The sequence below is a fragment of the Centrocercus urophasianus genome, unplaced genomic scaffold (genome assembly GCF_019232065.1).
Source record: "Centrocercus urophasianus isolate 14NV4802_14NV808 unplaced genomic scaffold, USGS_Curo_1.0 seq_724, whole genome shotgun sequence".
Classification (NCBI taxonomy): domain Eukaryota; kingdom Metazoa; phylum Chordata; class Aves; order Galliformes; family Phasianidae; genus Centrocercus; species Centrocercus urophasianus.
Window position 1 is genome coordinate 83,582 of NW_024885338.1, and position 72,089 is coordinate 155,670.

General features: G+C 39.5%; 1 long non-coding RNA gene across 1 annotated transcript; it reads right to left on the reverse strand.

Annotated features, from left to right (window-relative positions):
• Positions 1 to 3,465: 3,465 nt before the first annotated feature.
• On the reverse strand, positions 3,466 to 56,505 carry LOC122170586. Its single transcript, XR_006171801.1, has 3 exons — positions 56,407 to 56,505; positions 47,409 to 47,526; positions 3,466 to 3,586 (listed from the first exon to the last, which is right to left on the reverse strand). It is a non-coding gene; the product is annotated as an uncharacterized LOC122170586 (long non-coding RNA).
• Between the last annotated feature and the right edge of the window lie 15,584 nt (positions 56,506 to 72,089).

Consider the following 72,089-nt stretch of genomic DNA (forward strand, 5'->3'; position numbering starts at 1 on the left):
ACACATTGGTTACCTCCCCATTTGCAGACAGATATGTAGTAATTCAGACTCACCCAATTTGCAAGACAACAGAAAAAAATAAGCATTAACTGAATGTGTGTTTATGACCACCTTACTATGTCTTGCCTATTGGCTGCTTTCACTTGTAGAACCAGTTCAGTGTCAACTTGAGCATCCTGCCTACATACAAACTTAAATCTGGAGCTAACAAGTTCATTAATCATAGTCTGTAAACAAAATAGAGCGCACAGCACAGTTGTGAAAGGGTGTTAGGCAATTAGCAAATAAAAGTAGTCACATACCTACTGCTTTAGTTTCTAGTCATGAAATTAAATTATGCAATGCATTTTTAGAGCTGATGCAATATCGTCTTACAACTTTTAAAATTGGTTGTATCATGGAGACCAAGAGATAAGCATTATGTTACTTAAAATTATAGCAGTTCATGACATAGTGAATTGTTCTCTGGCCCTTGGGATCTGATGCAGCTGATTGCATCAATAGCATTAGCAATGGATCATATACATGCAAAGGTTCAAACTGCTGTAGCATAGCTAAAAAATTAAGTTTTCACCATCACAAGTCTTCTTACTCGGTATTACACGTTTTCTTCCCATTCTGCCTATAGAAATTTCCACAAATGTTATTGTGTTTAAAATACTACTGATGGCTACTGAAATTCAGAGACAAGGTTGCTGATAGGAGAAAAAAAAAAAAAAAAAGCACTTTATGCAGCATGCAAATTCACTCACTGCAGCTATACTTAGTTACATCCATCAGAACACATTTAGCATGCATAAAGAAAGGAGTAGAAGTGTAAGGAAAGAAGGAATATCTGATCTCTGTCAGACAGGTGCATAACAGAGACAGATGTGGGGTCTTCATCTAGCATTAATTTTGAAAGCTTTTCAGTTTGTTTATGGGTTCTTGGAGGCTGATCACTTCAACAAGAGATTCAGGGAACCTGAAGTTTTGCTGAGTAAGGAGAAAGCCCATGAAAACTGAGTTGAGAGACTGATCACAGTAGTTACCCCTCTGCAGACTATTCCTTCTTCCACTATGCTATTACACACTGAAACTCACTAGAAAGACAAGGAAATCCATATACAACATCCAATGCAGGTTATTATCTAATAAGAACACATCAAGGTCTGCATTTTATTTCCCTCCCCCCATGCAACTGCAGTCTACATGGCTAGTACTACTCAATACAAGCAAAGCATAATCATATTTAAAATTTTCCCTTTGATCACCCGTGCATGTCTTTTACATGAGGAAAGTTCAGCCTGGGTTTGGTTGGTGGTTTTAAGATAGACAGAAAATTACCCTGCAAAATTCCTGGCAAGTTCACACAGAGCTAAGCCAATACTTGCTAAAATTAGATTTATTATAAGATATGGTTACTTCATTTATTCTCCTCTGGGTTTTGGACAGTAGAACTGATATGCCAAATCTCACCTTTCACAATAAGGAGCATTTTTGTAGATGTATCCAGGAATTTCAGTCCTGAAAATAGACTTTAGCTGCAGCTATATTAGCATGAATCTGAGCCTAAGGACTATCCTAGATATTCCACCCACTCCACATTCACAGCACAGGTCCCTCAGTTATCCCTCCCCTGGCCTAGAAACAGTCAGGGTGAACATTACCCGAGAAAAGCTCAGCTATCACTTTTATTCCATGAGACTTCTCACTTCCCTCATGGTTCTCTATAGCACTTTGATACAAGCATAGCAAAGAAAACTACTGGCTTTCTGCAAAGAGCAATGAATGACTTGTTCATTTGTACAGAAATGTCCATCAATGGAAAAGTAAAAGCCACCTGCTATACTGAGACTACCAAAGAGCCTTCACAGGATGGGACACAAGAAAACTATGTGCCAAAGTCCATGAGATACCTATGAAGAGCACAGAAGGCTTCTTAACAACATGACCTTTGACAGCATTGCCTAAATGCTTTCTCCAAGTAAGAAATCCTGCCAGTAGCACCCAATGCTTGGTAACATGTGAAGGGAGGCTCCCAGAAGCAAAGATGCAATAGTAGAGGCTTCCACAAAAGGTAAGCAGTACAGAACACAAAGCCACATTATTTTCCAACAGCAGTGAGCCAAGACAACATAGGTAGTAGACCTTATCCTTGACATGGTCCCCTGCTCTCCTTATACAAAGGAAGGAGAAAGAAAGCACATATCCTTATAACCAGCTCTCAAGCAAAAGCAGAATTTCAAACAAATTACTGCAAGGTTTTTACTCTTTGTAGCACTGAGAAACACACCTGTCTGTCTCAGAAGCTGAGTACCCTCATCTGCTTTTTTGGCTAATCATTGTTAACTAATTGCAGAATATTATAAGCAGACAAATTCTCCTCTTTTCTGTGACAGGATTAGCACTCTGTCCCCTTCAAAAATAGTCTAGTAACTTTCTTAACTGAAAGTAGTTGTACCCTAAGGGTTTTGATTTTTTCTTTCTTCAAGAGGCAGTGCTAAGTGATCCATAATGCAATCTAAGTGACCACCTACTGCGATTGAAAATCCTGACCTTGGCTATAGATTAGATAAACTTACTCCTTTCTTAGAAATTGACACAGCTACTTCAGTACAGCAGTTCCTCAACTACTAACAAAAAAAACCAACCAGATTATTTGAAAGCACTTAGTCCAACATTAGTAAGAAACTGATGGAATGTGTTTGCCAAAAAAGATTTATCAAACATCAAATTAGCACAGAAAAAAAAAAATGCATAAATACAAGATACAACAGTAAGACACTTTGCCTGAGAAGTAACAGTATTGTAAGACAGCTAATGGAGACAAAGTGGAATGCAACTGTAACATGCAGCTGACAAATTCAGATACCTTTCAAACCAGGTAAATATCTACTCTGCAGCCTAATGATACAGAAAGATATAATAGCATGCGGAAAAGAAACACCAAGAAAACCCCCAAACCAATGCTGTGATCATATCCTGTCTAAGCTTTTGACTAATTTACTTAACCTGGAGCGAGAACCCATTTTGACTTAGTGGTGTAGACATGCTAGAGAAAAACACTTGTTCATTTACTGTAGAATTGATCAGAAAAACAAAAAGCAAAGCTTAATGGAAGGCATCTGCCACAACATTCATCGATTTACACAGAAAAATATAGCAATCAAATATCAGATAGTAGAAGACAGCTCCCAATACAGTGCTGTGAATTATATGCTAATCCATTTTATATACTGCAATGCTTTCAGAAACATGAGCCCTTTCTCTTCTCTACATCACACCTGAAACTAATCAGGTCACTTGAACATCAAGCAGCAACATTCAAAGCAGTCAAGAGCAGAATAGAATTTAGCTTGCCAGTTGTTCTACACACAAAAAAGCAAAATCGCTTCAGACAGGTTCTCAGTGATGCCAGGCAAAGTATCTGCATGTAGGCTAGTAGTCCTGTACAGAAAGAAGAATGGAACTCACCCAACTGGAGAAGGCGCTCTCTGGCTCTGCAGCACTCCTCAGGAAGCAGCCTAGGTGCAAGAGGTACACTCTCTTCGGTGGCTGGCACTCATATGAGCCCAGGGTGACTCCAACCTGGATCTTCTGATCCCTGAGAACACAGGTGCAAACAATTTGCCTGTGCTCCCTCATCCAGCCACACCCCTTCCCCAGGTGCTCAATCACCAGCCCTGAACAAACTGTTCCCCTACACAACTACCCCCAGCTGTTCAATAACAGAGAGCAAGCCATCACTAACACTGCATATTTTGGCAACAATACCAAAATATCAAAGAATAAATGTTTACTGCACAGCATCAGCCTCCCTTTAGACACACAAGAAGTTGTAGACATGAAAATGATATTTGGCTTTTTTGAATCACTGGCATGTTTTGCAGAACCATCTTGTACTAACAGAAAAAATAGCCTGTGCCCCACAAAAAAAGATGGCCTGAAAATGGTAAGGTAAAATAAACAGGGAATTTACCACTCCTTTGCAAGAGGACCTGGATGGCCCTTGCCTCATACTTTACTCATTGCTTGAGTTGGGCAGCACCTATTCCAAAAGGTCTCATCCTAAATGCACTGAACAACTGTGTACAGCTTTCTCAAAATCTGTTTCAAGTTTCCCATCTCAGACTGATAGTTATTTTAAGGAGATGCTGTTGGAGTCTGCTCAGCCCCAGGCCCTTCCCTACACAGAGGGCTTTCCAGCACAAAGGAAACCAGCAGAAACGCTATCCTTGCATATCTGATTCTAAGTGACTTTTTTTTTTTTTTGAGATCTGGTCATAATTGGCACTAAATGCCTTGCGCAGAGCAAACATGAGAGGGACAAACACTGTTTTGTCTTTCTATCACAGGTAATTACTTATCTTAGCAAGAATCTTCTACTAGACATAGTACTTGAATTTATTATAGTAGCCAATGCACTTTCACTATGAAAAACAATACCTTTTACCAGGTAACTGTGTGGAAAGTTACCTATGTTTAAAAAGGGAAACAGGCGATAAGTGTATAATCAATGAATATTAAGATGTTATAATTATGAAATAAACAAGAGAGTTTGGCAAAGCAGATTATGATAGCAAAAAGAGAATGGATGGAAAACTTACCCATATCCTTGACTCATTTACAAAACTCCAGCAGAGCAGATCTCCAGAAGAGATCCTTCCCCACTGGTAGCCAGCTCTTAAATAGGTCTAGGATTGCCTCCACCTGTGCTCCTCTGGCTGACTCATGGCTCGCCTCAGGTGATCAATCAGAGGTTCAGGCCGTGACTCAACAGTTCCCATACAATAAGTGACTTGACTACAGTGGCATAAGAAGTCCTCAGGGTGATCAAGTCCTGGGTCCTAACATAACACTTTAAACCTCAGACAGGCTCTTCCCTTTGTATGCTCTAATAATTCCACATGCCCAAGTATTTCCTGACGATTTTAATCGGCTACTATTGATGTCACAATTCAAGAAAGGGAGCTTTCTACTTTAGTTCCTCTTTTTTATTGTGCTGAGTTCAGTTGATTAGAATTAATTTTTAGTCACCTTAACTTTTATGTCAAATACACATGATGGCCAACTCCTGGAATAAGGGCATTTCTATCTGCCTATCCCTCCCCCTCTCACCTCTTTCCTCTCAAGTATTTATAGGGCATCAATCACAGCAGTATCTAGGCACAAACTGTCACCTGACTAATGGCCCGTGGCTTTCAGATACCACAGCAACATAAAGACATCAGAACACACCTCTGTCACTGCAGCAATGCAGAGTATTTAGCACATGGCACCCGTGCCAGTAAAGGATGCTGCTTTCCACACAAGGTCAAGACAAGCTACATCAGACCTCCTAAGCCTGCATCTTAGAGATTCAACATGGGAGTTAAAACCATTTCTCTACAGAGTAGAAATAAGTAAACTATTCACAGCCTAAGTGGTTTTCCTGCAGCGAAGAAAACACACCCAGGCCAATCAAGAGTGCTAACAGCAGTGAGAACCAGCTCCATAAAAGCACACACAGCAGATACAAGGAGCTTGGATTACAGTCTCAGCATTTAATTGAGCTGCGCATTCTCCTCCCACCAAGCAAGGGTGCAGCCAGGCCATAGGTGTGACTCAGGAGAGCAAGCTATCTTCTGCACAGGCTGATCTGTTCAACAATGCACAAGACAGAGCTACACCAGTAAGCCACCCCACACCTTTCACTGCCTTCCTATTTAAGAATGGAAGGAGTATGAATGGCTCTGAACTGAATCAAGACATTTACATCTCTATTCCCATCTCCCACTCTTATTGTATGTAACAGTCGGATTCTAACCACTCGTCTAAATAAATAAAACATGGGCATTCCTTACAAAATGGATAGAAAACTATTTCAGACTTCAGCTGGAAACAGGCATGTGCACTGAAATACTCAAGCATGGTAATCACAGTATAATCAGTATTCTCATCTGCATTACAAGCTGATCTTGCATTCGTTAGACTAAATCTCATGCTTAGCCTGTGAGTTTATGCAGTTCTCCAATATATTCAATTTCTCTTGATCCATCTGTCAGCATATTTCAGCTATTTAGAAAGTATGGATGGCTATACAAGGATCTGAACAAAGAGGTTGGATTTCTTCATCCTCATGGGGAATCAGATTAAAAATCCCATTCCATGCCTTTTTTTCACTCGTCTTGGTGTGAGTATGCACCGTATGAAGTACAAGTGTTAGCAACTTTGCATGTACCTTCTGCTTTTTACTAAGTTGTTTGTCCTAGTGACTTCAGTATAGCATCCAGTTTGAGTTGCAAGAAGTGTAACATCTTACCCTTTGTGACACATACTCCTTTCCAGCTATGATTATCATGGAAAGATCAATTTATTAATGCCATCAGTCTCCCCATTGTTTCACCATCAGATTTTTTTTTTTATTTGAAGTTATAGGATAGTTGTGCCTTATGAGCCTTGTTATGATTTCATCAGATTTAGGATGCATGTTGGACAACCATTTCTTCCCACACAAAGAAGCTTAGAAGTTGTATGAATTACAGACAGTAACAGCATCTTCCTGTCCCCTCTTTCCCTCCCTTTTGCAACCATTTTAGTGCAAAGCCATGACCTTTCACAGAGCTATGGCTTTTCTTTGAGAGGCTCAGATACCACTGCACAGAAGGCAGGGTATCAACCAGCTTTGCTATCACCTCTACACTTGCATACATCTGCAGGTTTCCTACTTAGAGAACCATTTCCTGAGGAAACAATTGCAGCTTTCTAAAGACAATGTACAGGCACAAAAATTTTTCTATGTTCAAACGCTCACCAGAAACTTGACAATTCACCTCTACTACTATTCACCCTGCAGGTAAATGTCACATTGCTTAGCCTTTTGTGAGGAAACAGAGGTGGGGAGAGAGAAGTAAGGAACACAGCTTGGAAGAAGCTGGTCAGCAACACTACAGCTTGAATTCAGAGGCTGATCTGCTTGGTGAGGCTATCTACTTTGAACTTTTATGAGGTGTAACCTATGCTGCCTGTAATGGAAGAGAAAGTACTAATTTTGCTTTCCCCTCCTCTCAAGGATTCAGCCCACCCTGCAGCAGGATAGTGGACTGCCTACATAGTTTTGCATGAGGAAAGAGACTCACTGCTCTCTAGGAGCTACCCTTGCACTTCAACAGTTCTCCTTGCTCCTCCCACACCCCTGGACCTTGTAGCACCCCCAGAGCACAGGAACAGTTAGTCATTTATGACAGCAAGACCCATACAGGATCACTACGCTGCTATTTGGGCACAGAAAGCTACCTCTCCACATCACCACTGCATAACATCACACCTTACAGGCATATCAGCACTTACAAAAGATAGCCTTGTGTATGTAGTTTTACAACTGAGATGCTTTAGAGCCAAATGATAAAATTCCTTTCCGTAACTGCACTCCAGGAATTCTATATCTATCCATCTTCCTTATCAAACTCATTTCACCCAGACACATTAGTTAGGACCCTGTTTAAAAAACAGAGATGTGAACACCAAAAGCAGCTGAAAACAGCTTTCAATCAAAAAACTGAAGTCACACTTTAACTGCGAAAGGGCTACAGAGCATGCTTCAATAGTTTCTACATCTAGAAAAATAATCTTGTTCTACACAAATAAACGTGGAGCTATTTTCAAAGTATATTGGAAATACAATAAGGGACAAAGTTTTTATCTTACTTTTATAATTTAAGATGCTTCAACTCCCTAAAAGAGACTTCAATTACCATTTGTGAAATACTTCACACAATTAATTCAATTGATCTTAACATTTTCTAAACCACTACACAACAACCAAACAAGAAAATATTAAGCCCTTGTGATTTGCTTAAGGAAATCACCTACTCCCTCTTCCATCCAGCAGCCACCCTTTCTCCAGACACTGAAATGCCTCCCGCACAAAGAAATCCCTACCCAGTTTCACTGCTGTTCCTCATGAACTCCACATCATTGAAATCAGGTGAGATTGCCAGGTGACTCAACAGTGCTCACTAAGGAGGAAACAGACTCACCTCAAAATGTGGGGCTGGAACAGTCCGTTTTTGTCTAATGCTAAGGAAAAGGAGTTTGGAGGGAAATAAAGCACACAATCTTTGTTATACATGTATTGAAAGCTGCTTTCCATGGAACTGGATTCTTTTCCTTCTGCAATTTCAGTGATTAGTTAGCCCGGAATATCAGCTGGGCTAAGATAATTGGTTATGTTATTCCTGGTCTAGAGCAATCATCTCCTGCTGACAGCACTTTTCCTTTTTATTTTCATGTTAACACCATCTAGTGTGTTAATACTGCCAAGCACACAGAATGTGTTTGTTGACAAGTTTCTGAAATCTATCTGAATAAGCCAATAGAAAATCATTTTTAGAGGGCAACTGTTCTCTATGCTCTCTCAATGGCTCCTACTAACGTTACATATTTTTTATTTTATTAAATATCAATATTAAATATAATTAATATAATATAGCAGATAAAATTGGGGGTATTGGTTGATGCTCATCTGAACATGAGCCAGCAGTGTGCCTGGGTAGCCAAGAAGGCCAAAGGCATCCTGACTTGCATCAGGGACGGTGTTGCCAACAGGAACAGGGCAGTGATTGTCCCCCTGTACTCAGCTCTGGTGAGGCTGCACCTTGAGTACTGTGTCCAGTTTTGGGCCCCTCACTGCAAGAAAGACATTGAGTGGTTTCAAAGAAGGGCAACAAAGGTGATGAGGGGACTGGAGCACAGGCCTTATGAGGAGTGGCTGAAGGAGCTGGGATCATTCAGTCTGGAGAAGAGGAGGCTCAGGGGAGACCTTATTGCTCTCTATAAGTACCTGAAGGGAGGATGTAGTGAGCTGGGGGTCAGCCTCTTCTCTCCTGTAACTGGTGATAGGACTAGAGGAATGGCTTCAAGCTGTGCCAGGAAGAATTAGGCTGGACATTAGGAAATGCTACTTTTCTGAAAGAGTGGTCAGGCACTGGAATGGGCTGCCCAGGGAGGTGGTGGAGTCACCAACCCTGGAGGTGTTCAAGGAATGTTTGGATGTTGTGCTGAGGGACATGGTTTAGTGAGTATTATTGGTGATGGGTGGATGGTTGGACTGGATGATCTTGAAGGTCTTTTCCAACCCTGGTGATTCTGTGATTCTATGAAAATAACCACGTACATTTCAATACACAATTCTGTAATTTGAATTTCTATAATGTTGTAGTTTTCTATTTTCTTTGCTTGTGTTATGTAATCTCAAACTTCTACTTGGATTTTTTTTTCCCCCAAAATAAGTCCTGATAGTTTTCCTGTCCTTGAGATAATTAAATTGACTATTTTTTTCCAGTCCAAGTGTTTTCACTGACCTGTACCCTTACTTTCTCAGTTTTTTTCTGTCTGAAATCCCAAACCTGTTATAATTAAATTCTATTTAATTTAGACCAAATCAACACATGATGGCTTGATCCAAAATTACTTCCAACTGTGATAATTCAGTTGTTTTTCACTGACCTCATTCAATTCCTGGCCAGACTAGGTAATCATCTGTGATTAGGTATCACCTACATGATTATAGCTTTCATAAATATTATCTTACAAGAGGCTGTTCTTTGACAGTCCTGCCATCTTAATAAAAATTCTGTTGATGATAAACAATGAAGATAGAAATAAATTCCAACCTTTTTACTAGTTCACTCTTCTACTTTACCAGCAACTCAGTGGTAGTAAACTTTTGGTTTTGTTGCTAACATGTCTGCATATATATTTCACCATAAAAAAAATAAATGTCTGTTAAGAAATCTTTCAGGAAAGATTTCTTTAATATACTTCAGCTCTACATTGGTTCTGAATTTGCTTATCTGTGTATTTAAGGGAATTAATCTGAATACTTGTCCTACAGATTTGAGTCTTGTGGTAAAGTGACTTAAAGGTCTAAGAAAATGCAGTCTGGAACTGTGAATGAATCATCAAGTCTAATACTTGATGTTACATCAAATTAGACTTCTTTCTTAACCTCATCACTTATTTTCACAAAGTATATAAAAATGTTATTGATCTTTGGAAGCTCTATCTCTGACATCTCCCAGCAAGAACACCATCTAATAGCATCTGGGAACAAGACAAAAACTAAATCGTTTCCATCTTTACATGATGCTTATTTCCATAGGAGAAGAAACAAAACAAACCAATCTGTATGGGACAGAATATTGTAATATAAACTGCTTTCATGAGGCCCCTTTGGAATCTAGTCTATATTAGAATCCCAGTGAGATGAACAGCTGTACAGCAATTGATCTCTTATCAAAAGTCAGGGGTGAAAAGAAAGCCAAGCATGGAGAATAGCTAATGGGAAATCTGTGTGGTGCTGAGATAGAATTAGTGTTAGAGTAACTGTGGTTTCTACTTGTAGTTTTATTTCTGCTGTTCACATAGAAAGTATTCCTCAATCACTCCCTTATGGCTCTTCTGTACAGTTTGTTTCCCTGTCTCACTTCCAGCTGCTAGACATATGTAGTAACTAACACAAAGGCTGTTAAAATGCACTTTGCGTGCATGAAGCGGGCAAAATGATACTTAGACTTGTTTTCAGCTGGGCTCTGACACTGTATGTGCACAAGTAACCATGCAAACTGCTGCATGTTCTCAGAGCAGCAGACAGCCCTACTTGCTGGTTTATGTTAATGTCTGAAACATTGCAGAGAATTTTGAGCATACACACTGCTCTCAGTATTCATCACACTAATGAAGGGTAATGGCATGCACTGCCATAAGTTGCTAGGAACACACAGGTATAAACAAGCCCAAATCATTTTCCTTTCCAAGTGAGGTAAAAGCATGTGGACAAAGACGCTTGTATAATTAGCATCAGAATGAGGAAATGGAAAAAAACCACCCTCAAAATAAAGTAATCAAGTGTCTGTCCAATGAAATTCCAAACTCAAAACCATTTGAACTGTCACATCTTTTTGCTCCAGAGTAGCATAACACAACTTTTCTGTAATATAGTGGACCTGGTCAAGGCCTCTTTTATTTCCCATTTGACTAAGATGATTTCATTCAGTGTTCAAGAAATCTAATATCACATTGGGCAGAGACATTATACTAATGAGGAATTTTCAAGCCACGTCTTCCTTATGGGAAAAATTGTGCCCACTGCTGTCTCCGTTACATAACCTAGATGAATTTATATTTTGTCAGTCACAACGAAAGCAAGTTTGTTCAGTGTTCAAGCATATTAACTCTCAAAGATGGTATTCTGTTCTTAGGATAAGCTGAAGAAGCTTGGAGGTAGGCATACAAATGCAAGTTAGGCCTTAGTAAACTGATTTTAAAAGGAGTTTCAAGGTTTCCAGAATTTGCAGACTTGACTTGGAAAACCGCTGAGCATTTCAGCATCACAAGACTCTCAGGAATGATTGCAGATGTTTGAAACATAACTGTGATATTTCTGGCAGTAAAACTGAAAAGAAAAATGGCATGTGAGCACTGTTCTTGTAATACAGTTCCCTTTTGCTAGAGAAGAGCTATAGAGCAGACTTGGCTAAAGCTTGGTGATGCTACTCTGAGTTAGCTGAAGGTCACGGTTGCTATTTCAATAATTTTAGATTCAAAGGAAAGCAATTGGCTAGCATTCAGTACAAGCATTCAAATTCTTAGAAATCTATCAAGAAAAGGAATAAGACTAACAATATATTGGTTTTTTTCTCACTGGATTAGTTGCATTAGTTGGTAAAGTTAACAAAAGGTTTTCATTATTTTCTTTTTTTAAGAATTAAAAAAAAAAAGAGAGAAAAATATTAAAAATTGACCTTTTCCTTTAAAATCAAAGAAAAGTGTCTATCTTGGATATCTGCATGGTGCCCAAAAGCAAAGATGATAAGTCTCATCAGACCTACTGAACTGAGGGACATACATGTCATTAGCAGAACAAGCTATGTAGAGAGCTTCCTCCACACAAATTTGAGTAAATAGCATCAGCATTTGAGCAGCCCTGACAGCTAAACAGCTGGAAGCAGGATATATGGAAAAATCCTCAAAGCCCAGGAAAAAGACAGCTGCTCCAGTACCATGCAGGCCGGATGCAATCACTTTGCTTAACTGTATTTCTCCCTTCCCAGCTCCTGCAAATGGTGGAGTGGGATGGAGAATTAGGGGCAAAAAAGGTACTTTGAGGCAGGAAGGACATTAGCAAGGGAATAAGAACATCTGCTGCTTGGATCCAGGGTCTTTCAAACATGTAGGAAATAGGTGTGCATTTTGGGTGGGCATGGGAGGGCAAAAGAAGCACACCAGAGTTGGCTCGTGGCAGGATCCTTGCAGCACAACGGGCTGTTTGCTGCTTTTGTTGCCAGACGGTGCACAGGGTCAGCTTGGAAATAACCCCTCAGCCCCTCTGGGTGCAACTCTGCTTGAGAAGCAGATGCCTTGTCTCCTGAAGACAGATTAGGCACTGGATTGCTTTCTCTCAATTGACCAATTTGTTGCCTTTCATGTTCAGTCAATGAGTTACAGCGTATTATGTCTTCAGTGGATACAAGCTAATTAAGGGTGAATGAGCTATCTAAAATTCCTTTAAGTTTGGATTCCTTATTTGAGTACTGGGATAGCTTTGGTATTTTGCATGCAGGGCCTCTTCCAAGAGTACTGAACCTTTCTCAGCCAAGAAATGTCATGCAAAGCATCTGCATACTGTATATCATTCTTCCCTAATGAAGAGTCCCAGGTCTGTGTTCTTTGTTCAAAGAAGCAACACATTCATAACTATCAACAGAGACAGAAAGCCTACAAAATGTTCTCAACCGGAAAATAAACAGGCAACACTCTTGCTTTTATCAGTGATTCCAACACCAGGCACTCCGGTCAAATGTTGCTTTTAATACTGCAATTCAAATCTTTGTATCTGATGTACACGTAGTTTTGAACAAGCTGCCAAGTATTCCCACAAGCTCTGGTCTTGCTCACTGCTGACAAAGAGGGACACCTACTGAGGCAAGGAGAAGCATTTCCAGTTCTTAATCATGTATAAGAGGGTGTCTTATCAAATATGAGAGTTCACGAGAGAATGTAAGTCAACATATATGTTGGGAGACATGGCAGGGAACGTCTCATGTCCCTGACTAGCACAACAATCTGGTAAAACTATGCAAAAGTGCATGAGAGAACAATATTTGTATGCCTGATGGAGGTAATACCACTTCCCTTATAAATGTGCTCACCACTGCATAACTCTCAACTCTGAAGTGGCTCCTGCTGGGAAAACTTTCCTCCTCTTCCTTGAACCTATTTGACTGTTGTATTACTTTGCCCCTCAGGAGGATTTTGGTAACGTCCCAGTAAAGCATGTTTTAGCAGCTGGTCCATAGAAGATATAAATCCCATGATACAAAAATCCTATAGAACATAGCTAGCTAACTACCCTGTCTGCTCAATGAGTCCTGCAACACTTTTTTTTACAGTTACTTCTACAGTCTTTTTCATAGAAAGAAGTCACCAAACTATATCTTGTCAAGTGCTAAGTACACTGTAACTATGGTGTGCAAAGTAATTGAGTCTGGTTTTATCAATAAAATTATTATGTACTTGTTTGTTGGACACTGTTACTATGAATGGTTTAATGTCAGTGGGTAGTGTAAGTAGCCCATTTCATGAACACTACATTTATTACGGTGGCTTTGAATAAATACAGTCTAAGCAGGCCAAGAGTGCATCTGGATTGAGAAGCTGTAATAATTTTCATAGAAGAACAGCTCTATGTGATCTCTATTTTCATTTTTTTTGGAGTAGCAACAATTTGGAAGGCATTTAGCAGACGTACAAAGAACATTCTGCAGTTTCATCTCAGCTCCAGAAGTTGCCTTAGTATTCCTTACTTCAGAAATGAAGTGTAGTGACTGTTTCAAGAAACAGTTTCTCAAAATTTGGTACATGGTTACACCCTGAGGACTGTGGCCGTTTCACATAGAGACACTTCGTTTCTAGGACTGCGAATTGGTGAGTGGGCATGACACGTCCCCATGTCTACGTATTTGGCTGCATCTTTCTAACATACAGCACAAAACAACAATGAACAGCTTGTACTTAGGCAACAAAATTGCTTTTGCAGCAAAAAGATTTTCTAAGAAAAAGTCCCACGCTCCATGCTGTGGCCAGCTTGTCTTCTCACGATTGTCAATGCCCCTTCAACCCAAAAGCAGATTGCACATGTCTGGTGCATGTCTGTCAAGAGATAGCTATGTTCTGGTGGAAACACACATGGACCAGTGCTAAGAGCATGTGGATCCCATTAAGATTTCTCTTCCCAAATTACCTCAAAATTTGCCAATCCTAAAACTGAATCCTAAGATTCAGTCCTAATATACCAAAGTAAGCTCTTTAACTCCAGGATTAGAAGCCACTATTTTTAAAATAATTTGCATGTATGTTCTGCTTTCCAAAGTTTTCCAGGAATAATTATCCTGAAGTCCATGTTAATACTGGCCAAGGTTATGAGATTCTGGGAGGCTTTGGAATAATGCCTTATTTCTAAATTCTGGAATTATAGTTTATTTCTTTCAAGAACACAGTCATATTATCACAAAATGGGAATGCAGATGTTAAACACTTCCCTAGTTTTTGTAGTTTGTGAAGTTTACAGCCATCTTTTATGCTGTCTTTGCCACACAACACAGATGTTACCACTTTCAACATTGTCTTCCTTACTAGAGCACAGCTGAAGGATAAATCTAGTCCCCTGGTTTACATAGTCTCTTTCACATGCTAGTGCTGCAGCCATTAGCCAGACAAGACACTTAATAAAACAAATCATTTGTTTATTTCACATATCCAAGGCAGATAAGTAAGAGCCAATTCAAAGTTCATGTATGAGATGGCTCCAGTTTGTTCAGTTCTATACAAGATTTTTTTTGTTATCTTTGGGAGATTTTTGACAAAAAAAAAACAAAAAAAAAACCAAAAAACAAAAAAAAAAAAAACAAACAAAAAAAAACCAGAAAAACAAAACAAAAAAAAAACCCGTTTAATCTGAATGTTCTGAAATCTTTCTTCAAAATAGAAATATTTATCGTAAACATTTCAAGTTTTATGACAACCACAAATTTCTCTAAGTTATTGACTTGTAACACCAGAATTTAGTGTGTCTCAGCAGCTTGCTTTTATTACCTGTAACATGAAGGTGTGCATGTATATTGCATGTTTTCAGTTTGCTCGTATACACATACATGCACATACACAAATATGGGGCATTTCTGGAAAAATACAGGCTGAAGAGGTGACTGTTAAGTCTTGATTTCATATCTGGGGCAGTGCTGGGTTTTCCTAAGGCCCTATCCTAATGGAGAAGGGACAGTGCTACAGAAATATGAAGAAATGCATGTGCAGTGCAACTGGATCAGCAGCTGAATATATCCTCATGGGATATATGTCCCCAGGACACGAGCATCCCAACAGTAAAGAACTCCTCTTCCCTATGACCAAGAACAATTAAGTTAAAAGAGGGGAAGATGAAAACATTCCAGACTTTGTGCCTGTCTACGGCATGAACTCAAATCCCTTGAGGTCTCTTTGCAGACAATAATACATATGAGAAACCAACTCATCAAGAGATTTCCTGCACTGGGCTCCCCAGCAGGCAGTGCCAAGAGAAGGTGCTTACAACATCTCAGCATTTTGCCTCTTGCTTTTAACCAGTAAGCATGGGTACAGGTGAATAGAAGCTAATTTTTAGAAACATGATCTGAGGATCTCTGATGTTTCAGAGTGATGTCTGTTTACACATTTGGAGAGAGGAGAGGAGAATCTACCTCTAATTTAAGACTGTGTGCCAATATGATCTAGATATGAAACTGAAGAAGAACATACAAAGAAAGGGTTTTCCTTCCTATCCCCAGAGGGATGACAGACTGGAAATAGAGCAGTTCACAGCTTATTGTTTTCCTGACACAAAAACTCACAAATGTGACAATAATGTTGTAGAGATAATCAGTTCAATTTATGTTTCAAGTGTGAAGTGTCCAAATCTTGCACAACAGGGAGCCTGTCATCATTTCTTCTGTGTGCAATGAATGCAGAGAATAATTAGCAAAATGAATGGAAAGGCCTTGGACTCAATTTTATTCCACCTCTACCCAAGGGTAATAACACCTCAACTCATTAAGCATCAGATGCACACAGTGGCAGCTTAATTCTTTTGGGAAGGGCATACCCCTAGGGACAGCTGAAACAAGCAAGCCCATCATTTCTCCATAGGCAGTTAACATTAATTAGGCTTCTCAGAACATAAATTTGTACTCACCTTGAAAGAAAACATGAGAGAACAATTTCTTAAAGTGACTTCCAGTTGTAATTTGAGGTGGTTTCCTTGTCTTGATCAAGAGCAATAGAAACATTGATGGAACACAATTCAAGCTCTGGAAGAATGTATTCGGGGAACTTTACAATAGCGAGAAAAAAATCTGTAATATTTTTAGGGAACATTATTATAAAATATCACAGCTTTATTTGTTCCTCTGGATCATTCTGCTCTTTCTCTTGTCACTTCTAATCAAGTGCTCTTTCGTGTGTACATTTTCTCATTTATTAAAGGCCAAGTATACTCTGTTTACCTAATTCCATGGGAAAACACAGAGTGACAGCTTGCTATGGGCCTTGGGATTAAGAAATATAGCTTGAAGTTTCATTTCCTTGCAAATCCTTCTACTAAAGCAAAAAGTGGGAAGAGTAAGCCAATTTTCCTTGCCTCTTTATTTTCCCTGAAGATTTCTTTAATGTCTCTAGCTTGGACAAAATCTAGATGGAAAACACTCATGTGATCTGGTTCTTGTTTTCTTGGTAGAATATCTTGGAACTAGGCATGTGCAGCACTTGGGGGGAGAAATTAATTTAATTGATATCTTGCTCAGTTGAAATATGCCCTTGTCTCCTGAAGTCTCAGTTGGCAGTTTCAGTACTGTAAAAAATTGGCCACTGCAGATATTGCTTATTAATTTTCCCAGGGTTTCATGTTGCACCTCTGACTTCAAAATTCTCTGGGATACTATGTAGGGTTGGGAAAAGGAAACTAGGATGCAATGCTGCCGGGGTCATTCCCTGACTCCATTGCTGACTCACTGCTCAGCTCTCCATGAGACAAATCTCCTTCTCAGCCCTGGCGATAGCAAGCAGAACTAAGAACAAAGAGTAACTGTTATCCCTAAAATAGCCCAGGCACCCTACAGCCAATTCAAGGAGAGAAAGCATCTTTTGAACAGTGCTCTTCACTTGCCAGTTGTTTCTATACAAAAGACGTTTGTGACTCAGTAGCAGACATAATAGATGCATGTTACTGCTGATGCTTATTTTCAGGGAAAGCTGTCCCTGTCTTCTGTGTCAGCTGAGAAAGTAGGAAGCTGGGGAGACTGCTGCCTCTTGCTGCGTCAGAAACTGAAAGAACTGGGCAGACAGCAGATCCCAGCACCAGAATGTGTGATATATATTTCCCTTAAAGGTATAACCAGCTGGCACCCTCAGCTCTGTCTGTTCCTTATATTATCACCCCCTGTATAGCTGTCAGGGCTACATTTGCTATGCCTCTCACTCAAAAAAACCATCTTGGGCTCCATTTTGAGACTCAGATTTCTAACATGGTATTGTTACGCCACAGCTAACCCGAAGGAAGACAGAAAGGCTCAGTTAGGGCAAAGATGCCCTTCCTTCATCACACTTCCTGCATTACTCTGCCATCGGAGAGACCCTCCCACCACCAGGGCACATTGGGCATGCTCAGCAAACTGAGCAGATTTGGTGCTTGTTCAGTGGTTAGAATTAAATCTCAGGGAATGAATACTATCATAGAATCACAGAATCTTTAGATTCTGTGGAAGGGACTTTTAAAGGTCATCTGCTCCAACCCCTTTACAAGGAACAGGGACATCCTGCTGTCCTGTATCTGTAGCAAGTTGTAAGGGGTATTTTTTGGCTGCCATTAATGGGGAGTTTCTGGCATACATTAATAAATCTTCTTATTCTGATTCCCTGCTACATCGCTGTCCTTTGGTGGCCTCCTTAAACTCTCTCCAACCTGCCATGCAGCCCATGGATGTGACAAGTGATGCAAACTCTGGACGTTTCAAGTATGGTTTTCAACAAGTTTGTGCCTCTGCACTTGTTAGACAAAGACTTTACAAGGGGTTAAAGCCTTTGGACACGCCAGCCATGCATAGCGCCTCAGCACGGAAAGCATTCAGGAGCTTTTGAATTCCTTCCTGTTTTAACACTCCACACAGGAAAACCTTGAATTCTGTGTGATAGATGTGTCAGTGACAGCAAGGACTGTTTGTAAACACATGACAGGGAAAGAATATTTAAGGGGCAATAACTCTGTGGACTTCCTTTTTGTAGCTGCAGGTCTGCTTAAGCCACCGCAGGCAGCTAATGGGTAAAATAAATTAAACCCAGGAACTGTTCTGGCCCTTATGGTCCAGGCAGGGGGCTGACAAACCCTTTTCTCTTTCTCAGACAGCACTCTGCAAGGCTGTGAAGCCAGCTTCTCTCTTTTCTTCCTGCAGGCTGAGGTCCCGGCTTGCTTTCTTCACCTCCTCCTGGCTGCCCAGTCCCAGCTGCAGATCCCTGGGCTGGAAATGCCAAAAAGGACAAAGCAGGCTTCCCTTTGCAGCGTGAAGAGGAAAAGGCCTCTCAGACAACAAAAAAAAACAGGCAGCCAAATTGACTGGAGAACGGCAGGACATCAGACAGCAGAAGGAAAATGGCAGTTGTAGAGAGTTTCAGCATCGGCCTCGTGGTGCCCTGCCAACAGCTCAGGGTGAGAGAGAGGGGGCCTTGTCACAAGGAGAGCCATAGAACTTCTTTGAGGTCCTATTATTTGTAAGCACTCTTCAGCCTTCCAAAGCAACCTGCACCCAAAGCATCACAAAACCTCTACCCCAGCTGTTAGATTACATGGATAATTATAGTCTGCAGATGCTAATGTGAAGAACAGTTGTCACTTTCAATGCATCATGCTAAGGGATGAAAGGTTTTTTTGGAGCTTCAGCGTGGCAAATTGTTAGTCTTTCTTTCCTCACTGATTATCCTTTGGGGTAGCAAGCAAACTCCAATCATCACTTTGGACTGAATTAAGTTTTAAAGAAATGGCATTCAGAGGTTATCTGAGGATAAACACATTTTGCATGTGGCTGTCGTGTGAGCAGACAGTTGAGAAAGAAAGCACCTGCATCAACTCTAATGTGGCCTCTCAGGGACACCTCTTAGCTTGGCTATCTTTTGTAGGGTCAGGCATGGCCAGGCTACAGCACTTCAGAAATTCCCCTGGGGAAATCTTGGCACAGCCCCATCTGCCTCTCTCAGGGCTGTAGTTCCTTCTTAGTCCAGTCTCTACCTTGTTGCTTGAGAAAAGCTGAAAATATCCCAAAAGCTCATCTATACATGTAGTTTTAAATGACAGTTTTTCTGCATCCTATGGGCATATGCAATCTCTTTTTGCACTTGTGTTGCAACCACAAGAACAGTTGGTGCCCTGTGATTGTAGGCTTTAACACAGCCTGGACAAAAATAATTTAAAGAGTATGGATTAGAGGGCTAGCAACTCTACAGAATGTTAAACTGCTGAAAGTACTTACAAATGTGTCTCCAAATCAAAGAGCATCAAACCAGATTTACTTTGCAAGACAGAAATAATGGAAGACTCCTTCCTCTCAAACATTAAAGAGAGGCAGTCAGGCACATTTTAAGAACACGATCCTTTGCATAACTTTTAAAATGAATGCTATAAATTTGACACTCACATATTAATTTTTACAAGGTTTCATTTGAACCATGGGTCTATAATTTTGACTCAGGTTTCTGGTAATTTGATGTTCATTCTATTAGTTTATAACATCACCAGAAAACCTTGATGGAACTCCCTCTATATAATTCCTTCTGGCTTGCTATTATTCTCTCTCTTTGGTATATGGGAGAATTTTGTAAGAGTCACAGAGGTAATTGCAGTATTGAATTTGTGTTATGAGATTAAAAGTGCATGCATATCCTGAAATCTGTCAGGAAAAAAAACAATAAAGCTACATTCTAAATAAAAGTTTTACATACATAAGCGAGTGGGTATGTTTCTCCTGATGCTGACATTTCAAACAATCAGAGTTCAAGGCTGAACAAAATCAGCAATAGATGTTCTAGTAATGCATTTATCATTTTTCTTGACTTACTTTTACCCTGCAGTGAGACTGCATAGTTACTGGCACTGTATAGAACAAAAAGCATAATGAAAGCTTAGAGTAGGTGACAAAGACATTAATTATAACATGGCAGAGTGAAAAGATGCATGCAGAGAAGACTTACCACTTTCATTTTTTTTTAAATTTTCCTGTCCTCTGAAAGAGAAGGATTTAAATTGTCTGTATTCTCTGCACACAGTGCATTACACATTTGCTTTAGATCAGTACAATTTTTTTGCACCGTGAGGTGCTTTACTAGCCAAGGATGGTGTAAAAAGCATTTCATGTAGTACACTTTCTAATTTTATTACTCAATTTAATTGTCATGACATCAAAGACGATTTCTCAATCAGCATTTCCCAGACAAGACACGAGATAATGAGAATAGCTTTAATAACTCTGTCCTAACTTCTGCTTCTGCACCATGCTTCTGGCTAATGCTTATGCATGATTGATGACTGGAGCATTCACAAAATCACATCTCTGGTTTCTGACTGCCTATGTCATTCTGAGATGTCTTTCATCATTAAAGATAATGAAGGAAGCAGGATGCAAACAAGAGTGCCACAGAATCTGCATCTCTACAATGAAAGGAGGAAGATAATTTCTACTGGATGAGAGCAGTTTCCCCAGTGCCCATATGCCTGCCTTCTATATCGGTGTAGTTGTTGAAGACATGTTGAAAGTGCATGGCATGCATGTTTTGTCAGAATACACTTGAGTTTGGTTGTCAGCATCCTTATTAGCATTTTCACCTATCAGGAAGCACGATCTGATAAGAAGCCAGTGCATATCCTAGTCTCCCTTAGCACAGAGGCATGGTGGGAGATATCACCTCCCTTGTGTGATGGGAAATGCTCTCCTGTATCACTATTTAGAGATCACTAACGCAACAACAGCAGAGCAACTCTAGGCTGCTGGCTGTCACCTTGATCTTGAGTGTTGAACATGACATCTCCTACAGCTAAGTTGCTACTAATATTTGTTTTCTGGTGGACCCAACAGAGGATCAACACATCTATATAACATCAGACCACACTTTGTTCCTATATTTCTCATAAAGTGAATACTTCCTATTTTTTTTCAGTTAGAATTAAAGAGGTAGTAGGCAAGGTAATAGCAAAAAAAAAAAAAACCAAAACAACAAAAAAAAAAACCACCAAACAAACAAACAAATGAAACAAACAAACAAACAATAGGGGATCTGGTAGGTGGAAAACCCCACAAGTGTATGTAGTGAGAAATAGGGCTTCATTTTTGTACCTCTAAATCAGCGTTTTGGGTAACTGCTATCACTTAAGAGAGCCTTTGCTGTGCAGAGCTTAGCAGAAGTTAACCCAAACAGCACTACTTGCCAGCAGGCATTCAGTAAAACTGAGGCTTTCCATGTACACAAAAAGAGCATGGCATATGCCCTTCTGAACTCATAGGTGAAGATTATGCGCTATACAGTCTGTGTCCACTAAAAAAAAAAAACACAACTATTTCTTCTCTCAGGAATTTACTACCTTGCATAATATTTCTTTTGAAGACCAATATTAAATTTCCCATTATTTTTTATGCAAGAAGCCTCTTTTACAGATCCACAGACTCAATTCCCTTGACAAATCTCTTCTCACTCTCTTATATTTTATATTCAGTTACCCAACATTTAAAAACAGATTCAATGACATTCTGCCCTTCCTGGCTACACTAAAAAAGATGGCATTAGCTGCTGTGAGAAATACACAGGAAAACATTTATGTTGAAATTATATGGTCTTAATATGTGTGTTTTATTCTTTTCTAATGAGGAAAGATGGGAGGACAGAAGAGGATGAGGTGAAGGAAGACACATGAGATAGAAAACTATACAGCTACTTCATTCAGTCTGAAAATCATGGACCCTATCTTAATATTGGTTTTCTTTCTGTTCTTTAAGTAATAGGAACACTGATAATCTTGGGAAAGAACACACATTAGCCACCAACCTTCAGATATAATTAACATATTCATAAACAGCTGTTGTATCTTGACTTTTTTGGTCATAAATATGTACGACACTAATGTCTACACTGGAGATGAACTTACCTTTAACCTTGTGGCAGGCAACTGGTAGGGTCTGTGGCATAACTTAGCTGAATTTCAAGCATTTGCAAATGGCTTTTTTCTGATTACCTTGTACAAGGTAAAGTAGCATACATGCAAATATTTCACACCTCTTTATCACACTGATGGCACTTTTGCAAATGCATTTAGAAGAAAAAAAGACGTTTTTCTCACAAGGTCATTTGCTGAAGAAATCTTTGCTGGATGTTTGAACAAATGCAGGCAAAAAATGTCTCCTGCTTGTTCACCAAGCTGGTGGGAGCTTGCTAGCCATTGCAGGCAGTCTGAGCCCAGGAAATAATCTCACATTTTCTACTCCGAGGTTCAAGTCTCAGCTAAATCAAATTCTGAGGGTCTGTGATACACAGATTTTAAAGTCAAATACATTCATAAAGGCATAGCATTCTGTAAGATAAGCTGCATGCATTCATATATTCGTGTAGTCAGGTGGCTTCCTGTCATTTACTGTTTTCAAAGAAATTTGTCCTGATGCATGTCCTACATACATGGCAGGCTGGCTCCATTTGCAGCTGAACTTTTATTCTGTTTTTCAAAGGTCACAGCAACTCACAAAGTTATCATTCAATCCTTGCAAATGTTTCTTCCCCATTAAACATCCTCCTTCCTTCCTCATTTTCCGCTGCAACATGGCAAATAAAGGGACACGCCGATGAACTAAACCACACAACAGGAAAGACACAATGTTATTTGTTGATCCAAGTAACTCCAATGTTGCAGATGAGTATTACCCAAAAACTGCCCTGTAGGATGCTGGCTGGCAAACTGTGGCAATACAGGGCAGGCTACCCACGTAAGAGTAACCAGCAGAGTGCATTCTGCTCTATCTGAAATTCCCAGGCAGAAAACAACACAATGTTAGGGAAGAACTACAAGAAATTTAGCAAAAGATAATATAAACAGCACGGAAAAAAGGCGTGCTTTACTGGAGGGCACAGGCACATTTGCCTGCAGGCATATTACCAAACATTTGGAAGCAAGATTGTTGTACGTTTAAACTTGATTCAAAGACCTGTGCATGTCCTCAGTTTTATTCTCTACAGGTCATGCCACTGGAGTCAGTGAGACTGCAGAGCATGCAGTCAAATGCTTTACAATTATTTATTTTTGTAAAAACTGGGGATGTGGGGGGTAACATGTCCTTGCCTTCACCTCCCAGATAGATCAGTAACGTAAATAGGCAGTTAGTTATTATTTTCAGTGATTAATCTGGCAGCAGAAAACTCCTACTTTCTCCGCTTAGCTTTACTTTGTCTTTGTAGGTATCTGACTTGTCACTTTGCCTGAAACAAGAAAAAACTCAGTTTGCCAGAAGCCAGTGTACAGTCTCACTCCCTTTAATTTGTGCATTTGTTTTTGGTGTCAACTCACTTAGATGTTTAAAGATTCAGCCTCATAGTATATTTTCCTGCAGCTGCATTCATATCCCTATCCATAAACTTAAGTGAATTTCTCAGAAGGAGGACATTTGAAATGTCACGGAGCGTTATTCAAATTGCTGAACTGCAAGCATTAACAGGAAACAATTACATAAACTCTCAAACTGTAGCCAACCCAGCCTGCAGCAATTTATTTGAACTCCTCTCTTTCTGTCTGTTGCTTTTGTAATTTCTTTAAATGGTAGTTTTAAAAAAATGACCAAACGTCTTCACAACATCCTTATATATTATACTGTAGGCACAATCAAGACTGACAACTCACAGTTCTAGGTTTCCTTTCCCAGTTACGAATATAACTTTCTTATTATTTTTCTATGGTAACTTTCAATGCCATTTGATTTTTATTGATAAAGAGTGATGTCATTTCCTCTTATAAGTAGCCATTGTTTAGAATGGAGATGAGAAATACCCACACAGCCAAACACAGTGAGTCAAGCATGCTGCAAGGGTATATCTTGCTTCACAACATAATCCTTCTAAAGAGCCTGATTCCTTAAAGAAAGAAAGGTGGTTACCATGCACACATGTATTTGAACATACACAGATTCCTCAGTATGTATGTGGATTTGCACACTCCCATGTGCACACACAAACAAATCTAATTTGTACATAAACTGCATTTAGTTTTCATCTAGAGATTTTGTTCTTTGTGACGCTTATTGGATAAAAAACCCTCCCTTAGGATATAATGTCTGCACTAATATTTTTGTTATCTACAAGATAAAGGAAGGACCTTTTTTATAAGAACAAATGTATTTTCAGAGTACCAGAGATTGAGAGGAGCAATGCAAAATAATCTGCAGCTGAATTATTTGTTCTTAGTTTAATCAAAACTAAGGCATTGAAGTTTGAAGACTATCAAAATGGTAGTGGAATGTTTTGGTGTTACACGGGTAGGAGAATGAAGTGAAGAGGAAGGATGATACAGGGAAGTAGAAGGATACACTAACTGAAGACAGCATGGAGCCTAGCTCCTAAACCTTAAAATCCCCAGGAGCTTTATTGACTTTGAGATCTAGGCTGGCACAAAGCACAAGATGAAGAAAAATGTAGCTATATTCTTTCTTGCCCTGATCCCAAGAGAAGCATGTTTCTCAATACTTTAAGAAAACTAAAAGCAGGGAGTGATCCAGCTGGAACCAACGGGAGCATTTGCAAGGATTTCAGCAGATTATGGATCAAGTCACACATATATAAACATCTAGCACATGTAATTTTGAAATTGCTCCTCCAGGGTAAATGACACAAAGCTTCAGTTCCATGTAATGATTGTTGGGGTTTTTTTTTTCGTACAAATTGAGTGACAAGAGAACACTTTTTCACTGCTAGCAGAAAGTTGTCTTGTTTTGATTTTCTTGTTTCACTCATCTATCCCCATGTAAAAGACAGAAAAACATGTGTACTTTCTCATATAATAACAAGCAACAAACCTCTTATTAAACCAATGAATTCCTAATTTCTTTCTTGTGTTAGGTAGTGTCATTACCAATCACATTAATTATTTCAAGCCTGTCTTTCTCTGTTTTGTTGTGATGACATTTAGCAATAATCCTCAGCACTTACTTCAAAGTTCTACATTAGCATCAGAAAGCAAATAGTTGTTTGAATTCAGACAAACCAGTAGGTTCACTGATAGGTTCACAGTTAACCTAGTGTAAAAGTCAAATTGGAGAAAAACTTCCCACTCAGACTGCGATAAATGTGTACCAGATTAGCTTTTGATACTTCAGAAGGATGCACAGTGACAAAAAAAAAAAATTGAGTAATGGAAAATCCAGAGAGGGAGCTTAAGTATCTCTCCTGGTGAAGGAAAGCATAGGAAAAGGAGAGGCTGGATTGCTGAAAGGGCAGAGGGAGGGATAGTATTTTTTCTGTCAACATCACTGAAAGAAAAGAATATGTCATTGAGATTGATAGGAAAAAGATGAGAAAGAGAAAAATGTCTGGTTATGTTAAACACTGAACAGTGAACTGTGCAGTAAAGCTCAGCTACACAGCAGAGAGACTATAATGGGTATGAAAGGCTGGACTGTTCGTTTGGATGAGATGACAAATTGCTAACAACATGAGACTTGCTCTTATTCAACAGTGTTTTAATATGTAAGGTTCAGTGCAAGCAGCAAGAGGCACAGAACAGAAATTACCTTACCAAAAAATAATCTGCCTCAGTATCCTTGGCTGCTGAGCAGGGAGCAGGCAGGAAAAGATCAGGATGCCCTTACTGTTTTTAACACAGTGGCATAAATGCCCAGATACACAATGATGTGGTCTAGGCATAAGATTGACTGATTTCAGTACTTGTTTGTATCACAAAACAAAACTCTGGACATAAGGTACTGAGGTTTCCCAGACTGAGAAAGCTAGTTTGGTGACCAGCACCAAACAAGGCTGTGGAAACCCAACCTGTGCTTGCCTCTGGTCCAGTTTCAACATGAAGTCAAGGAGCTTGCTTTCTTTTCATCAAAGCAGAGATCACTCCTTTATGCTTTCAGAGGCAGGAATTCTTTAGTAAGTGACTACGAAAACAAACATTAAAGTTGAAGGTGCAGAAATTGCTCCCATCCTTTTATTACATCCCCTGTCTTTTCTGCCTTGTTCTGTCTCTGAACACACATCAGAGACTTGTAGCATTCCAGCTTTCATTCAGCAGGAAGAGTTGGTATTTTCTTAGTGTTTTGGATGCACAAGTTGCTGAAGAGGATGGAGAAAAGACGGGGGGGCAGTCTTTCCAACATTTTTTTGGGGGCCATGGCATTCTCACAACTTTCATACCTTCCAAGAGGCCCATAGCAGGGGCTCACAGCTGTTCATGCGCTGTCCTCCTGTCAAATATTTTTGCTGGTGCAATAAATGCAGTCCCAGCAGTGCATTGGCTTTCATCAACAGGGCTAGGACTAATGCAAAGGAGGCAAAACCCCTCCTGACTTACACCTCAGAGAGACGTGCCAAAGCTGGTAAGATCATACAAAGTGTAAGTCAGGGCAGCTCCTGGCTATGAAGTACATTTCATCTTTCTGAATCAAAAATTGGAGGATATAAGGCTTTAAGTAATATTTTCCCCTGTCATACCCTTAGAGTATAGAGCAACCTAACCTAAGATCATAGATGACTACCTGCCTATCATGGTCAAGTGCAGAACCTCAGAACTTTAAGTCTTTGTGACATTCCATGGAGGCCACCTTATTGACGGGAACAAAATTTAAGTATAACAATTTCAATTCAGAGGGAATTTCTCCAATCCTTTTTCACCATGCATTTTTATTTTATTTTATTTTTTAGTGCTGGCATAATTCATTCTGAAAACCATTTCCATTACTGCATGCACACTATGACAAGCTTTTTTTGGAAGACTCTCTCCGTGCTGCAGAATAACATGATACAAATGGGATTACTCACAGGGTAGAGCTAAGCATTTAAATAAATCTTTGCAAGACTGGGGTGTTAATTACAAGCTCACATACCCAAACCCAAATAATGAAACATAATAGCATACACATTTGCCCAAAGTTTGTTGGATTCCTCTTGGTCAGATTGCTGGTGACACGGGAAGGGCTCTGCAGGAGAATGTGTTCAATTCACTTCCACTGCTGTGTATAGCTCAGGGAACATTTTTTAACACAAACACAGTACTGAGAAGTATTAAGTGTACACATCTTAGAGGGAGTGACAATGCATTTAGAACATAGTTGTCTCTAAGTAAAAAGTCCTCATTGAAAAATGGAGCAAGCTGTAACTCTTGTAAGGTCTTAACACTTAAGAATAGTTTCATTCTGTGGTTAGCTCATTACTTCCACATCATCTCTCTTTTCATTATTGGACCAAGTGATATCTTTGAAAATCTAAGGAGATGCGTGAATTTGATCGGAAATGCCAGCACTTACAACTCGCACAGCAGCACTAGACAAAACCAATGAAGCATTTGCATTGCTTAATGCAACATGGTAATCAAATAATTACAACCAGACATGACACATGCCAGCAAGTGCAAAACAGGTTACGAGAGAAGGAAAAACTGTAGGGACAGATTATGTAAATAATCCATACAGGAGATATGTAAATGCCTAAAAACATGTTACTTGTGGACTCTTCACAAATTCCTGAGGGAATTATTAACTATGTGTAAAATACGGAAGATTACTTCCAGGTCCTTCTCTATGTTGAATCACTCTTCCCATTGTCTCATTAATTAACACGCTTCTCATGCTTTATTCTTTGTCTCCTTCAAATTGTTCCCAGCTAAGAATGAATGAACACTACATTGTAAAATAAATTTTATGCCACTTTCAATCAATAAGAAGTGAAGAAGAGGAAGTCACTGTAATATCTTTACAAGGACAAAGAATAAATTTTAATGATTATATATCCTCCATTGAGCATTGTCATCATTTTTATTTAGATGCCTCTTCTGAAGGGAGGATTGAGGAGTTTGAATAGGACTTTACTAGAGCTACAGAAAACCTTCGAAAAGCAAAATGCTTTTCTCTGTCCAGAAGCATAATGAACAATCAATAAATTGAGCACTGGGATCACAGCCCTGGTGGAGGGAGGGAGAGCAAGGTCACCAGGAGACTGGTCCCCGCCTGTCTGAAGGGGCTCAGGACATTCAGCAGAGCATGAGCTGTCTTTCAGAGGTGAAGTTCCTAAATGGCCATGACTGCATGGAGAAAGCAGCTGAGTAGTAAATTCTCCCACTCAAAGCCAACAGTAAGGAAAAAAACCAGCACACTCACAAGACTCCGGCTGTGCGTGATTTTTAAAAGGTGACATGCAAATGTCAAGAGAAATGACATTTCAGAGTGGTAAGATGCAATGCAGTTCACTCTTATTGACTAGCCATTCATGGTCACATAGATCAGTGCTTGCCAGCAGCTAATCAATGAGATCTGAAATACCATGTGTTCATAAAGGATAATCTCAAGGTTAAAGGAAAAGAAAAAGAAAAAGCATAGAAAACATTCAAAATCCATGTGCTATCAACCTCCAAGAGGCATCCCATGCAAAGGGAATGCACAATTGATTCTGAGCCCTTTCTGAAGGACGTAAGAAAGAAGTGTTAGGAACTTTATACTAGGCACTTCATATTAGGCTTTATATTAAAACTCCGAGCTTTTCCTCAACTAAATAACTTTTGAAAGTTGCTCTGTGACACGCTATGGAGGCAGAAGAAAGGGACGCTGAATCTTTCAGTGAAGATTTCACTCTGGTATGGCTTTAGTTGCACTGTAGTTTTTCAGTTTTTATGAAGGATCACGCAAACCACCACTGCCCCACGACTTAACAGATCTATCTGATAGGGGGCCCACTTATTCCTCTTGTTCTTATTGTGTTTTGGTGACTCAGAGTATCTGGGAGCAGACTGAAGTCTTTCTGACTGGGCTGCAAATGGCTCAGAGCAATTTCAAGCTGAAAATATCCAGACATTTATCCAGACGTTCTCAGGACTGTATCAGCCAAATGGCTATTTACCAATGCAGAATTGAATGCCTGATACTGAACAGATTATGTTTGAGAGAATCAAAAGGATATAGAGCATATTCTTCCATAAAATTGGAATGTAATTATGACTTGTGGGGCATAGTAAAAATAAATTACAACATTTGTCAAGTGTTTTGAAAAATACTATTTTGTATCCAATCCAATGGGCGTGCAATAGTTCAGTAGACACAACAGTGCAAATCTGTATTGTTGTAGCAGATACAACAGTATGAATTGCCCTGCTGGAACAAAGAGTTAGTCCATCTTAGTCATCAGACCATTTGCATAGTGAATATGTGCTTCTGTGTAATGAATATTTTACAGCTGTACACCTCGAAAATACTTAGCAAAGGTTGATAAAAGGAATCAAATCAACTAACTAGGTGATTCGAATGCTTTTTCTCTCTCTCAAGATTTTTTTATTTATTTAAGTATTGAGGAGGGTGTGACTTATGCATAGCTTTATGCCACATCTACTTGAGGTATGAATATTTGGTTGATTACTAGGCTTTTTAAAATGCAGCTGTGGTGGTCTTAAGGTGGAGAAGGCACAGGGAATCTCAGCATCCATTGTAAGATACTGTTTTTTTGTGGACTGAACTCATGTGCCTCTTGCAAGACTGCTATGGGTGAGCAGGAGTACAGGTAGCTGGGTTTGGCAAGAACACCTTGCTGTAAGTTTTGGATCTGAAATTCCTGGGAAATGCAGGAACTTTCCTTCTCAGTGTTCTTTTGCTGTGTTGGAGTTTTGCCATTGTTTAAGGCGCTGAGAAGGAAGTGAAGTGATACCATCTACAAGTCCTTATAACCTTCACTTTTTCCTACCTTCTGTTAACATCAAGAGACAGAGATGAGCAGGAACAGCTCTGAAACCACTGAAGACATCTCTCTCATGTGTACTCTGCTGGCCAAGACAACTGAGTCAAAAAAATGTCACATCAAAGTGATTTTACATGGAATAGAGAAATTCATAATTTGTGAAGAAAGAATTAAATTTAATTCAAAATTAACAAAAGCAATATTTTTCACCAAAGAAAGAGAAGAAAACTGTTCAGCTGGCCTCAGTGATGGGCATTCCCTCTCCCTCAGATAGTCCACACCCACTCCTCTCTGCTCCTTGTTTCCCTCCTCTTGGACAATAACAAGCCTCAAGGACACAGGTGTGCAGTGATATTAAAAATAGACACCACATTTCAAAACAGTCTCAAAAAGAGTTTTATCACTGGAACGAGCCTCCGCCTGTATTAGCCCATCCATTAAATACTCTGTTTTTCAGAAATTAAACCAGGTTTTCAGAAATACAGCTGCCCCCAAGCTAGCACAGCCCCTGTTCTAAGAGGAAGGGATGCCTCCTTCTTCCTTCCTTCCGTCCTTCCTTCCTAAAATAAAAGCACCACAGCCAACTTGAAAGATACAAAAGTGTAAACACAGCTTTTGTTAACATATATAAAAGAAAACAAATAAATCAAGGCTAATAAAAGATGAAGAAATTCAGCTACCTGAAATAATGCTTTGATGACACTCCTTTGTGGCTCAGACAAGAGTTGGAGATTGGTGTACTTAACATTTCACGGAAAAACAACACAACCAGCCCAGAGATTTATGTTTAACCATGAGGGAACATTTACAGAGATGCAGTCTGGAAATGAGTCTTGTGTCAAACAGCAGAAGGGACTGAGTGGGAGGATTGCACAAAGCAACAAAAAAGCAATGGTCAAAGGGGAAATAAGCAGATTTAGGTATACAGAGCAGCAAATGGCAGGGAGGAAGAATGGGCTGCTTTTCTCTCTCTCTCCTCTCTCCCAGTAAAATTCCTTAGAAATATTAATATCTAAGAAAAAGAGCAAAGGAAGAAGACAGATAGTCACATAACTAAGGTATGTCAGATAGCTATATTTGCAGCTGGTGGAGATTATGTGTAACATAGAACTTGTTGCCAACCCCTCTGATGAAATCAGTGATCTCTTTAAGTTATTCTTGCAAATAAATGAGGTGGTGACCAGTTACCATTAATCTTCTGAAAATCACAAAAGAAGGGCAAAAGTTTTCTGTCAGCCTCCTTATGCATATACAGTTGAGGTTAAGATCAAAAGCTCAGTAGTCAGAGCAGGAATGCCTTATTTTGACCTAATCTCTCTGGAACAGCAGGCAGATGGTGGGAAAACCCAGAACAGCATTTAAGCACGTAAGTCACTGTGCAAGGCATAGGCAGCACACCCAGGACTTGATGAAGATTTCCCTCTGTTGCTGGGAGGACATGGCCCCTTCTCCAGATTCACCTCCTCTCTTCATCTCCAACACAAGAGCCAGAGTGAGTGAGCCACAGAAGCTTCAAGCACTGCTCTTCCTGAAGGCACAGGGGCCACAAGCAAATCCCCCATATCTCTCTCGGCTTTGGTATTAACTTTGCAATAACCTCCTCAACCCTACATATTAGTGACATGAACTTTCCAGTCCTTTCATCGCTGTGAGCAAAATGCATGAACAGAGGAACACCTGCTACCACCATCATAGCAATTTTTGCAAGTCATTTAGCACAACTGATAAAAAACCCCCTTCTATAACACAAGGATGCTGTGTGTAACCTCTGAAATGGAAGACAGGGTCCAAAGAGCCAAGCAGGGTTCTGGAAACTATTGGAAAACTGAGGTGCCCAACACTCAGAATCTCTTGGCCAACTCCTCTTGCCTTTCCCATTTGCGCTTCTCCACTTCTTTTGGAACTGACCTTCCCCTGTAAGTTAGATGAGGATATTATATTTAATGCAGAAAATACCCATACCAGTACAGAGACATGAGAGCTTGAAGTTGCTCTCATTCACACAGATACAGTCTTTTGATTCATGCAGAGTCTTGTGGGAGACTCATGGGTGCTGTCTGAAAGAGGTGAGGGACAGCAAGCAGGTTTTCTGCTCTTGTTTGGCTTCTGTGGTGCATGGGAAACAGGAATTTGTGCATTCTTTGTAAGCAAACTGTTGTGAAGAAACACCAAATTCATCAGCCAATTCCTCCCACCCCTGCTGGGACAGCTTACCAGACTTTGAAGTTTCACTAAGCAAGGAGTATTAGTATGCTGTGACAGCTGGCAACACATTCCAGTGGGTAAGTGATGGACTGGCTCCATGAAGAGTAAAATAAATTATGAAGTGGGTGAAATTTCAGCCTTCTGAATAACAGTCAAATGATTTCATTGGAATGGCTCTGTCTGGCAATGCATTCGAACATATACAGCTGGGCAGAGCACACAAACACTCCTATATGAAACTGTCTCATGCATGGGAAGAGAGGGAGTTGTTCTTGCATAAATGAGCCCAAATCAGAAGACAGAGAGAGGAGCTTTTCAAAATACACTTGCAGGAGAGTGAGCCAGGTATGATTATATGTAAATGTAAATATCAGAGTCAGCACTCAGCACCTTATGGGTGTTGCTCTAAAATATAATCTTCAGGATTATTCATTTTCTGCTTAGCCTAAGGGATGTCATCTCCTGGCTAAACTTTTATCTCAGTGAGCATGTTTACGTGGATATTTTTGTACCTGAAAAGATAAACAGTTGATGTAAATCAGAGCTTGTACCTGCAAGATTTCTGGCAAGCAAAATGAAGTAAAGTACCTACATCTCACTTAGAACAAAATAGAATTGATAGCACCAGCTTTCAAACTCTCATATTCATGCCTCTCAAAATGTCCAGCATATGGCTCTCAGTATGGAGTGAATGGTATGGTGTTAATTGCTTTGATTTGTACCCAAGACTAGGAGCGCTGGTGGTAGAGATGAAGAGGAAAGAGAGAGGGAGAGGAGATAGTTTTCCTGCTTGTATCCACAAAGTTGCATGTTACAAATGTATCATCAGCAAATGGTGAGCAGCCTGTTCTGCTAATATTTTGTTATTGTATAGGATCTTATTTTCTCCTTTTGTCAAAGGTAGTCAACATAATTGGTTTTGATTGGGGAAGCACTGTGGAGTTCAGTTCTCCAGAATTCCCACTTTTCCACTCTCTGGATGGTGTTCACTGAAATGCAAAACACAATTATGAACAGATTTAATTGGAGGTGTATTCAATTCCTTCTCTTACCTCCTCCCATTTGAATAGCTGAGCAGGAGCAGCTAAAATTACATAAAGGTCCAAATGTTGAATGAATGTGCCCTGACCAATAAAGAAACCACACGTGTGAGGAATTTCTGCAATTTTTACATTTGGTCAGGGACACCAAAGTCTTCAGCTACCTAAATCCATGCAAAAGCACCTCTGCATTTGTGTTTACTGCCCAAACTGCACCTGTGCATGCAATCCTTTGCACAGCTTGTCTGCTGCAGAACAGCCAGCTCCCGGTTCTTGTCCCCCTCTAAGGAAGAAAAATGTGCACTGGGGAAAATTGTTGCTATCAGCTTCATAATTATTCTGTATTGATCTCTGCTCTATTTTTTTTTTTTAACTAGGATCATTTATGCTTCCAGTTTTCTTTGCAATAGTCTGTGTTTTAGTTTCACCTCTGTCCTCTTGATGCTAGACCCCTTGAATACCTCTTCAGCTAGGAAGTTCTAAGATCATGAACTCACATGAATGCTTTTAGAGGTAGTCAGGAGCACTGAGAGCAGCTCTCCTGATTATTTAAACATAACATCCAATTATTATCTTTGGGATTCTTGTGAGAAGAAAAAAACTACTGGACTTCATCCCAGATCTGCTGGAGTTCTCAGTGGTTTTTCAGGGTTTAAAATTACCAATATGTTAATTTTCACTGAGAACAGTCAGCTCTGGAGACCCATCTGTATTCTCTGTTTCAAGTGAGCAAATGGCTAGAAATATTCTGAGGGGCATTTGCTGACATTCAGACTTGTGAAATAACAATGGGACAGTCACATTCATTTGCAGTCTCCATCACCCTGTTTCTGCAGTGTGCCTCTCAGTTAAGCCCTATTCATGACTGTGTTATTTTTAGCCCAGTTTCCAAAGGAAACAAGGCACATGAGACCACATGGTCTGTCTGCTTATCATTGCACCCATAACTGAGCATGACTGTCCAGCCACAACCAAGCTTGCCAATAGGATTCAAGTCTACTGAAAGCTGTTTACCAATAGAAAGATGCAGTGGGACATCGAAAGACGCCCAGTGCCTGAGTCTGGCCAGAACCCCAGTATAGCTGACAGACATGACAGGCTCTGTGCCCAGCTCTGTCATGCCAAAAACTGCTTAGAGCATAGGGAAGAGATGGGACATCCATATATCAGGACTTGTTGCTTCTTCTGCCCAGACGAGACCCATCCAGACAGTGAGATAAAAGCTTCAGGGTCAAGCTCAGGCTGGTCTCAATCTGTTTCCTCCCAGGCCTCCCTCTCTGGAATTTCTTCTCCTCTTTTGTATCTATGCACACAGATTAACCTTCCTGCCATTATACCACTTGGTGTGGCTTTTATGGTTGCCACATACATTGCACTATACAATTTGCCATTGTCACAAATAAGGGCTTCATGGAACTAAGGCACAGGTGAAATGCTCAGAATTACTTCCATTCTTGTGTTTGTCATTTATTCCAGCTTCAGTCATTCCTTTTGTTTCTAGATACATGGTAAAAAAAAAGACATTTGTCAGAAAATAGTTTTCTGAAATGACATCTCTATTAGGAAAAATTCATTCAAGAAAGATGCAAAGCAGCCAGCTTCTTGTCTGGTAGGCAGAAATAAGGCTGACAGGATATCTAACCCTCGATAGGATTCCTGGGGGATGTCAGAGGCAGCCATCCTGCCTGGTGGGTCATGTGGCTCAGAGGATGCTCAGAGATCTGTGGAGAGCTAGATACACAACCTGACTCCAGCTTCATGCTGCTGGGCTGTGCCATGACCATGTTCTTCCAGCAGCTCTCCATGATCACAGAAAGTAACAGCAGTGATGCTGATGCTCAGCCAGCATTAATTCCCACCAGCTTGGGTCAGCAGGTTGTTTCACAGTGCCACCATGATCAGCAAGACCAAAACATTTCAGTAACATTTCCTTTCTCCATCCTGTTCCTCATCTTAGAAGAACAATTTAGTGCTTATTCTTTTCATACCTCACTGTTTCAAAAGCAGGAAGCTTACTTTGGCTGGCCCAAACTGAGTGTAGAAGTGGACAATCTCTCAGGAACTAGAGGCGTTCATGTTTAGATACCTAAAGAAGGAGACAGCTCACAGAGCCTTGCTAAGGGAACCAGGGGGTGTGAAGTTTGAATTGCCACCACCTAAATCCAGCCTCCCAGTTGCACCCAGCATTAGGGCCAGTATCTGCATAAAAAGTTGTTTGTCTGCATGTCGTTTAAATAAGGCTATGAAAAACACCTATTGGGACCAAAATGAGCAGGCCTAGGAGACTACCTCTGTTTAGGTATATAATTTATTTATCTGTTTCTGCTTTGCATTCAGTTCACCCTTCAACAAAACAAGGATCCTGCAGAACAATGCAGTATGAGAGATGCCCACTATAGCATGGCTTATGCCTTTTTTATTTGTATTACAGCATATTTTGAGCCCTCATGACACAGTGTCATCAAGTACTGAGACTGTTAGGTTCAGTGTCCCTTCTGCAAAACATTGCGTTATTTTACAAATATTTATCTTTTGAGATGAAAATGTCCATGCTTGATCTCTGACTGGAGCTAGATTCTTGGAAGGAAAATAAAAGTTCTTTAAGCTGTCTGAAATAACTTTGGAAATCATTTTCTTTTTTTTTTTAGCTCACATATAGTTGCATATATCTTCCAAAGTCAAAAACACAGAAAGGAATTAAGTTTAACCACTGGCTTGGGCAATGATTTCCTGTAGGAATACTGCCTATGGTGGATGTTAAATTAAAGAAGGATCTGCCAGGTGAAACATGTACCTTGTGCATTAGCAAGAGGTGCATCTTTAGAAGGTACATGTGAAAGTTGCACAGACAGAAGCATGCATATAGAAATCAAAAGGAGATTGGCCCCAAAGCCATGAGTTTTTATATCTTATACCTTCTTTTAGTCTTGAGAGTAGATGGGGCAGTGAAGGAAATAAATCTATTAAGTTTGGATGAAATGAGTACCAACTGGGAACATTCAGATTAAGCAGAGGTGAAAAAGGCTGTTGTGCATTCTAGTAATTACCAAATCAAACAAGAATATTAAACAATTCCCTGCATAACGGAAAATAGAGTATGTGCATAAAATAGATACTAGACCTTCCCAGGCTTGAGTCCATATTCCCTTTTAAGTTGTAAGTTGTCTGGAGAGAAGAGATGCCAATTGGTTTAGCTACAGAGCTAAACTTAGAAACACTCTATGCACAGGCTCACTGCCCTGCCTCTGATGACCATTTGCTATCACATAGTGCACAGTGTCATCTGTTCTCTGTATTTCATATTGCATTAAAAGAGGCATGCTAGTTAACAGACGTGCATTATTTTTTGAGGTAGGGGTGGAGTGAGGAAGAGAACAAAAGAAGGAAACCTGAGTCTCAAGAACAAGGAGAGGGCATTAAAAAAGCCATTCTTGAAACGACAGATGCTGTAATATGCTGGAAAGCAGTGATTACCCTTAAAAAACTCTTCTCTGTATCCCATTTCACTGGGAAATGAATACTGAAATTACTAGACTGCTTTGAAAATCTCCATCCAAAATCTGTTCTGAGTGCTGAGTATTGCACTTAGGCTCATTAAAAGCATGAAGATGTGAAAAATGCCTGCTCTTTTATTTTATGCACTTGTGACAGGAAGCATTCGTAAAATATTCCTATGGTGAATTTTCCTGACTTTTTCTCTCACGATTTAAAAAAGATTCATGCTAATTGCATTTATAGCATTGTTCACATCACTGAAAACAGGAGCATCTGTGAAAACATCTCTATTACACACAGGGTTCAACCTGATCTGTGAGAGCCACTGCCACAAGACCCAGTGGAAACCAGCTGGGTCTCACAGTGGACAGGAGCAGGGAAAGATCACTGACCCTAAGGACCCTAAGCATCTTGGAGTCCTGTGGAGAGCATCTATTGCTGCACTGCCTATGTCCTCTCAGGTGAGGCTGCCTGGTTGCAATACTGCACCTCACCTCAGGCTGGCTCAGCACTGTTGCAGCACCGCTGGCAGCTTGACACAAGGAAAAAGGCAAAGTATCCACTCTATTTTCATGTTAAAAAGCAACCACAGCATGACTGAAGGCCCGCTCTAAGTCTTGTTTTTCCTGACAAAAAATGGAAAAGCTTAAGAGAGAATTTTGGGTCAGTGGGGGAGGTGGGTGCAACCGCTGACGTCTATCACAAGTAAATTGTTATTCTCCATCATCTTCTCTGCAACATTACACAGCATTTGTGGATGGCTGCAACTGTTTCTTTGGCAAATGCTCAAATTATTCTGAGCAACCATATTGTCCTAATGTTATTCAGGAAACAAACAGCCTCCCTTTCCTCCCGCCCTTCTATGCTTCCTGCCTTTCCTGTGCTCTTCCGAATGCACATGGCCACCTTCAGTGCGCATTGCTCTGGGGATGTAAGCTGCTCACAGGCTCATGTTGCACGGATTACTCAAGAAATAAAAATTCCTTCTGCAGCTTCCCCCAACTGCTTGGATACAGCATTCTTCCTGAACACAGCCAAACTCCTCCTTCACTCAGGGCCATACACAAATTTCTTGCTCAACCCTGATGGAATAGCTGTGCCCCTAGAAATGCCAGCAAAAAAAATTTGTTCAAGAGGAATCTTTTTTTTATGCTCAAAATTAAATCTCTGTTTCCCTAAGAGCACAGGGGAAATGAGGGATGAAAAGCATTTATCTGAGGGCACCATGCTAACCAAGAATGGTAAAAGTGACAAAAGTCCTTTGTGATCTGCCACCAACCTCACATCAAGAGTCTTCCTCACAGGAAGAGACAAGAAGAAATGACGATTCAGTGATAAATCCCCAGGATATCATAGCTCATGTCTCCAAGAGAAAGCAAGCCCAGCTGAGAGCACTAAATGATAGGACATTAGAGAAAAGCTGAAGAGAGTGAAGTTCTTTACTATGAACATGGTGAGGTGCTGGAACAGGCTGCCCAGAGTGGTTGTGGATGCCCTGTCCCTAGAGGTGTTCAAGGCCAGATTGGATGGGGCCCTGGGCAGCCTGGTCCAGTATTAAATGGGGAGGCTGGTGGCCCTGCATGTGGCAGGGGGGTTGGAGATTCATGATCCTTGAGGTCCCTTCCAACCCTGGCCATTCTGTGATTCCGTGATTCTGTGATTCAGAGAGCAGTTGTCCTCTGGAGGGCTGGTGCCTGTCCTGTGGGTTAGCTGAATCCAGCTGGCTCACTGAGGAGAGGGATGGGGGAAAGCAGGAAATGTTGACCAGTGATTGGCTTTAGAGTGACACCTTACAGACATTTGGAAGGGCATCAGTATTTGTGGTGTATCAGGGGCATGCCTCTGGGAATGAGATGAGGAACCCTGAGACTGGCAGCATGCTCATCTTGTTGCGCCGACTGAGCTGCAAGTAATTGTGTTGCTTAAACAAATTACCCATCAGGGCCAAGAAAAGCAAAGCATCTGTGGGCATGTTGAGATCCTGCACCAATGGGAGCAGCTCCAGACAGCAAGCAGGGAGATGGGAAACAGTGGCACATGAGGGTTTGCAAAGAATGGGCCTACAGACATGGAACCATAAAAAGAGGGAGAGAACAGCCCTGCAAGGAGGGGTGGAATTTCCATGCAGTACTTGAAGGTGTTATAGAATGATCATTAAATTAGGTTTTTAGTGATTGTCAGCATTTGAATTATAAGGACCAAACGCAACTGAAAAACTACCGTTTGCTTTCATGTGCAATGGTAACCACACATCAAACGTTTTAGTCTTCTACAGTGGCTAAATATGTGGAAATCTGTAGGTCTATTTATATAAAAACTTCCAAAGGATGTGTTATCTCTGATTTTTCCTCCTGCACTTTCCCCAAGGGATTTTTCTTTCATGTCTTCTTGCACCATTTACATTTATTTACCAGTGAATATCACTTCAAATGAATTTAATAGCAGGGATGTTTATAGAAATAGCACGTTTTCATTGAATTGTGGAGAATATTTATAAAAAGTGAGTGTTGTAAAACACAAGAGTGTTTACATTATTAAACCAAGAACAGACTGGTTAACAACCAGTCAGACGTGGAGCAAAATGAGATACCTGTTCTCCTACTCCAAACCAGCCTACAGTCTTGAAAATACTTGAAAATACTCTTCAGTGGTTTAATGTCTTTTGTGACAAATATGTTTCCAAGTAAGCTTTAGACCAATAATTTTTCACTGAAACTATCTGAGGATTGCTTGAATAACAATTTGAATAATTGTTTGAAAATTTATTATCCTGGACTGAATGAAATAGAGTAAACCTTTTCTAATAAGCAATTTGCAATAAATTATTCACTCACTTCTAATAAAAAATGCATAGCCTGAAGTAAAGTAAAGAAAAATATCTCAAAGCAGCAATGAATCTGTTACATCAATGAAAGAAATGATGTGTGACAAGTGTAGAAAAAGAACTTTCCCAGAAACCCTGGTACTTTCTTGTTACGCTTTGGAGAACAGTGATTCGGATATTAATTTCTTTGACAGGGAGTATTCACTTCCAGGTAATCCAGCTGCTATGTATTTAGAAAACAAGAATGAAATAACAAAAGAAGACAGCAACTTGTTGCCCCCTTCTGTAAATTAAGTTTTTATTTAGCTGATGAAGCCTGCATCACTTCCTGCCCTATGGAAGCCCTCTACCACCTGATCATTGGGTTAAACTACATAGTTGGCAACCAGAGTTTAGGTAACTATGCTATGTGAATGGAATGGGGAAAAGTCAACAGCCAAAGGGCTTTAAACTCTTGGTGACTGACAGCATTCATGACCCTTCCCTAGCTTGCCCTCATGCCTCAGTGAAGACTTGAAAGCTTTGCCACTGTACAAGGGCATATGCAACTTTACAGCATCCCCTGTCTTTCCTCCCACATGAAGTTGCCCAGCACGCTGGGTCTCAGTTTGCAAGAGGCTGTCAGATGATAGAAGCTCTGCTTTTTCAGTACACATACTAGTCAGTATTTCACTGAGCTTTTAAATGATGAGCTAGTAGATGCCTTTTGTTGCCCTTCTGTGGCTCTGCCCACCCAGAAGCAAAGGAAAGAGAAAATGAAGTCATTGACAACTTTTATGTTCCTCACTTATGCAACAACAATCCATCCAGTTTCACTAAAACCTCAGAGAGTTCTCTTCATGTCTTTCAATAATGCTGTAACATTCATACTATGATCTATTTTGAAAGCACAATCAACAAGGTCCCAGTTCTGCAGTGCATATAAAAGACTGCTGAAACAGGCACCAACCACATGTATCAAAAAAATCTATAGTACTAAGAATCAGTTTTAACTTAAAATGTGTGTATTTCTGTGTTCTTAGAGAAACAATCAGGTAGAGCCAATTTACTTCTAGCTGTAAGAAATCTAACATCTGAATTGATGCAAGTTGAAATGCTCATTGTAAAGGAAAAGTTGCAATGAATAGGAATTCATGTCAGCAGCTCCCGAGTAAATTGAAAGTAAAATCTCTATGGTGAGAGGAAGAAAAATAGACAAAAACATACCGAAATACAGGAAACAATGCTAAAACCACAAGAAGGGGGATATTTCCAGTATGGGATATATGAACTGCATGGATTCATTCTGCAGAGGAATCCTAACAAAATTAATAATGGCACTAGCCAGGCAGAGCATGTAGAAGGTTATAGTTGACATATTTCCAAGATGAATAACATCCTCCTCCCATTCTGTCCACCATATTTGGGAAGATGACTTTTGTTCCTTTGACTTAATTTTCCTCAGGCCAAAATGAAATAAAATTCAATTGATGAAAAGATGGCAAGAGAACAAAGAGGGACATGTTGGAAAATGTGGTCTCCAGTCACCTGAACATCCAAGGCAGAAACAGAACACAAGTCAGAATTAAGACCAGGGTGTGGAAAGCCTGCATTTCATGCAAAAACTGGAAAATAATCAACGCATTCCTCTCTATAATTCATTGAGATGGAGCTGGTACAGAGAAACGAAAAGAAACTTTGGGAGTCTCAGGTATATCAGGGATGTTTTACAGAAATAACTTGTAAGCCACTGGACAGGCTATGTACATAGCAGACACAGTGCTGTTGGTAAGCATCAGTTTTATCGGAAAAAATCAGAAAAGTCTAAACATACATGGCAAAGGAGTAATTTTTAGAAAACATTAAATCCCTGAATAAAAGCTAATATTCAGAAAAAAAGAAAGAATGATTCCACTTTTTAATCACAGGCTACTAAAAGAGTAGTATATAACCTGTTTTAGCAGCAGATAAGGTTTCTGGGAAGGCTCAATAAAACTTTCCAGTCCTTTGAGATCCCTGAAAATTTGATGCCCAGCCATGAAGGGAAAGAGCCATCTAGCCATCATTATTTTAAAATCACTGAGCTTCTTTCAGTTACACACTGACAAAAACAATGCTGCTACCCAGAAGTCAAGTTGCAGAGCAGTTTTGCTAGGAAATAACATTTAACACCCCAAAGAAGCTTTGTCCTGCAACTGTCTGGGGGAGACACCCCTACCACCAGCAACATTTCAACCACTCCAAAAATAGCACCTTTGGGGAAATAAGTCCCAGGCAAACACCAGATTAAAAATCCTTTCCAGAGCCTTGCAAATTCCTGATGGGAAAGGCTTGACAATGTCTGGAAGGATTCACTAACTAGTGGCTTCACTGGCTCACACCTCTGCTTTCACATTGATACACTATCCCAAACTAAAGTAGGCAATCACTGACTTGAAGAAGAAGAAAAAAATCCTTTGGATCCATCATTTTTTTTTTTTTTTTTTTCCCAACCATAGAACAGTTGTGCAATGTTTCAGTGCAGAGCCTTGCCTTATGCTTATGGACACCTTTAGAGAAGTCAGATATCCTTGTAGGTCGGTGATTGTTTGGATTAAACTACTTTAGAATGTTTATACAGAGTACAGGCACCTGCTTATGTTTTTAAGCCCAAATAACAGCAGACACTGTTCGTGTATAAAGAAGAAATAAACCTACTCTTTTTTGAGGAAAATATCTGTGGTGATCTTCAAGAGTCCCAACAATTCAAGAGAATCACAGGTATTTAAAAGTGAAAAGAGCATGCTAGAAAATATCCTTGTTTCCCTGACACAGTACATGCAAATGAGAACACTGCATCCTTGTTTCTTCAAGGCAAAAAAAAAAAAACCCTTCATGCTAGATGAAAGGAGTTGCTAAATTATAGCTATAGGTTTTTAACAAGAGTTCACAAGATTTCCTTCCTTAAGCGCTGTTTAGATAAAGTGCTTTAAAACAGAAATTCACTCTTTCTCAAGTTCAAACAAGATCATAGTTTCCTGTCATTCTAAATTTCTCTGTAGCTCTGTCAAACCACCACTCTTTGCTCTCAGCAATGAGGGTTCACCACACACTAACAACTCAGCCAGGGCCTTGTATGCAAGTGGGGACACTTCACATATTTGAGATGCAGCTTTCCATGAATGGGAACACAAGTATTGCTAAACATGAAGAAAATGTGAGGGAACAATGCCCACACACAACCAGATGCATTACGTGCCAGTTTCCCTCATGTTTGTAGCTGCACCCATGCAGCTGAAACCCAAATCTATATAGCAGAAATTAATATCCACACAAAGAGAGCAGTTTACCTGAATTACCACTACACAATGCTAGGAAAGGAACCTGTGGCAGCATCAACAAGCTCTCTTACCATGCCATTATGAGAAGAACTGTAGATAATCGCCTTTTCACCTTTCCATCCCTCCCTATTTCAGAGCAGCAGTTTCACCTCATCATCAAGTGAGAGGATGGAGAGGATGGTGGAGCATCAAGGTCTGTAGCATTTGGGAGTAAAAGATGAAGGGGGAGGGGGGGAGGAAGAGGAATGAGGTGTACTGGAAAGCTGTTCACATTTAGTTCAAGAAATCCTATCTGCTTCCAATCAGATTTCAGAAAAATATCAGTGTTCTGCTGAATAGCTCTAAGGGGATTACAGGCTTCTCTAATAAACAGTGTTATTAAGTTGTCTGGCTCAGATTCTGAGACTTATATCAACTGGCACTCCCACCTTTTCCTGCTTTTGTTACAAATTTGAATTAGTGTCTATTTGGTGTTGGGTTTCACGTTTTTAAAGAGGATTGTGTTAGGGGAAATTTTTTAGGTAAGAACCTTTGTAAAATTTTGCCTATGTTAAAAAAATCCCTTTCTTTCAGCTTACAAAACATGTATTGAAAGGGATTAGAGATACTGTTCTGTACAAATCTGCCAGAAATTCCAAATCAAGATTTTGCAGTTCAAACACTGGCACTGATGACTGTAAAGAGCTAAGAATTTGCAGGAAAATAAAGTGATCTCAGATTCCTGATGGCAGACTGAAAGTCCAGTAGAAACTACAAAGATTGGGCAGGGTTTGAAATGACGTAATTCTTTCAGTTTCTTAAGGTGAGTCATTAAAAATATTTATATTTGAATCACTTTTTTTTTTCTTTTTTTTTTTTTAAGCGGACAGACTTAGAGGGCATTGACTAGAATGTTTTGAACTTGATGGAAATGCACCATAAAAGTAAATGAAAAAAATCTCTCATTACATTCAAGAAGATCTTGATAAAACCCCTTCAAAATCAAAAACAAATAAATACTTGTGGTATCCTAACATTGAAAAGCATTATAACAACACAACCGAAGAATTGTTAAAACATTGGAAAGATTTGCCTGCATTAAATCAATCCAGAGAAATGACACAAACCCCTGGAGATAATGTATCCAGGGGAAATGTTTTCAAATTATGTATTTCTTGGATATAAGAAAAGTTGTGTTTTTGTTTTTGTTTTGAAACAGTAAGGGTAGTGAAGCACTGACACAAGTTTCCCAGAGAGGAGGTGGATGCCCCAACCCTGAAGACACTCAAGGTCATGCTGGGGGGGAGGTTCTGAGCACCTGATAAAGCTGTAGGTGTCCCTGTTCGTTGCAGGGGAATTGGATTAGGTGGCCTTTAAGGGCCCCTTCCAACTCAAACGATTCTATGATTCTATTATAAGGTTTTATTGAAGGAAATTCCCCATGATGATATCTTTAAAGAGCCTGTGCACTTGTGGGATATTCTGCTGTATAAACTGGGATCATAAAGAAGGCTGTGGCTGTGTCAGCGATGCTGTAATCTTCAACATTAGTCTCATCTACTTGTGGCAGGAGGAAAACAGGCTCTGACTCCAGTATGAAAACTGCCAACAAATTTTAGTGCAAAACAATTTGTTTTTCCTCTTTTATGGCTTGATTCTCTTCCTCTCTTGGCAGCAGAACCTTTTGTTGACTCTAAGAGATGTCTACTTCGAATAGTTTCATGTGGCGCTGCTAAAGGAAGCAGAGCTCTTAACTACTTCAAAAGCTCTTTTTACTTCAATTTGGATTGCTAGGCTTACAGGAGAAGATGATTTTTAAATACTTGCTCTCAGTTAAAATGTTGGTAGATATTTGGATACAGAGCCAGGACCCTAAACTGATGAATTTTTAGGCAAAGTTCTTTCCTATTTCTGTTTTAGAGAAACAAGAAACACATTCATTTTTCATTGGGGTCTCCAGTCTGATATGTGGGACCTCATACAGAGCTGGAGAATGTTAATACTGCACAAGAAACCTGTGTGGGTTTTGTTTTTCACATGGGAAATGGCATAGATGAATTTTAAAACTGCAATAAAAATAATTGAGAAATAGCCAAGATTTGTAGAAATCACCTGAGCAAACTCACTGGGCAAATACCCTTGAAACTCCCATTGTGGTTTGTGAATCAGTCACTGCCTTGCTTTCTTACAGATATCATCACTACAAATAAAAAGGTTGAATCCCTGGGGAGATCAGATGTTTCTGGTCTCTGTTCTCCGAGGTCTTTATTTTCTGGGGAGCGCAGGGGTTTTATGCTCAGTTTTTTTGGAAACAGAAGAAAGGGCCTTGAGGTTTACTGCATCAATCAGCCTCCTGTTTTCTGAATATACATTTGACCTTTCCTACCTACCTTGTAGAAGAAGTTCAAACACAAGAAGACACATTTAGGCCGCCTTATACTTTCTGCTCACCATTTTATATTGCAAGAAGTTTTATTGCTTTTGGTTGGACTACTCTGGAGATAAATTGTTTTTAACTACTTCTTAATGCCATCAAAATCTCACCTTACATATATCTAGTGTTGTATCAAATATCCTCTACATTATCTGTTCATCCTGAAGATGACAATAATCATGGAAAATACAACCTGAAACCCCATGATTCTAAGGCTTAAGGACGCATTTAAACTACTTGTCTTCTGTACACAGCATAAGGTGAAATCATTCTTTTTCCAGTTGCATTGGAAAATCTACTCACACCCAGATTTTCTGTGTTTTTCTAGTGACTCCCAGTGGGTGTTACCACACCAGCATCACTGCTGAATTTCCAGGCAAAGATACAAGGCCTTGAGGTAAAAAAGCTGCTCAAGGGAAGGAGTCCTTTTTGTGGGGGATAACTCCTTTCAAAACAGTGTTACTATCATATTTGAAAGTACAGAGAATTGCTATTCATAATTCATTTTCACTAACTCCTCCACATGAATATGTAAACAAACGAACAGTAGAAGAGAATGTAAAATAAAAACACAAGTAGAATTTCCAGAAGCAGTTCAGGAACATGGGTCCATGTATTGACTTTAAAGAATAACCACTCTAAGAATCATCTTCAATAACCTTGTGTTTGTGATTCTAACTTTCATTGGCTGACCTGTCATTCAAGCTGAATGGAGTACAAGGAGTAAGTCATTTTGGAAAGCAGTTCAGCATTTTTACTCATTTTTCTCTGTGTATGCAGAGACATAAAGTTTTATTTATTATTCTGTCTAATATTTATGCATCTTTCTTGTACATATTGCCATAGACAAAATATTACAGATGTTCATTCAGAGCTGGGCAGGGTGAACATATTAGGAGCATTATGGCAAGAAAATGGAAACGAAGTGATTATAGTTAATTGCAGAAGCAAATGGATAACTTTTTCATATTAAGAAATACTTTCTCCCAAGGGAAAGAAGTTGGCTATGATCAAAAGAAGCCAGGAACAATCACTAGCTGTGATAAATGAATATAAAAAGATGGAAAAAGAAGAGAATGTTGCTAAAAATTCTTTTGCTGTAATTCAAAGTGTCAAGATGCAAAACACAGCAGGACCGTTCTGATATCTGATCAGGCTTAGGAAGCTTTGATGACCTTTCTCATTCTTTTTTTTCTGTGAGAAGGGTGGAAAGTCATAAGTATGAGTAATAGAAATGTCTTTCACCCAAAGGACTCTAAGTCCAGTTCTTTTTTAGATGTGCTAAAAATTTCCCTCTCTGTTCCTTGTAACCCATTTACATTCCCAATCTTCATGTGGAGTCTATTAGCAAAGCATAAATATGGAATGCTAAATTTCTGTGTATCCCAAGCTACCTACAGCCATGAAGGATTCAGTAAAAATTAAACAAGAGAGTAGGCATGCTTCCAGAAATAACACAGCTTTAACAAACACATTAAATATTTATAGAACATATAAAGAACAAAGGAAATGCAGCATTTCCTCTATGTACAACTTCCATCAGTGTTTCAGGAATACTCAGTCCCCTTCCATGTCACTACTCGGAGGAGGGGGACCACAGCCAAACTAACAAACTGTCTCAGATTAACCTGATTTTATGAAGAATACCACAGATACCAAACATATCAAATGCAAGCTCGAAGTGCTTTGTTAGTTTAGGTAAGCTTTTTAATAAGAAATATTCCAGTAAATCTTTTGGCTGTGGAAATTTGAGGCTTACTAGTAGCAAAACCTGCAGAGGTGAAGTAATCGTTTTTTGCATTTTATAACCAGATAATGTTAACTGAATATGCAAAGTGTCTGTTGCTATAACAGCAAGTACTGAAGCAATGGAACTTACAAGGAAAGGATGGTTATGGGTCCAAGGACCCAAGCTGATTGGTGTTTTTGCTAGCAAAAGTTTAACAAATATCAAAATCACTTTGATTATTTATCTCAATGCTAACGTTTCCAGGTTTTCTTTTTGTTTTGCTTTGTGTTTGTTTTTGTTATTTTTTTAATTTAGCTCTGAGAACATTTTTAATAATTAAGCTTTAAGTCATGACCTATTAGAAATGCAGATAAGACCAACTGTGGAAAGTGAATTATCTTACATTTACATGTACCAAAGTTCTCATATGGCCTCCAGAAGTGCTTGTGGTGGGAGGCAGGCTGCTGGAGCAAAGGCACCTTGATTCAAGGCTGAATAGCAATGTACACCCATTTCTGCATCTGTTAAATGAAGCACAGAAACAACTCTAATTTTTAAAAAAGTCATTCAGTGGTAGAATGAGGAAAGTATAGATTGTTTTCTCAGCTATGTAGTTCATAAAGATATTAGATATTCAAATAGCAAATGAAAACGAACTCTCGAGTGAGAAGGGAGACATTCAACTTGGACAGAAAGACTTCTTAGGATGCATAGGTCAAGGCTACTGCTCTTGATGGTGAAAAAAGGGTGAAGTTTATGAATTTCAGGGTACCTCTCTGAATCTTTTCTACATATTCAAATTCTCAGCAAACCAAATTCCTGCTGTTTATGGCAGATATCCAACACTGTGGGGCCTGGAAATCATGCAGGAGATTACTCTCTCTGATAAGTCTGAGAGGAACAGCTACAGATAGTTATTTTGCCCACTCCTCCCTCTCACCTGACAAGGTAAGTCTGCTTATACAACAAGACTAATTTCATGCAAAGCAGCTCCTCCGCTTTTGCTGAGTTATGCTAAAGTCTAGATTGTGGGACAGGTCAAATTCAAGTTCTTAACTCTACGTCTAGGCACTGCTTCAGAGCTGGGGAAAGAGGCTCATTTACACTTTTGTAATATACCTATAATAATGATCCAGGTGTATCTGAAAATCTTGCTATTACAAGTATAGAAAAATAATCTATTATCTTTTCTTTATTTTTCAGGAAAAAGAGAAAAAAAAAGAGGGAAAAGAAAAAGAAAGAGGAAGAGAGAAATAGAGAAATGGAGAAAAAAAGAGAAAAGAAAAAAAAAAAAGAGAGAAAAAAAAGAAAAAAAAAGGCTAAAAACCACATCAACAAAGAAACCAAGTCTTTGACAAACATTCACTGTTCACACTGGATAAAAATGAAGGTATCTTTTGTCTCAGATAACAATTCCTCTCACTCAGCAAGTCAATGAAAGGGACCCTAAGACTCCATTTGTCAATCAGAGACTGTTGCACTAGGAGGCTGGAGATAGTGTGCTTCTCCCAGTGCTCTCCGCTTAGCTGGTGCTCTGTGCTGAGCCTTCTGCAAATCTAGGTACTGGCCTTGCACCAGAGCTTTCTTACAATTCTCAACATTAAAAAAAAAAATGACTGAAAAAGGAGAAAAGATTAAAAAATTGAGCCATAAGCTGACCTACAGTGAGAATCTTGAGCTTCTTTTTAGTATATCCAAAAACGAATATGGAAAGTATTACAACAAATAACTATTTGATTTTTCATGCAAGTCAAAGATTATATACACACGTACTTAAAAATATCTTTTGCATGGGCTAATGGAAATCTTTAGGCAACTTTAATTTAGCTGCTGTTAACATTGCTGCTACAACAGACTCGAGTGCAAAGTGCATTGTAAATACTAGAGCTGTTTATAACCTGAAGGGCAAATTCAAATCCTGTTTAATTTCCTCACCGTTGTTCATAAAACAGTCATTTCAAGAATAGAAGCATGATGTGCAAACATAGCAAATCTCTCACTTTTATCACCGCATCAGAACAAACCAGCCCTCTTTTCAAATTTCATTACCATTTTTGGAAGTGGGAGAAAATGTTACTCCTGATGATAGAGAGGGACTCCTGACAATCCAGAGCTGCCCAGGCTTACCAAGTCTCTCTCAGATGTCACAAATTATTTGTATTATACTTCTTAGCACTGAAAGCTATGAGTGGCTGTTTGCTGTCCTACCCTGCTGACTGGCAAGGCAGCACAGCAGAGTTGCGGCTGTTGGCACCAGAGGCTGCTGGCATTTGAGAGCAGGAGAACCCCAGGGACTCAACAGAGAAGTCAACGCTTTTTGGAAAAAAATAAGTAGTTGCTAAAAATAACTGGTTGTACATATTCACAGGGCTCCAGGCCTGTTTTTGAATGATTCACACTCATGGAAAGGAGCCAGGTTCATGGACGCATGAGGTCGTTGCAATTAGGTCATGGGCCGCACTCCTCAGATTGAATTGTGCGAAGTATGTTCTGTACAACAGATATGGGTGAAAATAATTTGATAGCTTTTTCATTTAGAGAGATCATAGAAGATCTAGGATATTTGAAAATTATTTAAAAAAAAAAAAAAAAAGGAACACGAAAATATTGTGCCATATTTGGGTTTTAGATTCTCTTTACATCTAACAGACACAACTCAATAATTTGTCTGTCTCTTCAATTGTTAAAAGTTCTTAAAGTACTTTTTCCCTTTGCCTGTTTGTCATTCACCACTTTTTAGTCAAATTTGTCACTTTTATTCTAGCTCAAGGAAATATTATTTTCTTCCTTACTAGGGGTATTGCTGGACTGCTTGGTTGGTGATTACATCTGTAATCAGTGCCTTTTAGCACTGAAGGAAAGAGAAACATTAAAATAATGATGAAAGTTCAGTTAAAAGTGTCTGAGTTCATTTGAAAATCGTCATTCACTAGTAAACTTTGAGAAGTACTTATAGAGGAGGCATGTTTCATTATCCATTTGTTATACTCTGCTTGTGTTAAGCCTAAATTGACTGGATTAAGAACAGATTTCCAGCTTCTAAAAAGATCTTAGCAGTTTGCAAAGCAGGGAAGCAAAGTTGAAAAGAAAATAATCTGTAGGACATAAAATATAATTTGTAGCTCTTGTCTTCCTTTCTGTCCATGATCAAACTCTATTTAGTTGACAATACGGCTTTTTCTATCCAGTTCTCAATTGTTTGGGATGCCTCTGTGAGGTCACAGCCTGTATCTTTATGATGTTGCTTTGTTGCCATAGCAATGTGTCTGCAATCCTGGGCCTGGGAATTCTGGACCTGGCATGCCCCGGTCCAAATGGAAACTTGGTTGTGAGGGTTATATAGCCTTTATTTAGTCACTGATGATACTAAGAAACAGTAAATGTAGCAAGAAAAATGGTGTATGAAAAGAAAACAGAATCACTTGCAGAAGTACATATTTCAAAGTTTACTCCAACAGAAACGGCCCTAAGCAATTTGTTACTATTGGGGGGTTCCAAGGAGATGGATGTCTCCTGAGAAATGGTGATGCTGCAGCTGTGTGCACCAGAGGAACATGCTGAGAGGCACTGGGCTGAAAATGGTATCTTGCTCCTGGAAAAAGACCAGTTCAATGTATTAATGCCACATGCAGCTGTAGGTGTAAGTCATCAGATACTGGGAGCCAGCAAAATGCTGTTGCTGCATTTTCTCCTTCCTAAATCACATTCACAAACTTGTTCTCCAGGAGGAGGAACTGTAAATACACTAGTAAAAAAAAGAATATTGTCACCTAGCACAGATGTTCATTGGAGTCTATGTAATAGACACCTGTGTATAGACACCATATGTAATGACACCTGTGAAGTAATTAAAAAATGAAACAAAAAAGATAACTCACACATGATGAAAATAAAACGTAGAATAGATTATGAATGACAGTTAGGTTTACTATCTCCAATACATGATGGATTTCTTGGTGTATAACAATCTGCAGATGGCTGCTTGTAATGTAGGTTAAGTACAAATGGTGAACCTCTGAACTATGTGGTCATTTGCAAATGCTTGCAGTTTTTGAATCACGTACAGTATGAGCAGCCTGGGTAAAACTCTGACCCCTGATTAATCAGCACGAGTGCTGGTGCTGAGCCTTAGTAAGGCCAGCATCACTCACCTTCTGCTAATTCCTGAAAACATCTTGCGATGTATTTAAATAAACCCTTGAGCTCTGCAGAGATGCATGCATACAGATATTTGTATCCTCTCTGCTGATGTGAGAAGAACAACCGGATTAGTAATAAAAAACCCAAACAACACGCACCACTTTTTGACAGCTACTCTGTTAGTCCAGGTCACAGACACAGAATGAGTTTAGGCAGTATTTCAAAGAAATATTGTTTGAAAGCCACGGCTCCTCTCTGTCCAGACCCATTAGCAGGAGAAACTATTGTCCATGAGAGACGGCGCCTGCAGACACTAAAGTGCAGGAGAAGCCAGGGACCCACTGTTGAAGACCATGCACAGATACTGCCCCATGTCCTGTGCAGGTGATGCCTGTGTTGAACATCCCAGAGCCCAGCAGAAGAGTAAGCGACTTGCACTGAGGGTGAAAAACTCTAGGAACAGGATTCTGCACACTATTTTTAATCATGCAGGTTTGTTTGAGGCTATTAAACTGCTACTTCATGGCCTAAAGATACCAGTATCTGACTGGGATGTTTAAAAACAGAGTGGTTAGAGAGAACCATCACAGCAGCGCTTGCAGAATGTCTAATGTCTTGAAATGAGCTATGCTAAAGAAAATGGAAATAGGGTTATAATGTTTTATACTGTACTTATTTTTATGATCCCTGCAGAGCATATTGGAAGCAGCTGTGCCATTTCTGAACACGGGGGAAATGTGATGGACCTACTTATTAAAGGGGGTTAAGAGCCCCAGGTGGTCTGGAGATTTTAAGGCCAGGAAATACCAGAGACAAATGAGAAAACAGGACGATCTAAGCCATACCAGTTGAAATAGATTCTGATGATAAGGCACAGCTTTATGTCTTACAGTCTAAGATGGATATGTCACGGTAGAGACAGCATTACTGAATGGTAATACAGGCAATAATTACACAGTCTCTTTCCAAAGGTTATGTACCCTCCCGCTTCAGATTCGCCCATCCTTATTATATGCCACTAAAAACCACATATTTTCTAAAAGTATAGAAATTCTCAGGATTTTTATAAAGCAGTAACAACTCGTAGACCTCATGCAAGAGCGTTTTTTTGCCTGGAATTGAACCCCGAGGAGTCCTAGCACATTCAGTTAAAAAAGGAGCCCAGAGATAAGTTCAGCTTTCACATAGTGCATAGACGTTGCTGCTTAATATTAAAAATCAAACTTTTCTTTTTCAGTCTTATTCTGTGGGAAACTTACATGGAAGAGGGAGGCTTTTAGAATGTGGTTTAATCCATCATGCATCTGTTGGTCATCCTGTTCTGGAACCTCATGTATTTTGCTGGACCTGAATTTAATCATTTATTCTTATTACATAGGGAATTGTGTAGCAAGAAAATTGCAAACGCTTCCAGGGGACCTACAGATCATCTCTGCTAAATCCTGAGTTAAAACAATTTCAAATTTATACTGTCCACTATGTTTGGACAGTAAAATAAATACAGACTCCATGTATGTCAACTTATTTCAGAGCTCATTTTGCAAGGCAACAGCATCTTGCTGAATTTTATGCTGCTTAGTCTCTCTTGAACTCAGCTAAGTGTTCTGGGTAAATAAATACCAACAGAAAGGCTAGTATTTGGCCAAACTGAAGGCAGTGGGAAAGCTGCCACCCACTTCAATGAGGCCAAGGTTTCACCGCAAATATCTTAACTGCCCACACACGCATAATGATGCACACAAATCTCAGCGTCTGGCCTGCCCCAAGGGTGTACCTGCTGGAGGCTGTTTGTTTGTTTGTAAACAGACTCAGAGCAGCATCACCTACAGCAGTCTTCATTAAGCACATCAGCAACAGACCATTATCACTCCCACATGCAAGAGGTATTGGCGTACAACAACATACTCAGAATGTCCAGCTGATGACGCATTTTTGTATTCTCTGCAAACAGCACTGCGTGGCTGACAGTCAATAAATAAAGTCTAGTTATAGTGGGGTGCGAGTGCTCAAAATACAATCTCCAGAAGAAGGAGGAGTTACAACTGCCGGATGAGAAGTGGAATCTCTGATATTTGTTGCAGAGGGAGAATTCTGTGAAAAACATTAACTACAAAAGCATGCAGCCATGTGAATACAGCCGAGCTGTCCCAAAACCACAACTCTGGCACCTCCAGGAAAGCGTCCTGCTGGCACCCGCCAGAAATAGTGGCCCCTGGGAACCACTGATTCAGGGCAGCCCTCTGGGTACAATGACAGTAGGAGAGGGAAATCCAGCCCAGGAACTCCTCTCTTAAACCTAGATGGTATTTTGATCAGTGTTTCAATGTAAATACATACTTCGCCAAAACACACTTTGAGTAGTTTGAAGAAAAAATTAGTTTTCAGACATATATAGCACCAAGTTAATTCTTTCAAGGAAAAAAATGGTTCTAGCAGTAATTTGTTCTGAAAAGTGCTTGTACACTCGATTTACACAACTGAGAAATGCAGAATCAATCCTTCTTATATATTACTGCTGTTTAGTAATAGCTTCCTGAGATAATCCAGCAGTTATTTTCCTTCCAGACACTTTAAACCAGCTGCTCAAATATTGCAATTTCATACTGGAGCCCTCTGTGCAGGCTGTGGCAAATAGGCTGATGTTCTGTATGATGAAAAAGCTTCTTGGTACTTGCTTGATCGAGACTATCATGCTCACAACAGACAAAAATTAATCCTCTGCCCTTTTCATGCTGGGAACTTGTTATGAGTTTAACTCTTTACCTGTCAGGAAGAATTAGTATGCTAACCTCCCTACAATATTTTTTTACAATAGTTTTTTTTGTGTGAATAAGTGCTTCCTGATCATAGCAAGGCAAGATATTTGTGTTAAAACACTGTAGGTTTTATAAAGCTGTCTATAAAATGGGACAAGAAAATGAAAGTAGAATGAAAATAAAATAATGAGTAGCCATGAAACCATTTAGATAACAGGCATCATTTATAACTCAGCATAGTCATCTTTTAAGTTTATAACAGCATTTTGTTTTTAATATAGGTGAAGGTCCTGAGAAACTCTTTAGCCTGGCTTCTGAGATCTGAAGATTTACATAACATGTGTTTGCTCCTCTCCCACCCAACTGTAACCTCGTCAGCTACGGGGACATTGCTGAAACAGGCACCCTCAGGGTGGGGAAAAGAAATCAGGCTGCCTGTGCAGCATCTGTGCATATCAGAAAAACAATAAGAATGAAGAAATACAAATCAATAACATTTAATGCAAATTAAATGAAATATATACTACCATACTTTAGCAAAGTCTTTAAATGACATTGTAAGGACTGCAGGAGCTATCAGCAGAGAGTATTTGTTCTTTTTTTTTGCCAAAAGGAAACCAAGCTCATTGCTATTTACTTTTAGCAGGCTGATATTCAGCTTATCTACATTTTTACCATAACCTTACCATTTGCAGTAATTCTAAATAGCCAACTGATCTTAAATACCTTAAATGCATTTAACAAAATGATAATTTAAATGATTAGAGAATAGTGGTTTAAAAAAAAATGAAGCGCTATTACCCAGAACTTTTACCAAAAAGGGTAAATAACGTATTTATGAGAAACAAAATGCATGCATCTAAACCTGCTTTCCATAATCCTCAGTCAACTGGTCAGCCTTTCTCAGAACACAGGCTGGGAGAGAAGGGGAAAACTGCTCTAAATCAAGAAGAGTCGGTCATTTCCTTCTCTTTTGCTCCCACAACACTTACAGCAGGAGAACATGTCTTCTTCAGATCCCACACAGACAGGGGAATTTGAAACATTGAGACTATCTCTTCAATCAAATACAAAAAGTCATCCCAATGTCAGCTCTCCTGTTGCCTCAAGAGGAAGTGATAAAGCTGATATTGAAATTAATTTGTGATGACACTATCTTTATGCAGTTGACCTAACTGTGGTCTGATAGCCATGGTTGATGGCTACAGTCAATGACAGTTTCAGTTTGTGATCACCAGCTAATCCCACAAAATTTCAGTCTCACAGTAATTATTTCACAGCTCAGGCTAAGCTTTATTCACATTTACATGCACAGTTCTGATATAAATGTGATATGCACATAAGGTTAAAAAGATATTGGACTTCCTATTTCAGATGTCCTGAAATGATCCATCCTATAACTGTTTCTTCATTGTCAGTATATTTTTTGACCTTCAAATCATTTCCCAGTTATGTAAAATAAAAGAAAAACAGCTGCAGAGTGGTGCTGAAACTGAGCTAACTTCCCTGGCTAGCCAAGCCTGCAGGTAGTGTCTTTTTCCTAAGGGACTGTGTAGGCATGACCCACAAGAGATGTTTCTTTCAAGACTTCCATAACAAACCCTGTAAGAACCTTCAAACCTATAACAACCTTACAAAGAATGATCTCCAGTGATTCTAGTAAGAATAACTGGGTGTCTGTTGGAAAGATGAAGAAAGCTTTAGAATGCCTTAAGGACTGAGATAGCAGAGAAAAAGAACTTTAATCCCTAAGAGAAGAGTATAAACAAGAGAAAATAGTGAAAAGCCTTCTTTTCTCCGAATTCTTTGGTGGGAAACAGAGCTCAGCGATAAGCAGCTTGGAAAAAGGGGGTGCTAGGGAGGGGAATATAAATAGAAGAAAATGGAAAGAAAAAAAAAAAGGCTTTAATTAATAAGAATCCTTCCTTAAAATATCAGGAAGGGGAAAAAATACAGCAAAGATTTTGCTTCCTAAATAGTCTTTCTGGCTTTGAGTAGCAATGAAATTTTGTCTAAGAGGAGCAACACCAGCACAAGCTCTTTTCTTATTCCACCGTCTCCCACTTCTTGCTCAGTATCACTTAAACAGTCCTGACAGAGAATGAAACTCTTCCCAGATACTTTTCTTCCCTGGCTAATGTCCAGTTAAGAGTTTATCCCCTTGCTGCAGAGCTATTAAAGGAGAAGCAGGCTAACATTTGTTACTACAAAACAGTTTTTGGACAGTCCCCGGCAATGACTAAACAGCAATGACTAAAACAAAAACAAATAAAACACAAGAACAACAACTGAAAAATCTTTTAGACTTTGCTGAATCCTGAAATTTTTTGTAAGATTGCTTCTTTGTAAAAATAATACCATATACTTCCATGGAAGTTAGTATGAATGCTATTTTGATACTCCATTTTGAGGCTCAGACCCAAATAACTGTTTTGATTATAACATAAACAGCAATTAAAAGAATATTAACAAAGTAAATGTACAAAATTATTAGGCAACAAATACCTTGCAAAATCCTGAAAATATACCATCTTGCAAACAAGGAGGAATACAACCCAGTAGTGGTAAAAGCTGTCAAAACTGAGAACTTTTGCCAGGCAGGTTTAGAGCTCTTCCCTTGGTTTGAACATAAAAACAAAGTTGCTCACATTTCTGCCAGTTTAGTACAGTACAGCTAAGAGCAATAAACTACAATCTCCAGAAATATAAATCAAAAAGGAAAATCTCCTAATTACAGTACAGGCTTGTGCAATACAAACCTGTACCATGACTGGTGTAAGATAAAGGAAGGAAGCTACTAGGAATGCATTTCACAGAGATACAATGTTCTGCAACCAGACAAAGAGCAGGCAAGATCAAATTGGCTGACTGAGTTGAATGTTAAGCTACATTTAAACACTTCTCAGAAGTTTAGAACGGCATGTGGAAGGTTCAGTAATGTTACTATGATTAAAAATAATGTATTTTCATACTGGACGTCGTTCCGTTGGGATATGTGCTAGTAGCAGGAGATTGCAGCTGGGTGCCGTTACTTTGAAATACCCATGCACTTCGAGACAGTAAAATGCAATATTCCAAATGAACTCTTATAAAGCATTGGAAACATAAGATGTGAGTTAGGTTTCCAACACAACCAAAAATACCATGTGTGAGCCAGAGAAGGAAATTATGAACATTCCTACTTGCTTACCTTGTTTTGCTTTTAAGGATTATGCACATAAATTGGACTGAAACAAAAAGTTGCTGAACACTATCAGATGGTTTCTTCAAAATGGGAAGAAGTATTTTCTATAGGTCTTTATGCATCTCAGTGTAGGCACAAGGAGGGTGGGGCCTCTGCTCACTAACAATTTTCTTCAGCTGTCAATGGAACAAACTTCATCCTGCAGATGCATCATAGCTAAACATGGATCTGCTGTTTTCATGATCCTTGAAGTACATGCCTTGGGCGAATGGTCTCTGAATCTATTGGACTGAATTTGCAGTCCTAATGTCTGTTTATGCCTTATGATTTACATTTAAAAGTATATGAGAACGCTGAGTATTTCTACAAAATGACAAGTTTATCTTTCTGGCTTAAGTGCAAAAGTCTTATTCCTTCAACATGCACATATACAAATGTCCGTGCCCCTCAAACCCAGTGGTAGTCACAAGAGGATCCATTTGTAAATACTTGCACACCTCACAAGGCAGAAAACAGATTTCAGGTAAACACACACTGCATGGCCAGACAGCAAAAGAATGGTCAGAGTTTAATCTTGTGACTGTCGTGCTATTGATATCTATAGAAGATTTATATGCTTTACAGTTCCTCTTTACAATAGCAGTGAACTGTCCTCTTTACATCATCTAATTTACGGCACAATTGCAATAATCAGTAATATGGCATATTTATGTGCAGTTTAACACCTGACAAAACAGCTTCAAGAACTGCTTTGGATCTAAGTCCAATATAAACAGTATAGCCTGCCATTTAATGCTTAGAAACATTTTCACAATAAACATTAACAATGAAGTCCCTTCACTCTCTTTTGGACATTGCTTAAAGAAGCATACTAATTTTGATGTTCATGAAAGTGACAGAAATAATATGCAATTTTGGCACTCATTCAAGATATATTCCTTTTGAATAGGCAAGAGCTAGTTTTCACAATTACCATCTTCTTTGGGAACAGTGTTTAGAAACTTTAGATTTTTATCATCGTTTCATAATACCTTTTAAGTTACAGTTTGTTACAGTTATCCAGAAACCTAAAAGTCAGACAAAAATGTAAAATAAATACTATAATCTTCATCTCTTTTTCTCTTTCATGTTTATGTACCACATAACAATAATTTATTGCTGATTTCTGATTTCTAAAAAATGTCTTCCAAATATTTTCTACCCTTAATTATTGATCAATGGCTCCTTTGTGAACAGACTTATGTTTGCAGAAATTTCTGAAACGTAACTTGTACCAATGGTTTAGAGGAACCCAAGGTATAATTCACTCTGCTCACTAGTCAGTTATCATTCTAAGTTATTTTATTGATTATGGACTCAAAAATTGCTTCCCACAATTATGTAATATTTTCTTTAAAGTAGTCATTGCTCTCATTATGTTGAGGTGCCAAGGAAAAGGATTTCCATAGGATTTCAGGCATAGCCTTAAATCTTAGTCTTCATTTTAATCCAAAAACTACACACAAGAAGTATTATTCAGGTCTGACTTTGATGCTTCCACTAGTTAGTTGTGGAAGTTATTCAGCCACTGAAAAACCAACTGATGGAGAAGTTCATCACCTGTCAGGCTACCACTGTGTGCAGACCAGTGTAGTAGACAGCATGGGTTAAAGGGGCTTACCTAACAAAAAGCAAATAATAAAAAGCAGATTCTATTTCTATAAACACAGAATAGTGCCAACTGGTGACTTCATGTCTATGGAAAAGTTTAAGTATTCTTGTCTAAATTAAGCCTTGAAGATTTTATTTGAAATTATGTTTTCTAAAACATTTAGTAGGGCAACCAGAGTTACACCATGGGTGGGGTGGGGTAAGAAAGCCCTGAGTACAAGTAAAGGGGAAATGATAGCCCTCCTTGGGGTGAGCATAAGTGATGATAGCAATTGCCAGGTTTATGGCTGAATGCAGAAAGCCATTCTACGGACACCATCAGTACAACTATTGTGCTACGCCAAGCAGTAAAATTTTAAATGCCTCATTTCCATGTCAGCTATATTCCACATATTTCTGCTGAGGAAGAGGAAATTGTGGAGAAAGCTGGGACACAGATCCAAAACGTAGAGCAGTTTCCCTAAAGTTCAGGCAGAGACTTTTGAGCCCCAGGGGAACTGCACTCTCCTAGTCACCCATGCAGAAAGCCTGGCCTTCTGCCCATGCAGATTTGCTCTGCAGCGCTGAGGCTTTTCTAAGAGCAGGAGGCTCTTAGGAGTTTGCAGTTTCTGTTTCATCCTTGTACCGGAGGTCCTGTCTGTCTTTCTCAGTGTTAAGTTACACCTTCATGCTCACCCTGCTTCCACGGGCCTGTAGCCACAGGCTTTGCAGCTTCAGAAGAGCACACCATGTGGTCTCCTTCACAAATGGAGACCCATAGCCCCAGGAGAGCCTACAAGCCCCAGTCCACCTATGGTGTTGCTTCCTTTCATAGAGAACTCAGAAATGCTTGGGTTTAGATTTGGATTGGAACAGCACCAAAAGAACCAGACCCAAAATCCTCCACAAAAGAGGATTGCATTTCATCATCCATTCCAAGATCAACAGCTAGGAGTTAGCTGCGGTCACCAGTGCTGTTTGCTGGTGGATTCACCCTGGGAATTATTTCTGAGGAACAGCTCCAAGAAGGACACGGCAGCTCAGGGAGGAAGAGCTCTCTGAAATGGTGCAGGAAGAGGATTTTGTTTTTTTTTTTTTTTTAAATAACCACTCTCCTCAATTAAAAAAAAATACTTTATTTTAGCAAACAGCTCTGTATTTGCTACCAAGTTTCCACTGCATATGTAGCCAGTGTAAAATACAAGAACTACAGCTCCTTCCCACACAACTTCCCCAAGAACATCCCCCCTTGAATTTGAATGAATCCAAACTAGGAATGCAAGTCAAGTCAAATATAATTTGGTATCTGTTCCACTCTAAGTAAGGGAGGTTAATCCTCCTTTCTCCCAAGCTGTTTTCTCCTCTAAGCTTTTTATCACCTTCTACACCATTCACAGTATGGAGACACAGCTTTCATACATCTCTAAACTCTGCTGCTGCTACTGGTGTGAAGAGATTGCATTATAGAAATGCAATTTGTTTAAAAAAAAAATTAAAATGAACTACGGAAATAATATGAAGGAAAGATGCTGAACAGTCATAGCCACTGTCCTCATTTTTAGAACAGTATTAAGAATGGTCCATAAGGAGGCAGTTATACAGAAACTTTCCTGGGAGCTGGATCACCAGAAGATAAAATGGAATTCCCAGGGGAGAGCTATGACTTTACTGCGTGCCAAATTAAATGCAAAATTCATTTCTTTTAGTTTTCTCATGATAATATCTTCTCTTCAGAATATAAGAAACAAAACTCTTTTAAATTGGTTGGAGCTATTTTTCACAATGCGTGGCAAGGACTAGGAAGGAAGAAAGCTTTTGTTTTTCCTTGTTTGTTTTTTTTTTAACCTTTAAATGAACCACAAAATGGAAACTACGAATACCTAGAGCCACGTAACAAATGCAAGACAACACATGCCTACATGCCTATCCATGGTAGCCACAGATATCTTACACAGATAGACACCAAGAAAGTGAAAACTCAGTTACACAATAGCTTTCCTTGGCCCTGGAAAGTCTCTAAAAAGTCAGTGCTTTTTAGAGATTTTAAGTTTACAGCCAGGTTAATGAGTTGTACATTCATTTTTTAGAGCAAATGGATAAAAAGTTAGAGTGGTAATAGTGGAGGCAGCATCAGAGTCCTCAACATTCTCTTTCAAAGAGTTGAAGACAAAGTTTTTGATTTTAGGAGACTTTACAGTCATTGAAAACAGAATCTGAAGGGCCATGTATTTTTTAAATCAGAATGAAGACAAATCCTCATAATGGTCCAAGTTAAAGCTCCTGTTCTAACCTGGTAAAGCAGGCTGCTCACTGACTGAATCCAGATTGAGAATGACATTTGAAGGCAGATCTCTAGTTGCATATGGGGCCAAACCAAAACATCAGATGGAAGCAACTTCTCTAAGGATTGGAATGAACTAAAATGTAGATGAGGACCTACGTCCTGTTTCTTACACCCATACATAAGTCACAGCTTTCATCAACATGCTATTGCACCATCTGTAATTTGCCTTTTTCCCCAGAATCTCTGCTCTCCATACGGGAACACATCAAAAAGTTGCCTCAGATAAGTTATGTTCAGCTAACACCTCCATACCCGTAAGGAAGGCTCAGAAACAGATTGTCCTTGATGGCACGAACATTTTACGTTGTCAGCATAGACTGAAGACAATGTTTCTGTGCAAAGGAACTCTGTGCTGTCACTTAAGATTCAGCAGTTCAATGGCATCCTTTCATGATCGAAAGGACTTCCAGCACCTGTTAGAAAAGCTTTATCTTACCTTTGCAATCTATCTCTGCCATCTGATCCTCTGCTATGATGAATGAAAACATGACCTTTTTAATTCTCTTATCATTTGAGACAGAGCAGCTGTCTCACATTTTGAAACATGTTTATACTATCTAAATTAATCTAAATCTAATTACAAGTACTTTGGCTTGAAAAAAAATTTTCCACAGAAATTACAGCTGCTGGATGTAACTGCAATATTCTGACGAAGAAAAATACTTTATGTCTAAAAAAGTATTGGTGAACAAAAGAATAAAGTATTTGCTCAACACAACAAATATGTCTGCAGAAAGGAGGTTGCAGCAGTTTCTCCAAATGATGGTGCTGTTTCCAGCTTCAGCACTAAAAGAATAACTTGACATAGCCTGCCTTAACATTCAAGGAAAATGGCATAAGGATAGTTACAGAGGGATGAAGGCCCCACACCCTGGCACTCCAAAACTGCTGGTCCTGATGACTACCCAGAGCTCCTTAAATGAAAGTTGTCCTACCAGAAGGTCGGGGCTCTGAATGCAGCCTATAGTCACCTTCTGTATTTGCAGTTGGTTTAGATGTTTGCTTTACATGGCATTTCCTCAGCTGCAAAAGACTGCAGGGCTGGTCAGGGGGAGCCCTTCAACCTGATGCATCTGGAGAAACATTTATATTATTTGTCATGCTGATTTAGTTCTGTTAACAACAAACTAAAAAGAGGAATAATTCTGATTCATAGCTGTCCTCAGCAGCAGCACAGGAGTACCTGGAGTGAGGTCTGGCCCATGCTCTCATTTCCTCATATTCACTGACAGACAGGAATAGAAAGAATGCCTGTCCCCAGTCTGTAGTCCTCTCTTTAATGGTCTGAGTCCACGAAGGACCACTAGTGGACCACTAGTGGACCACTGGGCAACCTATCGTGTGTGGGAGGTAGAAACAGGAAGTTCTTGTTCCACTAGGACTCCAGAATATGAGATGCACAGCTAGCACCTAAGATTAGAAAAGTAAAAATGAACATGCAGCAGACATCCAGCAGAAATTTCTTTTAGTGAATCTTCAAGAGGGGAAGAGGGGCCAACTGCATATCTGTGTTCAGAGCTGCTTTCTAACTTAGACAGATATGACCTTTTTAAAGGGCTTAAAAATGTAAAACTTTGTTTTGCTTCTGTTCATCTCCTTGAACGCCTGCTTCTCCTTCTCTTTCCTTATCTAAAAATTATTCTCAAAAAACCTTCTCTTTGAGATACAATCAGCTCTCCTCTGCCATTCCCCACCTTTGTAAACACAGAGCTGTGATCAGACCCAGTGGGAGCAGTCCTGTGGCACAGCCCATGAAAGTACTTTGTATTTGTTCTTCACACAGGGAGCAGAGCTGCCAGCCCCACATGGCACAAGGCACTCTCCTCAGAAAACTCAACACTACAACAGGCTACTGGAGTAGGGATTACTTGCTGCTGACTTTCTGCCCTGACTCGTTTGACATTTAAGACTCTTCTGCCAACCCAGGAGCTTGCCTTCCAGCATCTTTTTGGAGGTGGGCTGGGACCATCAGCAGCCACAGAACTGGATGTGGTGCTCTGCCTGACCCTATAGCGAAGCAATTACTTTCTATCCTCTGCTGGGGGAGAGAGGCGGTGGGAGGTTGGGGGGTAAGAGGGAGAGGGAGTGAGAGGGAGAGAGGGAGAGGGAGGGAGGCAGAGAGAGAGAGAGAGCGCAAGCACATGAGGGACATATGCCAGAGCTATACCAAGCTTCAGATCCATTTGTAGGAGAATCAGAGACACGGTGGAGAGAGGCCTGCAGCAAGCTCTCATGTCATTAGTAAACAAAAGGGGACATGGCGAGGGCAGCACCCCATATCCCCATGGCAAACAAGGCTGAGAGCGCAGGAGGGGTCTCCCAGACTGGAAGGATGCTGACACCTACAGTAGATGCTGACAACTCCTGGAAATAGCAGTGTGAATCTCTAAGAAGTAAATTTGGAAGAAAATTTTTAAAAGGAAAAAAAAGAGAAAGGATGTGAACTAGAAAAAAAGGTATGAACTAGTAATTTCCAAATGAGCACTTATCTAAGGTACAGACTTAAGTGGACCTGTATGGTTCCCTCCACCTGCTGATGGTGGCCCTGCCCACATGGACCTCACCACCCGACCCTGCAGTGCAGCTAGCAGCAACAGCCTCTTCAGCCAAGGTGGAGATTGAACATGGGAGTTGTGCCATGCCTGCCCAAGGACTGTGAAGACACACCATGGCATTACCAACCCTTCTTGTCCACGCTTAGATTTCCTCATCAGGTCATCAGGGGATTTTCTCTTTCTTTCTCTCTCTCTCTCTCTTTTAATGCAAGTCTACAATATTTCCTTCAGACGTATCTATTTCTATCGTGCCTGATCTTGACTTCAGTGCAATAATTTTGGGTGCAGAAGCTCATTTTATGTCTGCTACTGTAACAGTTTATTATGCTTAACAAATTCCATTATTATATAATTTTAATATATTAATTCATTTGGCAACCTTCCCTGTTCCAAAAACAAGGGATCTGCTTATGTTCAAGGGAGCAGCCTTCAAATCCTTTCAAGCAAGTTGTAAGAAATGAGTGCTAAAGTGTTACTTCTAATACTGCAGCTACAGCATTTTGACTGTTTGTAACAAAGCAACGTGTCCATGCTTGTGGCTATCAATCCTTCATAACCTATGTTTGGTTTTGGCAACCTACTACATACCATTCCACGCTGACATATTAAAACACACTTCCTAAGGAGACTGATATGAGAGAATAATGGAAGATTTCCTTTTTTTTTTCACTAAGTAATAACAATTCATATATAATTGATGTCATTACAACAAATGCAGAATGCTTAGAAGAATTTATAGCTCCATGTAGTAAAGTCCATTAGCATGCTTTTTTCAGCCCAGGAAAATAAGACATGAAGAACCAAACCTGGGTAATTAAAAATGCTGGAAGACGGAAAACATTTGCACAAATTATCCTCTCTCTCTCTGCCTAATGTGGTTGGGGTTTGCTTATTTGTTTTTACTAAGAGGTAATATAAACCACAAAAATGTCAGACTTGTCAACCCAGTTTTTCCATTCAGAAGATTTGTTCTGCATTTCTACCTCATTTCATGGAAGGCACACCTCAGAAACTGCAGCGAAAAGTGAAAGCCACCTTGTGAAACTTGAAAGGATCCATGCACTGCAAAGGGCAAATGTTGAATACAATATATTTCCTACCAGTCTCAAAGAAGTAACACTTCAAGTTCTGTTCACTGCAAAACACACAAAGTTCTAACAGAGAAATTTGGAAGGAAAAAAAAAAAAGAGAGAAAAGAGAAGTTAATTCATGTCCCATGCTTAGATTTAATTTTGATGAAGTGTGTTGGGTTTTTTTTAAATACAACATAGATATTTTTTTCCAGTCCTCAAAACACAACACATTTTCTTGCCATTGCTTGGTAATTCCCAGCTTATTTGTTAAATTTTGGATTCTACTTGAGGAAAAAATTTGCAAGATCAAAAGCTCAGCTACAGACCAGTTCAAATTTACTTCTGCTGTGAATGCTCGGATGTCTGTTTTGACTATATCAAGAATATAGATGGTATTGCAGTTATTTGTCATGAAGTTCTAAAAAACAACACTGACAATAAACAAAAACATTGCTTGACCTACAATATTATTATTTTGCTTTTTTTATTAATAAATAACTAAGATAGGCTGAATTAAAGCACATTAATGAAGATTACTAAGCATTGTAAAAATGCGAATCTTCTCAGAATTATTAATAATTTTTAACCAATGCAATGAAAATCTCCACATCTTGATCAACTATATTAACCAGTAGTTTTGAAAGCATCCTGCAGCTGGATTCAATTTTCAATAGTAAAATAGATTCAGTATGAAGTATTCATATCTTAATGCAACCCTACTTCAGAGAAGTTACGTTTGGAACTGAGCCACCAAAAAGATTTTTCAGCACCTTAAACTCTCTCTCAGGGGAGCTGGAATTACATCACATTAACACCTTGAAGAACACAGGTCAAAAATGCTCTTTTTGTCTTGGGAGTCATCTATACATGAAGTCTGACCTAAAATCTCCTGCCAGCTCAGCTTCTCTGGGGAAGCCTGGATCATGTTCAGGCCTATCTGAGCAGATGTGGGTGGACTTGACAACATATTGAGAAGTTGTGCAGCCAATGGTCCTGTTGGCTTGGTGCTCCTTGCTTTTTTCTGTAGCTAGAGAAGCACTTCCAAAAAATGAGAAGGCAGTTTTAATTCTAGCAGATTAATAAAATGTAATGCTTTTAGACAGCCAAAGGGCAGAAGAATATGTTTCTCCAGACCAATAAATATTTAAGACCTGTGTCTTTCCAAAATCTGTCTATTTCAAATACCTCATCTCAGTTTCAATAAGTACAATATAAACAAGTTATGTGCACTGATTAGATTAAAACTCCCCAGCATTGCCATGAGTGGATCTGTTAGTCCTTACATGTAGAGAAGCAGAACTATTGATTAATTTATTACTATAACTTATCTTAATTGTGCATCCAATTTCCTCATCAGAAAGTAATTCCAACTTCTCAGATGAGAGAAAATCAGTTTGTTATTCACAAACCCCTGATGAATAACATAGGAAAACATGCACAGTCAGTTCCAAAATTTTTGCTCCAGTTATTCTACCCTCATGCCACGTGGACACACAGGCTACACAGTAAGTTTGTGCTTTTGTGTACAAGTTGAACTTAAATAATAGCTCAACAAATCGTGATAACTACCAGTCATTATTCTTCTAAAAAGCTAATAGCATAGGCGTTCTTCATTAAAGGGCAGGCTGTGATGATCACTGCTGAGATAAATGTTCAGTGACACTGTTTTTGCAGTAGTTGAACAGTTCTGAGCAGTTAAATCTGTTTACACTAGGAAGATGGAAACTACAGCTGAGGATAAAGAGGCAGGCAGTGCCAATTTGCCCAGCTATTTTTTATTCCCTACTAATAACTCTCAAATATTTTTTAAATGATCTCTCTGTACTGAGAATTTCTGATTTCTTTAAAGAATTGGAGGTTAAACTGACAGTGTTTCTGTTTGATCAGCAGGCTTGAAAGGAGCTACTGTGTGTCTGTTCTGCTTCACCCTCTTCACCAGGGAGAGTACTTGCCTGCTCATACTGTCATTTAGTTTGAGATATTCTCTCATATACTCCAGTGACAACATACCTAATGGAACTTTGCCCTCAATAAGATGGCTTGAAAATGATTGGACAGTTGAAAGCAGAGTTTTACCAACTCTGTGCCAAGTCAAATTTATGTCACTGCAGCTCCTTCAGGAGTTATGATTTGGATTTGCTCAGGTCCCAACCTGGGACTGGAGTGCTGCCCAGCTATCTGGTCAGCCTGGGATCAGCCCCTGCCTTGGGATGGCCCATGCACAGACCAGGAACACCCTTTCTCTTTCTTTGTTGTCTAAATTTGATTCACAGCAATTTTGTACAAGCAGTCATTGTAAAGCAATGGCTGTACATGCCATTTACATGCCACGTGTCAACAAACATTTTCCTGACATTTAGCATTTACTCCTCCCAGGAAGACTCTGGAGTCAACAATGCTTTCAAGAAAACAAATGCAAACAGGATCTACTCTCTTTCTATCTTTATACAGAACATGACCAACTCTGTAAGAAGTCAGCTGACTTGTGGGACTGGTGATATTAGAAAATCAATAGGCAACCTGGCTTAGTGGATCACAAGCGGCGGAGCTGTGAATATCAAACAAGCAGGAGGTTTTTGCTGGAGCAACACTACTGCTGTTACATGGTCACCCTCTGTTAGAACTTGTTCTATATTGTGGAAAGCTGTCAAGAGGATGCAGGGCTCAGAAGGCACTGAAAATATGAAAGCTTTGACAGTAACCTCACTGGCTGTCATGTGAGGAGATAGGGATGAGCAATGATATTTCTCAGAGAAGGATAGAAGGCTTAAAGCCAGCCAGTGCAATGTACAAATAGGAGCTCAAGAGTTCAACATATGCATGACATGAGGTAGAGCAAGCATATCAGAGCAGTGGTGGGAGCTGTAGGAGAGCTCAAGATTAAATTTTTGCCAGAGTAGCAATTAACATAACATCATTAATTTTTCTCAAAGCACAGGGGTGTCATTTGTTGAGCTGTTTGCATTTCACCGGTCCTGAGCAACACTTACCTTTCTCTTGAGTGAGATATTGCCCTAGAAGTTAAGTGCAGCATTTGTAACCACAGTGAACACGGCCTGTGAGACTACACAGGCACCGTGACCTCTCCATATGGTGCAAATCAACAACCATTCATCTCAGCTTCTCTGTCTGAAACATGAATAAAATCTCTAATCTCCTTCTCCAGCACATTGCAACCCATTGCCAGTTGCCTATAGGTCCCAGACATTATTATAGTTTAACTACTGTTAGGATAATCTGAGGCGCTGCCTTCATTCTGATTTTTGAAGAGTATTCCCTTTCCCTGAAATACATATGTAACCTTCCAGCTGCCTTAAGGGATTTGTTCCATTCCTGTTCCTTATTGAATCTGCCATGAAACCCAGAACACAGCTCCAAGGAACTCCAGCAGAGTTGATGATTCACTCAGTATACCCAGCTGTACTTTGAATGAGGCAGATGCCAAGTGGTGTATCCTAAAAACTAACATAAACAAAACCCCAAACAATAACAAAATATCTGCAGATCTCCTTTGGGATCCCATGAAAGCTCAGAAACATGATCAGGATTTTGCCTGATTTCCTGCTTTAGGCAGACATCTGTATGACGTGCTGGGCTGTAGTGATGAAGGTCAATTCTAAAGTAAATCTAGGAATTTTCATATGATAAATTATATTTAGTTTCTGCTCTGCATATGTGTGTGGGAGCTTATTTGCAACTTTCAAACCACACTAAGTTGTATTTTGAGATTCTTTACTTTCAGACATTTGTTTATTCTACCCCTGCCCTCTAACTTCTGATAAGAACAAAGATGACAGAAATTCACACTTCCCAGCACACATGCTCAGTAATTAAATAGTCTGTTAAGGCTTTTCAGCAAATATTTTTGCACTTTAATGCAAATAAATATATATATATATGCAGAGGTTTCCAAAGCCAGTTACCTAATGATTAACTTGTTATCAGATGAAAATAATGTGAGTCCATATCCCTTTATAAATATGAGTTTCTCACTTTCTAAAGTTTCTCACCTTGTGACCTCAGAAAAAAAAAAAATGAGTTTCACTGAGATGAACTCTAAGTCATAACAGAATATTTCCGCAGTGTAACATAGCTCTTGCTACCATTTTCTCTCTTGGCATTTCCTGGTTAGTATGGATTAAGAAGCAGTGAAACAACACTGTTTTTACAGGTTTGGTTGTCTGGCACATTCACTATTTATTTAAGCTGGCAATTTACGAGAAAGCAATTTCTCTCTCTCTCTCTCACCACCTTGAAGTGTTACTCCCATCATCCCACATCTTTAAAAAATATGTGCATTTCTGAAGCAAGAGATTGTGCTAGTTTAAACTCTAAACACAACTTAATACCCATACTAGAGCGTAATGACAGCAAAACCTCTTCTTTTGGGCACACTTCATCCCCTTGAACATTCAGCCTCAATGATCTTGAGGAAGAACGCCATGCTTCCAGCTTGACCAGGACAACTGCAGTTTTCCTTTCCAGGAAAGCCCAGAAACCTTGCTCTACATTAGGAAGGCTTCACCACATGGGGAAGTTAAGGCTAGCCTCTAGTGAGTCTTTATAAGGGCTAAACTGCTTCCAGGGCCAGGTGGCAAGCGCAAATGGAGAGGGACAAAAGCTCTCAAGGTCTTTCCATCTCACTCTAAGTTCTGGAGAGGCTGGTTTGTTTTATAGTTGTTTTGTTTCTGCAGGAACAGACTTCAATATCCATGGAGATGACATTAGAATGCCAGGAAATCCTAACAATGATGACTATTGTGGTTTGCTCTGAAAAAAACAGATGTTTACTGAAATGTCAGCCAAATGACTGGTGTGCCACTGAGTCTGAGGACAGTACAGCAGTTCTGCTATGTTTAAAAAGTAACAATTATGAAAAAAAATGGCCACACATTGCTGTGGAATGGTGGCTAGTGGATCCTAACAAGAATGGTCAGTTTTGTTCAAATTTAGACAGTGGAGATACAGCAGGAATCTCAGTAGCTGGAGACTCCTATTTGTTTTAAGTGTTTAGATCCATAGGTCAAAGTGGTTATTTGGACGGGACTGAAATTGGTACAGGCTACTTTATAGTTCTGACATTTCTATTTCCCCAATGAATTTCCATTAGAGGTTATTGCACTGCTTAGGGCGGAGTAAGCCGGTAGAGAATGTGCTCTCAGAGACTTTAGCACTAAAATCTGTAGCATTTCTTAATTTTAGCAACCTTTATCAGATAATTCCAATCACTCGTTGTTTTTGCAGTTTCAGATGGAAAGGGATTTACATCTACAACTCAATTCCCATCATGCTTTACAGTAGAGCACTGCCTTTATTATTTGTCATGTGTCCTTCGCTCTCTCCCTCCACGCTGTCAGATTGATAGTGCTCAGTAAATCACAGTTTTACAGCCTGACTCCATAAATTTTAGCCACACCAGCTTTGTCCAAATGTCACAGAAGTGCTGAAAGTGCTCTCTGAACCATGAAGAATCAATGTTTAAGCCACAGCCTGATGCAATTATGTATTTAGTAAATAAGACTAAACTGGAATGCACCGGTCAACTCAGTCCCAGTTTCAAGAACTGTAGGTGCATGGCTTCATGAATCCACTCTTGTGGATGAAGCACACATATGTGATTTGGGAGATAAAAGAGAAAGGAACACAAAGAAACAGATTCTTCCCTGCTAATTAGTGAGTAGTGATAGCACCTAAGGAGCCACCTGTCACAACATACTGCTGGAGGAAAGGGCCTTGTCAGAAATACTACATTGCTTACACACCACTTTAAACTTCTCAGATTTGAATTGAATCAGTTGGGCTCCCAACAGTGTATTGGATGCTAATCCCAGACAACTTCCCCAATTGTTTCTCATGTCTCATATAAATATATTCCACCTATAAGTTATCTGGAAAATTAATATACTAAGCTAATAACCCTATTTTTAAATAAACTAAACAGTTTAACAATCTCAGAGTATTCTTAAGAAATTACTAAACAGTGATTGACTGGTCCGTTCATCCTTCCCTGGTTAAAGCTCTTTGGGGGATCAGTTAATTATGCGAGGCTTTTCATGGTCGATGAAGTTTATAGATGGGTACCTTACTCTTATGCCTCACTGATTTGTTTAGAAGCCGCAACAAAAAGAATGCAACTAATATAGTTTTATAGTTGTGGAGGAACAAATCAGCAATTACCAAAAGGCAAATATATCCAGATGTGATTGTCAGGCATTCATCTGAGTATTAATGCATAAATAGCTTGCTTGAAGTTACATTTCTAACTTTTGCCAGGAATTACATTGGCAAACTGAGGAATCTTTACAAGTTTGCAATGGATATGGAAAACTGCATTTGCTCTCTATAAGCATCCAAAGAAGTTACACAAAACTGTGCTTATTTTGCTTTTGTATTTTTATAAGCTGGTGTATAAAAACAGGAAAAAAATGGTCCTGAATGACTATAATAAAGTACAAAAAACTAAGTATGTCTCTGGATAAAGACCCAAAGGCATTTGCAATATAACTAGTTAACAATGAACTTCAGGTGGTCAGTGTATTTGCACGTGATTAAATAGGATTAATTCCAACCCATTCATTGCTTTCTGGTTACAAACTCTTAATTTCCTATAACTAAGTGACTGAGAGCTGCATTGTCAGAAGTCCACAACACAAAGTGTTAAAAATGTATTTTATTACACTTGTGTGGGCTAAAATGACAACTCTGATGAGAGATTTATGTCTGGTGCAGTATTCTCCAGAATTCAGGCCAGTTATTAATAACACTAAGTAGACAAGCTTTAGTAGGATTCCAGACTTGATGATTGCTAGAGGTCCCTTCCAACACCTACAGTTCTGTGATTCTGTATGACTCCTTACAAACAAGGGTCAGGCTCCAGCAACTGAGGTGTGTGCAGGTAAGGCTTTCACATTTACTTCTACAAACCTAAAGAGGGTACATTTAGACTAAATATGAGAAAGAAGTTCTTTGCTGTGACTGTGACCTGATGAAACACTGGAACAGGTTGCCCAGAGAAGCACACTGGAGTCATTCAAGGCCAGGCTGGATGGGGCTTTTGACAGCCTAGTCTAGTGGGAAGTCTCCCTGCCTGTAGCAAAGGGGTTGGAACTAGATGATCTTAAAGGTCCCTTCCAACCCAAACCATTCTATGATTCTATGACAAATTAATGCTCTCTTTCAAAGACTGTCAGAAATGAAACTATCAAAACAACATTTTCCTTCTCCTTTTCCAAGCTTTCCCGTACCCCATCTGTCAATAGAATTGGGAAGCTCTATTCTCAAGGTCTTGGAAATAGCATAAATCCCAAGAAAAAGCTCAAAATCAATGTTTTGTTCTGTGTTTTTTTTTTAAAGACAAAATCCTCAATTTTGCAATTTGTCACACAGACACCCAATTATGTGAT